The sequence below is a fragment of the Apodemus sylvaticus genome, chromosome 1, assembly GCF_947179515.1.
Source record: "Apodemus sylvaticus chromosome 1, mApoSyl1.1, whole genome shotgun sequence".
Classification (NCBI taxonomy): Eukaryota; Metazoa; Chordata; class Mammalia; order Rodentia; family Muridae; genus Apodemus; species Apodemus sylvaticus.
This window is the reverse complement of record NC_067472.1, coordinates 3,841,659-3,913,378: the sequence shown is the minus strand read 5'-3', so window position 1 is coordinate 3,913,378 and position 71,720 is coordinate 3,841,659. Positions and strand designations below refer to the sequence as shown.

Genomic DNA, 71,720 nt, shown 5'->3' with positions numbered 1-71,720 from the left:
CCATCTATACAACCCCCGGAAGGAGTTTAGTCAGCAGAGCATGGAGAACTCGTGTATCCATGTTTATTGCCGAATTATTCACAACAGCTAAGAAAGAAACCAGCCTAGGCACCTATCAACGTATGGTGGGTAAAAAAAAAAAAAAAAAAAATGGCATTTATAAACAGTGGAGTGTTTATTCAGCTGCGATGACAGATGAAGTGTGTGATTTTTTTTTTTCAGAAAAAAAAAATGGATGGAACTGAAGACCATCGTGTTAAGAGAAATAAGCCAAACTTAGAAAGGCAGGCATCTCAATTTTCCATATAAGAAGAATCTGTGTGTGTGCTGGAAGGTGGTGACTATAGAAGAGAGGCCGAAAAGAATGGAGGAAAAGTGATGAGAGAGGATTATGGGGAAGGAAAGACAAATTGTTGCAATTTTTTCTTATATGTTGAGTCTAGATCTGTATTTATAGCTATGATATAAAAGAGGAAGGGTAACTATCTTAGGGGAGGGCCAGGCAGCGAGGGAGGGGAGAAGGGCTGGACAGAAGAGGTGGGTAGGTAAATACAACCAAACTACAATTATATACTTGTCCACACACATGCGTGCACTTGTGCGTGTGCTTGCTTGTATGCGTGAACGTGTGTGTACTTATGCCTGTGTTTGTGTGTATGCTAAATAAAACAATAATATGAAAAGAATAATAGCTGGAGGAGGAGGAAGAGTCAAAACTAAGAAAAACTAAATACCTACAGCTCGGTGAGATTGTGAGTCCCATTGAGGTGAGCATCATGGGAGTAAAGGGTGGGGCAGGACCCAGGCTTGCCCCTCTGCGAGGCTCCTGCGTGTTACCGCACCGTAGAGAAATGGAGCTCGAAAGCTACCGCAATATAGAATTACAGGTGGGTTTTCCACTTGTAGTCTTCTGTCGACCCCCTATTTTTAGATTAAGAGCTTATTACTTTAAAATCACAAATACTGAATTGCTTTGCATGCCTTCAGAATAACAGTGGAGAGTGGCAAAGTGTAACAGAATCATTATCTAGCAGAATGTGGCGGCTCACACGGGTAATTCCAAGCTCGAGACACAAAGGCAGGAGAGATGCCTCACCTTTGAGAGCTGGCTCTTGGGCACAGCGAGCTTCAAATCAGTAGGGCTAAGTAGAGAGACCCTGCCTCATAGAATACCAAAACAAAGAAAACCTTATCTTCTGAGTCAACACATGCACCGCGTAGCCGAATAGCGCCACCTAGTGTCACGTCTACATCTCAAATAAATATTTTGACTTGTGTTGCACTTTACAGCTTATGAATCAGCCCACATTAAAATAACTGTGAAGCTAAACACCTAAAGGTGTTACCTTGTAAACTCATATTCATAGATTCTAATTCTTCGTTGGTTCACAGCATTGGATATGGGCTGGAACCGGACTCGGTGTTTAGAACAGTATGGCTCACTCTGTTAGGACTGCTCATGATAAGGAATCAGACCATGGTGATGTTAGTTTTCTATCTTTTAAAAAGAACTAAAAGCTATTGTATTAGAACTCAAAATGAATTACACTTTAAAAAGTAACTAAGAAAAATCATATTTATACTTCTTCGGAATACAGTGGATGAGTCACTTAGAGATCTCATCTGTTAGCGGTGCCTGGGTCTTTAGCTTTGTACAAAGATGGGGCTCTAGGACAAGAATGAACACGATCATTTTAGTGCTGGGTGTAGCAGTGTGTCACACTGATCCCAGCATTCGGGAGACAGAGGCAGGACGTTTCTGTGGGTTCAAATTCCAGGTCAGCAATACAGATGCAGATGTGCACACCCAAACATCAGGCTGAGAGGACGGAGTGCGGGGACCCCAATGGTGAAGTTAGGGCCAGGAATGAAGGAGCTGAGGGGTTTGTGACCTCATAGTAAGAACAACAATATCAACCAACCAGAGCTCCCAAAGCTCCCAGGAACTAAACCATCAACCAAGGGGTACACGGAGGTGGAACTCATGGCCCCAGCTGGATATGTAGCAGAGGGTTGTCTTATCTGGCATCAACGGGAGGGGAGATCCTTGGTCCTGTGGAGGCTTGACGACCCAGGATAGGGGAACGATAGACTACTGAGGCAGGAGTGGGGAAGCATGTGGGGGAGCACCCTCATAGAGGCAGGGGAAGGAGGAGGGGAGAGGGGGCTTGTGGAGGGGAATAACATTTGAGATCTAAATAAATAAAGTAACCAATAAGAAAAAAAACCAGCTAGGAAGTGATGGCTCATGCCTTTAATCCCAGCACTCTGGGAGGCAGAGGCAGACAGATTTCTGAGTTTGAGGCCAGCCTAGTCTACAGAGTGAGTTCCAGGACAGCCACGGCTATACAGAGAAACCCTGTCTCGAAAAACCCAAAAAGGGGGAAAAAAGAAAAAAGAAAAAAAAAACAAATTCCAAGTCAGCCATATATACTGATACCCTGTCTGGAAGGAAGGAAGAAAGGAAGGAAGAAAAAGAAGGAGGGAGGGAGGGAGGGAGGAAGGGAAGGAGGGAGGGGAAAAGGAGAAAAGACCCTTTCCTTAATGGGAGGTAGGTGTGGATGCAATACACAATCAGGGTCCTGTTTCTGCAATCCTGTACTATTTGTGTGTAAATACAATGATAAGATTAGGCATGTATTTTGAACTCTAGCATTAAGTCATTTATAATGACAGTTTTGAAAGCTTGCAAAACCTCACACTGACAGAAACAGCTTTTCTTTTGTATGTCAGGGGAAAGTGAAAGCTATAACAAATTATGAAGCTAAGTCTCCCAAATTTGGGGGAAATGCAGCGCTCAGCACACCCAGATACAGAAGATGTGCCTCCCCTGGGACCACCACCTTCATGACCATGGCTGCTCCTTTGCGGGTGATCATATGCACACAGATTTCTCTTCTACATTAAGGAGGATCATAGCATAGGTATTTGTTTTTAGAGATTTCTTTATTTTTATTTTACAAAATTTACAAAAGAAAATTTTTTGTTTTATGTGTATGAGCATTCTCCTGCATGATCTGTGCTGCTGGCCTGATACCTTTGGAGGCCAGAAGAGGGCGCCAGGTCCCTTGAAACTGGAGATGCAGAACAGTAGTGAGCAATCAAGTGGATTCTGGGACTCAAACCCAGGTCCCCTGGAAGTGCAGCCGGTGCTGTTAGCCCCTGAGCCATCTCTGTAGCCCCTGGAGTCATGTTGTTTATCAGTCACGTTTATTTATTTATTTATTATTTACTTATTTGTTGTGTTTGTGCATATGTATGTGCCACAGAATGTGTGTGGAGGTCAGAGGACAGACAACCTACACCCTAAGGAATCTTATTTTCTCTTTCCTCCACGTGAGTCTCAGGCAGGTTTGACAGCACACATCTCTACCCACTGAAAGTAGGATCTTCATCTCACCAGGTCCCACAGATAGTTGTTTAGAAAAAAAAGTGATATTGCTATTTGAAAATAGAGGAAAGCACGCGATTTACAGATTCTTGGAAAGAATATCTGAGTTATTTCTAGCAGTACTACAGTGGACTAGCAGAGTTTGCCACGCAGCTCCTAGGAACGTATCTGATCAGACTGTCACCTGCAGGTGCCAGGAAACACAGAGGTGGCCATGAGCTCTATTTTCAAACGGCCACATGTCCTGTGACAAAATATCATAATGAAACCTGTTACTTTTACAATTAATGCATACTAATTAAAAACAAAACCAAGCCGGGCAGTGGTGGCGCACGCCTTTAATCCCAGCACTTGGGAGGCAGAGGTAGGCAGGCTGCCGGGTTTTACTTAATTATTTTATTACTACATATGAGAAGAATCTGTAATCCCAGTGCTCAGGACTCAGAGGCTAGAGGGTCAGGCGTTCAAGGACGGCCTTGGTTATGCTAAAAAGACACACACACACCCTAAAAAGGAGGTGGCAGTACAGTTACCATTCAAAATATAACAACTCATATAAATTTTAATCTATGTCAACAGTCAGTCTGTGTTACTGTGTGTGTGTGTGTGTGTGTGTGTGTGTGTGTGGTGGCATGCACGGGAAGTCACCTCAGAAGACTTAGGCAGGAGGAATTCAGTCTAGGTGACAGAATAGGACCCTATTTCAACAGAGGACAGAAAATCACTTGTTAGCATAGCCATGTACATTGCACAGATTCTAATAAAACATTTCCTTTGTTTGTTTGTTTGTTTGTTTGTTTTTTGAGACAGGGTTTCTCTGTATAGCCCTGGCTCTGTCCTGGACTGTAGACCAGGCTAGCCTCTCACTCAGAAATCTGCCTGCTTCAGTCTTCCAAGTGGTGGGATTAAAGGTATACGCCGCCACTGCCCAGCCTAATAAAACATTTCTAAATTCTATCTTTACCAGTTAAAACATAGCCTAATATTTAGAAATAGCTATTCACTGTTGTGTGGAAGTCACATTCCCGGACACTCTAGTTTTATTTGCTACATCTGCCCAGACTTCAAAATGTCGACTGTAACATTGACTGCGTGCTAGTCTTTAAGCCTTCCGATGTTCCTTCTGTGTGAAGGTCCAAGCATCTGACCACAGTGGTGGACCACTCTCCACCCTCCTCCCATCTTGCTCCTCCCTGACAAACTGCAAGCTTCCCATTCTCATCAAAACCTTTCTTCTGCTGGGCAGTTCACAGCCTGAGATATATAGAAGTTCCTAGTTTATCTTTTGATATCACTTATGATCATTTTATTATGTAGTTACAGCCTCCTTAGGGGGTTTTAAAGTCAAATTTATAGTAAGTGATTATAAGCAGTAATACAGTGCTTCAAGGAGTCAAGACAAATGAAAACAAGCAGTCTGCAGAAAAGGGGCACACTGGGTAGGCCAGAGTTCAGCCTGTCACTCTATAGAGCATCTCAGCTCAGCCCTCACGCTGGGAGGCTCACAACTGCCTGTGCCCCAGGATACCTGACATCTGACGCCTTCCTGGACTCCCCAGGCACCTGCATGCCCGGTGCGTGCACACACAAATAAACTAAACATCTCTTTAAAGAGTATAACAGTAGAAAAGCATGCTAGTCAGCCTCTTCAGCATGACCTAAGGAGCTTTAGAAAGAGGAAGGCTGACTTTGGCTGATGGTTTCAGAGCATGGAAGGCTGCTTCTATGTTTAGTGCTCATGTGTGTATTGCGTACATATGTTTATACTTGTGTGTATAAGTGTGTATTTATGGTGTGCATACATATGTGTACAGGAGTGTATATATATATATATATATATGTTTGCAGGTGGGTTCATGTGTATGCATATATGTGCATGTGTACATGTATGTGCATGGGTTTGTGTGCCTGTGTTCATATATGTGTGGTACATGAGTGTGTTTGCATGTGTGTATATGTTGCAGGAAATATTAAAAAAGTGAACCCACCATCTTTCCACCCCACCAGGCCTCAGCACCATGTATGTCCTGGTGGGGTCCCACTCAGCGTGTTTTTGCCGGTCACTGAGCTCTTCTCCAAGCTAGCTCCCACATCATCTCAGCTATGTTCCCTCTCTACCACTGGCAGACCCACACTCCAGTAACCAAGTAAAGCAAAACCCTTAAAGCTTAATTAACCAATCAGATTTATATAAATAATATCACAATTTACAAGGATGCCAATACAGTGATTTCAGAGCCAATTGACAATGATAAAAGCTTTATCCCAATATTTCTAGCTTTATAAAAACTTAGCTATTTTTGGCTAGTAAATGTCACATAGGTCCAGATCCAAAGCCAACTTTGTTCCTCTTCCTTTCCTCCTGTGACCTCTGCGCTCGCCCAACTCCTAGCTCCGCCTCCCTTTTCCTGTCCAATCACAGGCCTTCCACTGCCCTAATATGATTGGACATGAAAAAATCCTGCAACATGTATATGTGTGTATGCATGTATGGGTATACCAGCATACGTTTGTGTGCTCATGTGTGTTCATACACATTTGTGTGTGTGTTTGTGTCCATATATGTCCATATAGGCCAGCTTTGATACCACAGGATGTCACCAAGGAGGGCCATATGGCATTGGTGATTTGGGAGGTGCTAATTGCAGCTGTCAGGGGCCAGCACGGGTAGAGCTGATGGGGACCAGTTCAGATGGCAACCAATGGGGGCTCCTGCTGGTGGTAGCCAGTGACTAGAGAAAAGAGAGTGGGGAAAACCAGAGAGAGAGGGGGAATCAAGCAAGGCAAGCTCAACAAGCAAGCTCCAACTTCACACACACACACACACACACACACACACACATTTTTTTTAAAGCTAAGCTAAGCTCATGTCTCAAATTGTGCTGTGCATGAAAGACTCTCAAATACGTGCCTCCAGATTAGTCACCTTCTTTAAGGCCAGGTTGCATGTTCAGCAGGCTTCTCCACCCTGCTGAAATCCTGGTCAACATTTCAGAGCAAAGAAGGTTAAAGTAAACTCCATATTTCCTCCACTATCTCCACTGTCTTCAGTGCCTCAATAAATAACAACTGCTATTTCTGATGCAATAGAAAAACATAGAAGCGTTTTTATCTCCTCTCCTTCCATTATATCCCATATTTTTGCCAAATGGAGTCAGCGTAGCCTTCAAAATATATGACATTAATAAAGATTAATAAAGGTCTTCCTTCCTCCCTAACCCAGGAGACCACCATCTCTCACACAGCATCCTAATAGCTCTGTCTGGTTCCACAATCACAGTCTCCTAGAATCGTCGGACAGTAGCCAGACACGATCAAACAAAGGCTCAAATCTTTACCAGCGTCTGCAGGCACCATGCCACCTGCCACCACTGCCCTGCAGCTCCCACCTCCTGCTGACTCCAGCACTGCCACACGGGTCTCCGGCCATGTCTTCACCAGCCAGCCGTGGTTTATTTGTCTGCATGCGCCCTTCCACTGAAATGCCTCCGCTCCACAGCCACATTGTCTGATACCTCCTCTTTCAGGTCTGGTTTTCTCCATCCTCCTGGTTAGCTATATTTTCCTTCATGGAATCTTGTTACAGTGTAACTATAGCGCTGGCTGACCTAGAACTAATTCTGTAGACCAGGCTGGCCTTGAACTCTGAGATCCCCCTGCCTCTGCTGGTATACATTACTTCTGTGCATTTGTCTTTCCCATCACCACAGCCCTCCATGTTCCCAGCATTCTCAACAAATGCTGAATGAGTAAATTCATTCTCATTTAGGTTAATCTTAGATATAAGGTTAATCTTAAAAATTATCTCATATGCCCAAGTTATCTTAGCAACATCTGAGCTTTCTAGGATGACTAATGAGGTTAATATCATCAACCATTCAGCATCGAGTGGACAGAGAGGCGGCTCAGCGATTAAGAGCACTTGCTGCTCCTGCAAAGGACCAGAGTTCAGTTTCCAGCATCCACGTGGCAGCCCACAGTGGTCTGTGCCCTCTTCTTCCTTCCTGGAGAACTAGGTACACAGACGTACATTCAGGCAAACACTCATAGACCAGAAATAAGAAATAAAATATTTTCTTAAAATTGAGGGCACACTGAGCAGTGGTGATGGACGCCTTTAATCTCAGCACTCAGGAGGCAGAGATAGGTGGATGTCTGTGAGTCTGAGGCCAGCCTGGTCTACAGGCTACACAGAGAAACATTGTTTCGGGTGCAGGGGTGAGGACACATGCTGCATCCTCCCCTTGTTTGCAGCATAGGAAATTAGGTTGCAGTTTTATAACTCAAAGGTTCAACTGCATACTTATCACTGACTCGCTCACTATGACAAGACATTTTATGTCAAGTAAGTTCAGCCCACACTTAATTAGAAAGATTCTAGCCAGGGAACAGCTATTGAATATCAAAGGAGTGAAGATTGTCTCTAATTCTCAGTACCATAAGTGATTCGGGGAAGGCTGACATCTATCTTTCTTTTTCCCTTTCCTCCTTCCTTCTTACCTTCCGTTCTTTCTGCACAATCAAGAAAAAAATAAATAAAGAGGAAAACATTCAAGACTCTTTAAGAGTTGAGACTATGGGACAGCAAATTAAGTCACCAGCGGTAATGAGGAGCAACTGACACACATCTGAATCTCGTGAGATTGAGGGAGGTCAGAACCTTAAGCATCCTGAAGTGTATTTTAAAACACGCATGTTCTAGTTGAACCCAGACAGCTGGTGCTACTTTTGTAGTCCCATTCTTTTTTATGTAACATTTTCATTCCTTGAGAACTCACCCACTCATACGGTGCAACTTGATTGTATCCATCTGCCACTGTCCTCCTGCAACTCCTCCAGGACCCTCCACCATGTCCCCCTTCCAACTTCTTAACCACTTGGAAAAAAATAAGCCCACTGCATTAGTTACTTTCTGTGCTGTGATACAAACACCCCAATCAAGGCAACTTATAGGAGGAAGGGTTCACCTGGGATTGTTTGGTTTCAGAGGCTAAGAGTGGGTGTGGTGAGGAGTCCAGCAGCAGGCAGACATGCCAGCAGGAGCCTGCAGCTAAGCGCTTGCATCTTCAGCACAAGCACAACCACAAAGCAAAGAAAATGACTGGAAGTGTCGGACGCTTTTAATCCCAAAGCCCCCCACCCCACCCCGTGATGTACTTCCCCCGGCAGGGAAGGCTTCACTACCTAAAAGCTACCTCAAAAGTGCCACCAACCTATTATTCAAATGTCTGAGACTGAGGGGACATTTCTCATTCAAACTACCACACACCATGAGTCCAATCAGTACTTCCTGTATGAGCATCAATGTAGCCTCGTCGTCTATTGCCAACATTTGTATGCTAGGGGTACAGAGATAAGCATCTTAAAGGCAGCCTGCTTCCAGCTATACTCTTAAGGCAGGGGAAACTAATGTGGTATAATTGCATTTTTATTTTAAAGCCTGATATCCAAGTTAGAAGTCGAAGGGTCACAGATGCTGGAGACCTTTCTCTGGCATAACGATCGTCCTCATACAAATCGCAGATGCTATGACATAGAAACCAGAGCCACAAAGTGCCTTTTTGGCAACCAGCCCTTCTCTGAATACTGCATTTAGAGGTCACAGGCAGAAATGCAGACACTAAATCCATCATTGATTCACTGCTCAGGAAGGTCAGACCTAACTGAAGAAGGTTAAAGGCAGAATAAATACCTGGGCACACCAACCCGGTCCAGCCCTGCGATAGGAAACCAAGTAGAACTGCTTTTTCGGTTTTACCAATGAGCGACTGCACACCCTTGCATTAGTCCTTTAGAAATGCTTACATGTGACTAGCTGGTGGGGGTACAGAAAAGATTTATACTGCCAGGTCGCCCTCTATATTCCTGGAGGAAGCGTGGCATAGTGGTTTCTTTTCCTTGCCTATGTAAAAAGCAGAACCATGATCCGTGGACCATTTTCTAAGTGCTGTTGATGCTTTCTGAATCACAGATGTGAAGTCCAAGAGAGGGAAAAGGGAAGACAGGAAGACTATGGCTACACGAAGAGGTAGCCATGGGGGGAGGGGAGGGGCAGCACAGGTCCTCCTTTCCCAGGCTCTGATCTGTCCTTTCTGCTGAGGAAGGCAGGAAACTTCAGGCACCACTGACGAAGCCTGAACTGCCACAGAGACAATATCTCTCTTCCAACTGTCAAGGACACTAAGCCATACTTACTTCTGGCCTACATAATACATGTGTGGGTTTTAGCACACTTCTGTCATTTTTAAATCTAAACAATACTGTCCCCAGCTACCCAGAATCCGCTGTAACATTTCGTTTACAGAAAAATCCTTCCTCTTTTAACCTTGGTAAAAGCAAATACCCTCATGGAAATGTTAAAATGGGAGGGACATTTTGTAGCAACCACAGGGATGTCACGACCACCTGTAATTCCAGCCCCATGGGATCTGACACCCTCTTCTGACCTCCATGGCCACCAGGTACACACGTGCTAGACATACATCTGTACAGGCTAAATACTCACACAATAAAATAAAAATAAGCACATCTAAAACAAACCAACAAATAAACAAAAAACCGAGAAGAAGAAACCTAACTGTGACTGCCCTTGAGAAGTCCACGCCCACACTTGGACATGCCTCACCCTCCTCCTGTTTCTGTTAACCCTCGGGATTAGGTTACAAATAAAAAAGTCTCTTAGCAAACTGTCAGCTCTGCTTCCTATTTGCTCATCCAGGCCGTGATCGCAATTCTGGTTTGTCAAGAATAGAGGCCCCTCAGGGAAAATGGAGTCTTCTCTCGCAATGAAGCCTTAGCTTTTAGTTTTATTTTCCTGTGCTGAGGTACAACACCCTGACAGAAAACCCAGGGAAGAGGGGGTTTAGTTCCCTTCGCAGTTCCGCATGCCCAGCCCATCATGGCAGGTTTTTGTTCTAGTGGAGCAGTCAGGGCCATAGAATCTCAAGCATCTGGTCACATTCACAGCAAGCCATCCTACAGTTGGTTCATTTTCTACACGCACATGGTGTAGGAGCCCTGCCTAGGGACGGTGCTGCCCCAGTGGGCAGCTCTTCCCACATCAATTAATATAATCAAAATAATCCCCACAGACATGTCATTCAGACTCCCTTTCCAGAGGATTCTAGATTGTGTGGAGTTGGTGACTACCATTAATCATCACCTCCCATCCCTGTCTCCAGTAACACAAAGAAGTCCAGCATACACTGGGCAAGGTGTGTTTTGATAGAACATTGAGAGTTAGGAGTCCTGTGCTCTTGTTTCAGATTGGCTGCTAACCAGCTTTGTGGTTTTTGCATAAATGACGAAAATTCTTATTTATCCATTGCTGCGTAACAAGTTGCTCCAAATGAAACCGTTTGCAACAAGCAGTGTATGTAATCTCCAGGTTTCTGTAGGCTAGCTCAGCTGCCGCTAAGTTGGTCTCCTCAGGGAATCTCAAGAGATGGCAAAGTAGCCGTCAGGTAGCCCTCTGTCATCTGAAGGCTGGTTTGGGCTGGAGACTACTGCTAATGTCCCTCACAAACCTTCAGCTACTTGCCCTAAGGGCCTCTCCTTAGGCTGGCTTCAGCTGGGGCAGCTGTCTTCCCCTAAACCGAACAAGAAAACAATCAGATAGAGCCTGTAACAGTCATCATAGCCCAGTCTTACGTGCAATATAGCATCGGTTCTGCTGCGTCCTGCCTTCCACAAGCAGGCCCTGGTACCCTGTGGGAAGATTGTGAGCATCTACAGGCAGGGAGTGTGGAGGACAGCTCAGGTGTCAGCTAATGTCCTTTCTTCTTCAGTTTGCTCTTCTGTAGAATGAAGTCTGAGCCGCATACCTTTCTGTTTGGTGACCCCTCTCCCTGCCCCCAGTGCCATCAGTAGACTTGCCTTCCTGCTGTCGTGTAAAAATCCCTATACTTTTGCCTTTGAGCCCTTTGACAATACCGACCACCGCCCTTCCCCACTGACACTGCCATTTTTATACTCCCTGGCCACATCCTTCCAATAGCCCCGACATCCACCAGGTCTACAGCTGCCCTCAGGCCACGTCTGTCCTGCCAAGTGCTTCAGAGTCCTTGTGGCGGAGCCTTCCCACCCCAAAGCTTTCTGTGCCTGACTTCTCTGTCTCTGACTATTTGCTCTACCACAGCCCCTGAATTACTCACCACCAAAATTAACTTTATAAGAGGAAACTCAGTCTCTCGTGCCATTGTAAGAACCCTCTGTTCTTCCAATTTTCCGATCAACTCGTCCCAAGAGATGGGTCACCTTGTCTGAATTTCCAGAACACTATCCTATCCATTTTGCTTGGAGAGGGCTGGAGGTTGAGCCTAGGGCTTCACGGTCGTGAGGCAAACCCTCTATGATTGAGCTATAGCCCTAAACTTGCTATTTATCTCTTAATTCACTATACTGATAATGCTGAGCAGATATTCGTTTTTGATTCTGCCAAACCCCTGATACTTTTCTTTGTGATATGACTTTTAAGGTCTTGTTTAAGAAAATCTTGCCCTCTCTGTATTTACCCCTTGTTTTCATCTGTTGAAAATACACAGATTCCCCTTTTGTGTCTAAGGCCCTCTGTCATTTGCAGAAGCCCACAGTAGAAGTCCTACTGCAACGGAGACACCCAAAGGATGGCCCTTTGCAGGAGAGCCTTGCTAATTTCTTCCTACATCACAACCTCACTGAAGTTTCCTTGAAAGTTTTTTTTTTCTTGATGTGTAAGGTATTTTTGCCTTACACATGTATGTGTGGGCTCACATGTGTGCCTGGAGCCATGAAGTCCAAACAAATGCACCAAATCCTCTAGAACTGGAGTTGCAGAAATCTGTGAGTCACCATGTAGGTGCTGGGAATTGAACCAGGATCCTCTGCAAGAGCAGCCAGTGCTCCTAACCACTGGGCAATCTCTCCAGCCCTGGATTGCCTTGATTTCACATGTGTTCCTTTACTTCTTGTTGAGGTGAGACTTACATGACAGAATAGCTGTTTCAAAGTGCACAGTCCCGTGGTGTCAATCCTAGATCAGAATTATGTAGCGATCATCTCTGGTTCTGCACTTCCCCTGTTGGCCTGAATGCCTAGTTGGATCCATTCTCCTCGGCATTGAGATTATCTATGATCAACAAGGCAAACAGAGAGTAATTACTATAAGACCCCCAAAACCGAGGGTGCCCCAGCACCCCACACCCCGGAAGGCGACACCCAAATCACTCTCGAGAAACGGTCTCGATGCAATAGCATGAGGATTTCTTTATTTCCAGAATTCTGGGTTCCATAGCCATGCACCACGCAGGGTCAGATGACTATGGACCCCGAGTGCTGAATTGCGACAGCTTTTATAAGTTTACGACAGAGCCCCATAGTTTTTAGGCCAATCAGTTTAAATTATCAGAGCGTGCGCTTAGTGAACCAATTAGTTTCCTATAATGTCTACAGCCGAGTGAACTCCTGCTTAGGGGTAATGGCATAAGTTTACAGAAGATAAGCTTAGCCCATTTCCAGTTACCCTATGGGGCCAGGATCACCTATTCAAGGCCTTTCTGCTAGGTCTAAACAAAGGGCCGGCTCTGGAATGTGACCTTTTACCTAGTTTCTTTTTAACAAAGCGAGATAGCATTTTAAACTACTGATTTCTTGGGGTCATTAGAATTAGGCTGTATTATTTTCTATCCTTTCATTTACTAATATTAAAAGATATCAGTGTGCAGTTTGGGACTATAGCTCCGTGCTGGAGTACTTGCTGAGCTAGCACAAGGCCCTCTGTTTGTGTTTTGGCACTGCTAAGAAATAGAATGGGATGCTAGTCACATAGAATGGGATGCTGTTGCTTTGTGGTCAGATGATCTAGAGCACCTGACATCACTCTCTTTCTAGAGCACATTACATCACTCTTTTTCTATAGCAATGACATCACTCTTTCTTAAATGCCTCCATATGCATCTTTTCAGCTCTCCTTCCTACCCACAGTCATCCTCACTGGTAACCACATCCAGGCTCGTGTGCTTAAAATTCCACTTAAGCACTTAAAATTCCATTAAGCATCGCCTCAGCGCTGTTAGCAACCTCCTTGCTCTCTTCCTCATTCCAGACCAATTCTCAGCCAGCCCCACCCGTGCTGCAGGAGAATCACACCCAGACCTGGCTGCTTCTCAGCACCCCCTTCACGCAGTCACTCACGCCGCTGTCCCCTCTGTTGTGGTAAATCTAAGCCTACTTGGTTCAGAAATACCAGGAAATTATGTAAGTTACAGTTTTGGGGGTGTCCGTGATGATACTTCAAGAGGCAGGTCAATCCCAGGGCTCCAACCTGTAGCTGAACCAATTTCAACCCCTGTCTAGCTTATGGATGGATGAGACTCGGCCCTTGGCTATTTTATTTGGCTTTGACAATTAGCTGGCAGTAGTCACTAATCTACTCTTCTAGCTGTTGCCTGGCTGCCTGCTCAGTGGTGTACCCCAGATACTTGCTGTTTCTCCCGGCCATGTGCTCAGGGCATCTCTCCCATCTCATGGTGGTCCCCTCCTCTTTCTATGTCCTTTCTCCTCTGCAACCCCTTACCAACCAGGTAACTCAAAACCCACCCACCTCTAATCCCTCCAGTAACTGGCTGTAGCCATTTTTATTTAACCAATAGTTTTAAATTACATAATAAGGTTTACAGGCCAAAAGCTGATAAACATGAGAAATCACTTATAGGCAAGCAAACCTTTAGGTACAGAATTTAGCATTACATTACACAGCAACAAACCAAACCTCAACACCAACCTAATGTGTAGATCACTACCTTGATGGATTCATAATCTGATGGCAGGAGGGGGGTGGGGCCTGGCTGGAGGAAAGCAGCTCTCAGTGGGTCTTGTCCCTCGAATCTCTATTTGCCCTCTTTCTTTCCTGAATGTTGTTTCTGTTTTCTGTTCACTCCAAAGCAAAGAACAAACCTCCATATTCTGCCCAGGCAACCTTGAACTGAACCCTAAAAACCAAAAAGCAAAATAAATCTTCCCTTCCTTGAATTCTCTCAGTAAAGTAAGTACAGTAGTCAACTTCTCTGGGAGTCCGGGACCTCTTCTGTAGGCTTTCCCCTGCCATTCGTGCCTTCCCCACAGTCTACTCTCCACACGGAAGCCCCTGGGGTAAGCTGGGCCCAGTGGCACATACCTGTCATCGCAGCATTAAGAAAGCTAAGGCAGGAGAATCATGAGTTCAATGCCAGCTTATAAGAACGTATCAAAAACAGACAGACAGACACAAACAGATAGGCAGGCAAACAGACAGAAACAGACAGGCAGACAGACAGACAGAAACAGACAGGCAGACAGACAGAAACAGATAGGCAGACAGAAATAGACAAGCAGACAGGCTGGCAGACAGACAGACAGAAACAGACAGACAGACAACACCAAAGCTACCTGGCTTCCAATGTCACTCATGCTGAGATGCACCTGGAAGAGGACACTCTGGAATTACTGTCCCCCAGCAGTTCTTTGGGATCTTACAGAGGGCTATACTTGCAGTTACAGTACAGAACCATAAAGTGCCAATCGTCTCTTTCCCACATAAGTTTTCCACTTCTAGATGGATATTCATATAGATAAAAGTATTTACCTGGCTTGAGTATTTAGTATGCAATAAAATGTCAGGACTGCCTTCCACGTTCCACTGCTCTGTAAGAGAAATAATACATTACTTCTTTTGAATATTAGCAAAAGCCACTCACCACGTTGGCAAATGACTTTACTCTTGGCATGAGCACTCTTGTAATCTGTCCCCCCAGGACTCCATCACATCCAAATACATTTATATTCTATGGCCATCCACCCTGAACACACACAGTCTTGTCTGGACAGTGGCCAGCCACTGTAGCTGCTTATATTCTTGTGCTTATTATGCTCCCCCAAAACACATTTGCAGTGCCATGCAAGACTGAGGGACCCTCGCCCCTGCCCCCACCCCCACTTGCTTCTGATTGGTAAAGATGCTGACAGCCAACAGCTGGGCAGGGCAGACAGATGGGACGTTTAGGATTCCCAGGCTAGGGAAGGAGAAGGGAGAAAGAAGGAGCCCCATCGTGATGAGCGAAGGAGAAGAAAGACGCCATGCCTGAGAGATGCAGGACAGAGCAGCGACTCAGCTGGGTCTGGGGCAGCCGAGATGGAGAATAGGTTTTAGTTAGAAATAGCTTGGGAATATCGGCGGGAGGTAGATCAGCCACGTGAAGGTTAGGAAGTGGCCCAGCCACTGAGCTGTTTAAGGTATGTAAAATATAAAGGCCTTGCACGCGCACATGCGTGTGTGTCTCTGTGTGTGTGTGTGTGTCTCGTTCGGGAATCCAGAACATTGGGGCGTGTATCGAGGAACATGCACCACAGCCACAGCAGCAGTCGGGATCGCAATGGGTAGACTAATTGGGCACTGCCACAAGCCATCCCGAACACACCCGATCTTGTCTGAACATGTCAGTAGCTGCCACTTTCACGCTGACTCCACATATAGCCATCAAAGCCTGACTATTTCATCAAGTCCCTGTGCGTATGTGTGTGTTAAATGCATATAATTGCATCCAATCAGTTCCAAATCTACTCTCCTACACTTGGCTCGCTCCTGGATCCAAGGCCTCCTGATTGACAGGGGGCGGGGTGGGAGGAGGGTCTCCTTGAGGAAGACGCCTGTCCTTTTCAAGGCTCCTTCTGTCCTCCATGGATGACTCCAGAGTCATAACTAGAGTCAGGTCTCAACGTGCTCCGAGAAGATGAATGTCAGGTTTAGCCCAGGAGCAGATGGCTTATTTTTTGAAAGAATTTCCATAGTTTTCTAGTATGTATAGAGATAAAAGCCTGAGGGATGTGTTGTCAATGAATTTGAAGACTGCTGCAGCAGGGAGGAAAAAAGTCAAAATTAGAGCAGCCCAAATGTACTCGTACAGATGCATTTTAAAAGCAAGTCTAGATTTAACATGCGAGCACTAGTGTAGCGGAAGTGGATCTGACACTTTCCTTGGTGGATTGACGTAACTCTGGGCTCAGGATTCCACGCAACCGATGTTAGAACATTCTTGGCACAGACGTGGAGGAGTGCAGAGCACGTTTATCATTTGCAGCGTGTGTCCCCATCCCCCACTGCGTCTTTCAGGAAACCTAAGAAGGCATCTGTGGACTGGACATGATGCGAAACTCTGAGTCAGACGGTGCCGGCAGGCTTGAAAGGCTCTCTGGCAGTGGATGACAGAGCTGCTTTTGCTGATACTTCATAGATTACCTCTTTCTATCTCTCTCTGTCTGTCTCCCTGTGTCTCTTGATCTGTCTCCGTCTCTCTGGGCATGTATATGTGTATATAGGTCATGAAGCATGGTAAACAGGGATGATCAGATCTTAAGGGTGGGCAATGTGGAAAGAGCAGAGGATGGTGATGTGGGGTCGCAGGGGCAGGAGCTGGGGAGGAAGTGGAACGTGGAGATACGAGCCAAGCCTGCGCAAAGATGCCACAGTGAGCCCAAGCACTTAGCGTGCTTACAAAACAGCAACAAACATCTCAAAAAAACCCTAAACTCCAACAAAATAAAATAGAATATTATTTTGAAGTCCTCTGTCTTTTTCTGTCTTGCTTTTTTTTATTTGTTTGTTTCGGGGGGGGGGGGTTGTTTTTCGAGACAGGGTTTCTCTGTATAGCCTTAGCTGTTCTGGAACTCACTCTGTAGACCAGGCTGGTCTCGAACTCAGAAATCTGACTGTCTCTGCCTCCCAAGTGCTGGGATTAAAAGCATGTGCCACCACTGCCCAGTGAAATCCTCTGTCTTTAATTCATCACAGATCTATTTTATGTTTTCTCTGATGGCTCATGATTTTGTTATATTGCATTAGACTGAGGAGAAATTTGTACTGATTTTTTATTGTTATACCTTGCAAGATTATGTTTCTGTTTGTTACCCAGGATCCAACATTTTTTTACTAATTTTTTTCTGTACTATTATATATGACAAGAAGTGCATAACGAAAGTAGCCTGTTATGGTTGTCTCCAGAGGGGCCCTGTCAGAGCCGTACATATACAGAGGCAGATGCTAACAGCCAACCATTGGACTGAGCATGGGGTTCCCAATGGAGGAGCTGGAGGGATTTACAGCCCCATGGGAAGAACGACGATGTGGGCCACCCAGACACCCCAGGACTTCTAGGGACTAAATCATCAACCAAGGGGTAGACATGGTTCCGGCCAAAAGTATGACAGAGAAATGTCTTGTCAGTCATCAATGGGCGAGGTCCTTGGTCCTGTGAAGGCTCAATAGATGCTGCAGCATAGGGAAATGGGGGTGGTGGTGGCAATGGTTCGGGTGGAGGGGCATATACTCGGAGGGAGAGGGTGGGAGGAGGGGCTGGGGGTTTTAGGGGAAAGGTTTCAGCATATGAAATGTAAATGAAGAATATGTTCAATAAAAAAGTAAACATACACAAACAAAAAAAGATTTATTTATGATATGTAAGTACGCTGTAGCTGTCCTCAGATACTCCAGAAGAGGGCATCAGATCTCATTACTATGGTTGTGAGCCACCATGTGGTTGCCGGGACTTGAATGAACTCAGGACCTTTGGAAGGGCAGTCAGTGCTTTTACCCGCTGAGCCTGAGCTCTCTCCTCTTTCCTAACCTTTAGTTGTGGTTATAAGAGTAAGCCCCAAGGAGCGTAAGCGGGTGTGTGGGGTGTGCACTTCCTACACACGCGGAGGACGGAAGTTCTCCTCTCTCCCTTCTTTCTGCCCCTGCCTATCTTGGAAATCGGTGTTTTTGATCCTGTATGTGTCTAGGAAGTGGCCTGGGTGTGGCCGTGCCACGGGGAGGTTTAGAACTGTTAAGATTATGCAGTTATCGTGGTGCTGTCATATTGGCCCCAACTCAACCTGGGAAACTTTAGATTTTTATTTCATAGGACTGGAGAGATGGCTCTATGATTAGAAGTACTGGCTGCTCTTGCCAAAGACACAGGTTCAATTCCCAGAACCCACATGGCAGCTCACAGCCATCTGTAACTCCAGTTCCAGGCGATCTGATGCCCTCCTCTGCCCACCTAGGCACCAGGCACACACATGAAGGCCGAGCGCCTATACACAGTTTAAAGAAATATCAAGAAAATTAACTAAAAATGTATTTTTATTTATGCATATGTGTGTATGTCTGTGTGAGTGTGTGCCGTGTATGTGCAGTGTCTACGAGAAGCCAGAAAAGGGTGCTGGCTCCCCTGAGATAGAATTGTGATTCACCCAATGCGGTTGCTAGGAACTGAACAGCAGCGAGCGCCCTGACTACTGAGCCACCCTTCCACACCTATCCGGCCACTCTTTTACTTAAAGAAGAAACTCTTTAAGCTTCTTTATGTGGGATTTGGCTGGTCTCTGCAGCTGGACCTTACAAGAACTGCTCATTGCCAGGAGCTGCTTTGCTATAAGCTACGGGAGTGGGTGGTGGGGGTGGGGGGTGGGAGGGTGTGGGGTGGGGGGTGGCAAAGGGCATCTCCCTCAGCCTTTCCCCAATTTGTGGCAGCTGGAGTCCTCAATAGGTTTTTTCCTCCTCCACTTCCCCCCTCCACCTCCCTCAACCCACCCCCCTCCACCCCCACCCTCACCCCCGCACAGTGGGTTTTTCTAAAAGTAGAACTTGAAATAAAGACGTGACAGCAGTGGTTTACTCCGGTTCACGGGATGTGCGTATGTGGTGAGAATAAGGAGAGGAAGAAGAGCAAGGGAGGGAAACGGAGGTCCTAGCGGCAGCAGCTGCGATGGCGGCGGCGGCCACCCGGTAACTGACGCCACTGGGACTTCACGGAAAAGTATTTGCAGTACTTCTCGGAATTCCTCCCAGTGCTTCTCCGGTGCATATGCACGGCTCCTGGGTGGTGCAAGTGAGCATGCGCGAACCCCTGGAGGCCGGAGGTTGCCCGCCCTCAGGAGCTCCCCACTTTGGTTTTATAAATGGGTTTCTCCATGGCTTAGAGCTCAGGGATCCCCACTGCCCAGCAATGGAACTGCAAGTGACTGATGGCTGAGCGCCTCCCAGCCAGAAACTTAGCAGTGTTTGGTTTCTCCTCATTCATGTTTCCTGTAACCTGAAAAATGTGCTGATCTCACCTTGGTGTTTCAGGCCACCATGCCCCTCCTATCCGATAGGCTACTAACTGCCACCGGCTGTGATCTCCTCTGAACCTTTGTAAGAAGCATTAAGAATGGTTCCCTGCTTCTCCTTTCTGCCCTTGCCAAACAAACTTTGCATTGTGTCAGCATGCAGTTCAGCCCACAGCCTTTTACAAGGCTTGATGTGAGAGCCGCAGTTCTTCCTCCAAACTCCCGGTTTCCTGTTTCCGGTTTCCAGGGGCACCAGCTTTCAACACCGGGAGAGGATGCTTTCAGTGTTTACTTCCTTTCTTTGAAGAATACGTTTTTAAACAGTGTGTTTACTCTTAGGTGTACAAATGTTTTACCTACACGTGTACCTTTGTACCATGTGCTGGCCTGGTGCCCAAGGAGGCTTCAGATCTGGAAAGAGAGTTACAGACGTTGTGAATCACGGTGTGAGTTGCTGGGAATAAACCTGGGTCCTCTGGGAGAGCAGTCGGTGCTCTTCTGGGACTTTCCTCCAGCCCTTATTTTATTAAGTTGTGCATGTGCATGAATGTATGTGTGTGTGCATGTATGTGCACATGTCTATACAAGTGCTAGCCAAGTCCAGAAGGCTTCAGCTCTCTTGGGCTGGGAGTTGCAGGTTTTTGTTTTTGTTGTTCGAGACAGGGTTTCTCTGTGTAGCCCTGGCTCTCCTGGAACTCACTCTTTAGACCAGGCTGTCCTCAAATTCAGAAATCCGCTTGCCTCTGCCTCCCAAGGGCTCTGATCAAAGGCGTGCACCACCACTGCCCAGCTACAGGTTTTATTGTAAACAACCACGTGGGTGCTGAGAACCAAACCTGGTTTCTCTGCAAGAGGAATAAGTGATTTTCAGCACGGAGCCATCTCTGCAGCAACTGCTGTTTCCCCACTGAGATGATGAGGAATCAGCCCCTCCCCCACACACCCTCTCACCACCTACGGATCCTTTCCCCTTTCCAATACTGTAACTCCGCTGGTTGCCCTAAATGAACCAGCGTACACAGTTCACATTTAAAGGCTTTGGAAATGCCGTGTTAGCACAGCAGGTCGACTGCCTGCTCCTATACTGCATGTTTCATTCTTGGTGTTAACAATCTTCTTCCTGCAGCCGCCACAACCACCATTACTTAGCTTTTGTTTTTAATCCATTACTATTTCAATATCAGGCTTCCCTGTTCTCTAGAAAATCTGCTCAAACACATATTCCGTTCATCAACTTCACCGCCCCCTCCGCTGGACATATTCCCTCAGCAATGGATGGGGCCTGAGAGTTCCAAGCTACAATAAACCACTCCCTCCCCCAAGCTGGTTTCAGTGTTTTATCACAGCAACAGAAAGCCTACCCAGGACAGATGGGGCCTGGAATGCTGGATGCAATCTTAGCTGGCTTTGAACTCTTGACCCTGAGAGCTGGGATAATAGATGTACCACACCTGGCTTTTCGCTGGTCTTTAGCAAACAGGGTGGAAAATGTTTCCATCTTGTATTAATTTTCAACATCTGTCTTACTCTTGGTTCTTCGCTCTCTGATGCTGTTTTATTTTTATTATTTATTCATTTGGGTTTTTTGTTTTTTTGTTTTTTGTTTTTTTGGGTTTTTTTGTTTTTTTTGTTTTTTCCGAGACAGGGTTTCTCTGTGTAGCCCTGGCTGTCCTGGAACTCACTCTGTAGACCAGGCTGGCCTCGAACTCAGAAATTCGCCTGCCTCTGCCTCCCAAGTGCTGGGATTTCAGGCGTGCGCTACCACGCCCGGCATTCTACCATGGATCTTATTACACCCATTCCTCACGTTTTGATGGCCCCATGGTGTCGGATCTATTTAGGAGAGGCTGAGGGGACGCCCTGCTCATGCGTGGCAAGAGCTCGGGAGCTCTGCACCGGATTCCCTGTCCAGATCTTCAGGTCTTTTCAGAGTCTCCACAGGAAACCTTCCCTTTCCTCCTTCCATCTGACAGGGTACGGCTGAAGTGCCTGCTCTAGGAGACAAGGAGAGGAGGGGTGTGTCTGTCTCATCTGTTTTCATTTCATTCTTTTGTCCCCCACGCTTCAAACACGGCATTTCTACCCTCTCTTACTATCTTATGCCAGGACTGCAGAAGCTCTGTGAGGAGCCCCTAGAGCAGGGAGGGCCCCACAGATCCTGAACAGACTTCACCTGCCCCGGATCCTGGCTGTGCCATTAACTTGGGTAACCAAGTTGCATTCAGTCGCCATGACAAAACCACAGCTAGAAGCAACTTACTAGTATGGGAAAGGGAGTTTACTTTGCTTATGGTTCCAGAGACTACACAGCCCACCATGGCGGGAAGGCGTGGCAGCAGGAGCTGAGGCCAGCCTAGCAGTCAGGAAGCTGAGTGATCCAAGGGGAAGCAGAAGTGGGGCCAAGCTATACACCTCTAAGCGAGACTCCCAGCATGCTCCTCCTCCAGCAAGCCTCCAGCTCCTAAAGGGTCTGTAACGTCCCTGAGCAGCGCCGCCAGGTGGAGGCAAGTGCTCAAAACAGTCCCCGAGGGCCGTTCAAACCGCGCTTTCCGTGGTCTCAAACTCATGACAAGTTCTTGGAATTGATACATTGTTTTCATCCCTGCCTTTCTTCGCCGGTGCACCATGTTCACCCCTTTCCGCCGTCCTCCTGTTCTCCTAGCTCTGCTGCTGTCTCTTCTCCTGACCAACTTGTTCTTGGGGGTTTACAGAGGAGGAATTCTTTTACTCATGGTTCATCAGGCCTTGTGAGGGGGAATGGTGCTACATTTTTTTTTTTACTTCCCATCCACCTACTGCACCAGAAGCCGTCAAACACTGAAAATAAGCAATATCTAACCATTCCTGTTTTTCTTAGCTCCCTGTGTTTGGACCTGTGTATGCTTCTTCCAAGTTCACACGTGTGCACATGCCCACAAAAGGCAGACGAGGGTGTTGGAGCCTCTGGAACTGGAGTTGCAGGAGGTTGTGAGCCACCAGGCCCGGGTGCTGGGAACAGAACTTGGTACCGTGGAAGAGTGACAAGCGTTTTTAGCCACAAGTCAACACTCCAGTCTTGTTTTCAAAAAGGACTAACTTTATTATTGCCTTACCAGAATAAACACACAGGTTCCAACTGAGGGACTTCAGGGTAAAGAAAGCCTCCTCTGAGTTTCCTCAAAGCAGTGGTTGAGGTGAGTCCAACTGCATCCATGCATTAGGCAAGCCATATATTAGACTCACTCCAAGCATTCAGGATGAGAGTAGGAAACATAACTACTGGCTCAGTTACAGTTCTGGCTAACTTGTGCGTCTTAGAAATTAGGGACCAGGCAGATAAATCATTGAGTATTGATATTAACCCAGAGTCAAATACATATTTTATTGTGCTCATAATAAGTATGCCAAGTTAAATATCCACCACACAAGTTTTAGTCTGCCTAAACATTACTCCCCACACAAGCTGTGGCTGTAGGGCATTGTGAAAATAGAAAATGCCATATAATTAGCCAGGAAAATTATTATGGTTAATAAACTGACCAAACCTCATAAGTAGTACGAATAATAGCAACAAACATTGTGTGCTCTAGGTTGGAGCATGAACGTGGTATGGAACACATCTCAATGTCCAACAAATAACAGAGGACGTTGCCAGTCTTTCAGTTTACTGAAATCAGGGGTATGTTTACCTGCCTCTGAGCACAGCAGACGCAAACAACCAAACCATGGGAAAGACTCAAATCTCCCCTTACTTTCTTTCTTGATTTCTTGCCCTCTTGTGTTGTTATTAATGTTATAACAGTGAGGACAGGCTGTGATTCCCGGCTTTCTTAACTGCTGCATTGGTAAGCTCACGCCCCAGGATGGCAGAGCTGGATCCAAACAGGCTTCTCAACCCCGCTCGGAGCTGCAGTGCCCTCTTCTGCCCTCTTTTCAACGAATTATACTATAAATAGGTATTTTCACCCATGTTAATGAAAAATCTATTTCATCCTAATGCAGAACTTCCCCATCCTCTTGGTGAAATGCTAATACCAGCTTGAAACGAAGTTCTTCAGACTCTTTCAGAAGTTGTATCAACCATCTTAAGATGCAGTCGATCAGTGTTTCCAATGGGCTTGTTTAACACAGTTTTGCATAGTGTTTAAGAAGCCTCCAGCTCAGTGCTCACTAATTTGCAGCTTCACTCATCAGTGTTAGGCATCTATTATTTCCTTTTTCAGAAACACAGTAAAACCTTGTAAGCCACCATCCTACGTTATTTAGCCGAACCCTCGTCCCACGTGTCCATTTGGCATTTCCGGTTTCGATAAGGATAAGCTATTTTAGTCTATAAGCAGGATCTTTCCACCTGCATTTGATGCGATCGAATTCCTAGCACGTGGACCAGCTGTCCGTTTTTGCGTTCGGGATGCTGGTATCTCCCTAGCGGCCTTCCAGACTTTCCCTACGTACGGTACGCAAGCGCAGTGTCAACGCGTCGCTGCCAAATCCTCACACTGTTCTGGTCACCGAGAGACCGGTGCCAGCACCGCCCGGTGCACCACGCTGGCCCCGCCCTCCCCGCCGGACTCCGCTTCTGAGCGCCCCGCCGACCCAGCCCGCCCCGCTCTCCCCGTCGGCTCCGCCCTCTTCGTCGGCCCCGCCCTCTCCGCCGTAGCGCGCCCCGCCCCGCGTTCAGCGCCGCCGGCCGCGGAGACCTGGGCTTCCCCGGGCCGCATTGTCGCCCCCTGCAGGCCGCGGCGGGCACGGCAGCCGGAAGAGCCCGAGCTCCTGCCACCGTGTCCGCGCCGCCGCCGCTGCCGCCGAGCTCCGCCGGGCCCCGATTGCAGCCGAACGACCTCGGAGCCGCCCGCCGCGGCCCCGCGTCCTCCGATCAGAGCCGCTGCGCCTCCCGCCCGGCCTCCGCCCTCCGCTCCCCGCCCGGGCCCGCCCGCACCGGCCTTCACTCTGGAGCGGCCCGGGCAGCCGCAGCAGGGGCGGCGGCGGCGCATCGAGGAGCTCTCCAGGTCGTCCCGGGAGAGGCTGCTGCAGTCCCGGGACAGGATGTTCTCCAAGCTCACGTCCATCCTGCAGCATGCCGTGGAGGCGGTGAGGCCAAGAGGGGTGCGGGGGTCCGCGGGGCGCGGGGAGGGAGGCTGCGGCGAGGCCTGGGTGCCCCCGGGGCCTCTGCTATCCCGCCGGGGACCGGGCGGCTCCCGGGGCCTCCTGGCCGTTAACCTCCGGGGCTACGTGGCCAGCGCCGCGCAAGACAAAAGAACGGCGGTGCCCGTGGGCAGGGCTTGCTTTTGCTTTCGTGTGGGTAGGAGAGGAGCGACGGGGACCGCGGGGCCCGGTCCACGCCGGTACGGGCTCTGCCAGCTCGGGCCCAGAGGCCCACCTCGGCCGGACCTCGGTAATCAGTCTGCGGGAGTTTGCGGGTCCGCGATCGCCCAGCTCATACCATCTGTTTCCCTTTTCTTGTCTATAATGCGCTTCCTGGAGGCTCTTGGCGCAGCCTGCAACCGCTATACTTTGAGGCTGGTCCTAAACAGCACAGAGGGACAGAACTCAAGCCGCAAAACCTACCAGCACCCAAGAATTAGGAAGAGAAAGTCTTCCTTGCCATTGCTAAACACGGTCCTTTGCTTTATCTTACTTGCTTATTTTGGACCGAGTTACACCTTGTGTGAAGAAAGTTACCGTGTTCATTTTTTAAATGAGTTTTTTTTTTGCATGTTGAGAATGGCCTAATAGTAGCACTTTCAAATTCACATGACTTTCTAAAGAAAACAACAACAACAACAAAAAACGGTCACAAACACCCTGGTACTTATTAGGGTCGGCTAACAAAATTGGAGTTGTGAATTTCAGATATGGAGACAAAACTTTAACGCAATTGCTTTTTACTTACTACTTGGGATTTGGGTTTTGCTTTGTCTTGATTCTCTTGGTGACACATCAAACCAAGAAAGAAATGGGGTGTCCTGAGGCTGACACATGGGGGGAGAAAATCGCACTTTGAGATAACTGCTTTTACTTTTCTTGCTTAATATGGAGTCAACCTGCAACATCACTTGTAAAATTTTAAAAAAAATTAACAAGTTATATTGATTTTTGTATTATACTTTAAAGAGTCATCAAACTTTTAAAGTTGAACATTGCTTAGTATAATGATAACTAAAAGATAGCTAGGAATAAGTTATGTGGATTAAATCCTGGGGCCTGTCATGTTCTAGACAAAGCACTCCCACTGAATTCTATTTTATTCTAATTTATTTTTTGAGACAAAGAATTGCCCAGTGCCCCAAGGTGGCTTTGGACTCACTTGAACTCAGCTCAGGCTGGCTTCAGAATTCTATCGTAAACTCAGAAGTCCTAAGTTCTAGACATGTCTCTAAGCCTGGCTATGACGTTTAGTTTCTAGACCATGTTGGTCCCAAGACCTGTGTTTTCTGTTTTTGTAATCTTCTTATAATTACATGTATCATTAGCATCTATCAAATTACCCGAGTAAGCCTCTGGCTCTGTAGTATCCAGTTTCCCCATCTTCCTGTGAGGAGAGAAGTTCACTAGGTTCGCGCTGTCCCAGGAATAAATGTCTGGCCTGTGGAAATGTCAAGTTCATTTGCTCAATGCTAGTACCTAAGTTGTTACCACCCACATACTTTACCAAGAGAAAGGACTGCTCCTGATATCTGATTGGCAACACTTTGCTTTGTTGGGAGAGGGGTCTCATGTAGCCCAGGCTGGCCCTGAACTTAAGATCTCTATCTCAAAAGGGTTGGGATTATAGATTTGGTCCCTCATCCCTTGAAGAACATATATATTATTTTGATCCCCCTTCAACATTGTTCTGGGAAAGAACTCCCCCAGACAATGATATACAAGCCACTGTCTGGTAGCTGAAGAATGTTTTGTATAAACCAAGATGAGTCCCTCGGTTACTCAGTCTCACTGTTTTGCTTGGTTTTGTCCATAAACAAGTCTTCTTGCTCCTTAATTTGTTGGGAGGGAGCCCCAGGCCTGTAGGTGACCAGACCTCTTTTCTGTTGTTCTGTTTTCTGTTCTAAGCATCTTCAGAGCTATGCTGTCCTAGCCTTTTGTATTATCAGCCTCTGAGTGTCCATAGTCAGTCAGGTCAGCCTGCAATGGTTTTTAAGGTTTACCAGATGTATATTCATCTAGATGAGCTTAGATGAGGCGGTTGAGTTTTGTGTTTGTTTTGTTTTTGAGTCAAGGTCTCTGACAGGGCCTCAAACTTGCTACTCAGCCAAAGATGACCTTGAACTCCTGATCTTCCTGCCCCCATATCCCCAAGTGCTGGGGTTATAGGCTCATGCTTTGTTTTCAGTTTAGTTTCTGGAGCTGGGGGTTTCACCATGGACTTGGTAAATGACGGTGAGGCCTGCCCCACAGTCTTCCACCCTGGCTTTTTCAGAGCCTTTTTATTACGACCTTTTGTGCATGCGTGTGCACCAGTGTACATGCGCATGTGTGATCACAAGCACTTGATCAGGTGGAAGTCTGAAGACATCTTTCTGGAGTCAGTTTCTTTCTCACTGGTGCTGGTCCTGGTGTGAAACTCAGGCAGTCAGACACCAGCAACTGCCTTTGACTGCTGGGTCATCTTAGTACCTTTCCCTTTTTAAATTAAAAAAAAAAAAATCCTTTTAGGTTTACTTTTTATTTGTATGAGTGTTTTGCTTACATGTCTGTGAACCCAGCAGATGCTAGGTACCTGTGGAGGTCAGAGAAGGATGCCGGGTTCCCTGCAACCAAACCTGGCCCTCTCCAAGAGTAACAGGTCCTCTTAAACTGCTAAACTGGATCCAGCTTTAACTTACCTGAATCCAGCCTTCAAACTCTTACTCTGAAGTAGGATCTCAGTAAACTGTTCATGCTGTCCTTAAACTTGTAGTCCCCCTGCCTCAGCTTTGCAAGTAGCTGGGATTACAAGAATGTGTTATCACACCTGGTGTGTATTCTTTTAAGCGGTTTTTCCTCATTGGCCATTAACTACTTACAAAGAGGGTAAATAGATGATGTTTTCATAGCTTCACATTTATAAATGTGTTTTCACCTGAGAGGCAAGATGTGAGGTTAGGAGAGACATTCACACCTGAAGAAAAGCCAAGACCTATCTGGGTGGTGGTGGCGCACGCCTGTAATCCCAGCACTCTGGGAGGCAGAGGCAGGCGGATTTCTGAGTTCGAGGCCAGCCTGGTCTACAGAGTGAGTTCCAGGACAGCCAGGGCTATACAGAGAAACCCTGTCTCGAAAAAAACAAATCCAAAAAACAAAAACAAAAAAAAAAAAAGCCAAGACCTGTGGTGTCATCTCTCCTCTCTTTCAGGAAAGGATGGCTCTTCCCTCATATAACTCGAATCTGTTAGTAAATATCTTAGGAATAATTGTGTTCTGTCAGCCAGTTGCTACATGTGTCGACTCTAATGAGGCCCGTCCTGAAGTTAGTCCTAAGGTTAGATCCTATTTTCTTAGCAGTTCCCATTTAGCTTTTGCTGAGGGCCAGGTCTTGCAGAGACTTTACCATCAGCGTCGCTCTTGACCTTTATTCCAGGGAGGATTGAGGGCAAGCCCCTGAGTTTCTGCTTTAGCTAACTCGGTGGACGTCATCCTTCAGAATGCAGTGTTTTCAAAACATAGTCAATGGTTACTGGGATCAGCATCGCACCCTATCTACCACACTGGGACTGAACCCGGGCCTCCTGTCTGTTAGGCACGCCTTCTTCTACCTCTGAGCTGCCTCCCATCTGTAGCCCAGCCTGGCCTTGACCCTCTGCCTCTCTCTAGCACTTTGCCCCCTGGCTACCAATTCTTGAAAGCTGCTCTGTCTTGGGACTTGATTTTCAAGCCGGGCTCGAGCCCCTTCTTTTAGGAGCCAGAGTGAACGAAAGCACTAAGGGAACACGGTGTGTCTGCGTCTTAGATCACAGTGCCAGCTGGCTGAGCACACGCGGGAGGTCATAGTGTAAGGAATGCACAGGGTTGATCCGCCCTGGAGTCAGACCAAGCAGGGTCCAGTCCAGCCACTGTCCCTCTGAGGTGGCTCAGCAGGATGGCTGCAGAGATTAAAATGAGCTGCATAGGAGAGTTTTGTGTGGTTGACAATACTTCAAAGATTGGTGTGGCCAGGCTGGGGGCGGGGAAGGGTTGGGGGCTGTAGGAGGAAGAGAGCAGATCTTAAGGGTAGTTGGAGAAGGTTCTAAGAGGTAAGACTGGAACTAGGTAGGAGAGAGGCAGAAAAGATAGGGAGGTGTTAAGGAGGTTGAGGCAGCGGGGGTCAGGGCTCACACTCCTGTCTCTGACCTTCCTGACTGAGAGCCAGGCAAGCCTGGGTGGGCTCCACCATTAAGCCTAGTCCTACAAGCAAGATGGAGGGAGTGACAGGAGTGGGGCAGGGAGTGGGGTGTAAAGTGAATAAATGGAAGGGAGGGAGGGAGGGAGGAAAAAGCAAAGCAAGACAGCCAGATGTGGTTTACACACCTGTAACCCAGCCCTCAGGAACCGGAAGCCAGAGGATCAGGAATTGAAGGCCCCAGCTAAGTTTGAAGCCAGCTGGGACTACCAGAGACCCTGTCTCAAACAGAAACAAATAACAAAACAGAGATAAAATAAGTTAGAGGTAGGAAAAGGCACTTTAAAAGGTCTTTTAAAGTGTGCATTTTGTAGACGTTTAGAGCAGAGATAATGGCTAGAATGTTTTGTCCAGATTGTTGATGGAGGTTCTTTTGTGTATTTTTGTGTATGTTGGACAGAATCCAGGTTTCTAGCAAAAAGCATTGTTCCCTAAGGCTAGCAGGTGGACTTTGATGGGAGTTTGAGCAAAACAGGAACCTATCACGAGAAATTACCGCTGTTTTAGGCTGGGCATGGTGGGGTGTGAAATTACCGCTGTTTTAGGTTGGACATGGTGGGGTGTGCAGCTGAGGCAAGAGAGTCTCAAGTCCAGGGCCTGCCTGCAGTGTATGTGAGGCCCTGCTACAATGTAAGTTAAAGGAGTGTCAGGGGTGTAGCCTGATGGTGGTGCAGTGTTTACTTATGTCAAGCCCTAGGTTTGATCTTCAGTTCTGCCAAGAGTGTGTGTGACTTGGGCAGTGGTAGCCGTTCTTGTCTTCATGGATGGGTATTTGGTGCTGACTCAGCTCCATCACTGAGTTAAAAACGGGGGTCTGCATGATGAAAAAGACGGCCTTGCCCAGCCTAAGGGAGAGACGGCTGAGCTGTGGTAAAAGTTGTCATCCAGGCTAGGAGGAGGCCTGTGAGTGGCAGGTGCTTCAAAGTGGAGAAGGGGAAACTTCCTAGAGAGAAGAAGGTTCGGGATAGGAGAACAGGAAGTCCAAGGCAGACAAACAGGAAATCGCAAATAGGAGGCCTGGCAATTTGAGGTGGCTACAGGCATGCGAGTTTTGAGAAGTTAATCTCCAAATACTAAAAAATTATAGTCTCCTGCTGCTGGTTCATATATCTCTATCAGAGGATGAATGATTTTATGCAATTTGCAAGAGCTAGCAAAAAGGCAAGTTTGCTGGAGTCTCAAAGGGTAAGAGAATTCTCCTTTGAATGGGATTGTAATTCATCTGAGTTATTAGCAATTCAGAATAGTTCATCTGTCTCCCTCCTGCACTGAAGGAATGTCTTCATCCTGCTTGGGATTTAATGGTATTATATGGCAGGAAAGCGCGCGCGCGCGCGCGCGCACACACACACACACACACACAGCAGAAACTCTGGTGATCTACTGTGTTGTAATTGGGAGGTGGGCGGGGGGTGGAGGAGGAAGGATACTGTGTAACAACCTAAAAGGAGAAATTGTTGCTACATTAAAACCTTCCTTTCTTTGAAAGAATCAATTCCTCCTGTGTATGTCCCATTTGTTAGTAAATTTAACTCCATAAAGCTAAGTCCTCCCAAAGCATAACCACCTGTTAAGTCTTTCACAACTGCACCTAATGTTCATTTCTATTTTCTTCAAGTTCTGAGCACATAGGCAAGTGTGGGAAGAATTGGCTTTAAGAAGCCAATGACAGATCAAAACCCTTCAGTTCCCGTTTTCTTTTCATAAGCACATTGTACCTGTGGATTGAGACACTTAACATGTCTGTGACTGTACCCGTAGGTTGCACAAGAATTGAGAAATTGTGTTGACAGAGTTGTCAACCTCAAGGTCACTAGCTGGGAAGCCAAAGGTCAACATGGGACAGGTGGAAGTTGAGAGAGACCTGACTGCAGCAGCTCATCTGGCAGTCCTGACTGTAGCCATAGGTAGCTGTGAGTGCGGCAGGACACAAAACCAAGGACTTACTTAAAAACGTGTGTGTGTGTGTGTGTGTGTGTGTGTACACTCAAATTTTTTGCATTCTCAAGCATGAGCTTTGTAAGCGACAACATCTGGTCACAATATCCAGGGGTTGAACATTCTTGGCACTTACAGGAGGAACATGAAATGGCAGTTTATGCAGCCAGACTGTGACATGATTGTGCCCAGGACAGAAACCTCTAGCTGCACACTACCGTGGGTCAGTGCAGCACTTTCTGACAAAGGTTGGTGTCAGCTCAAGGCTGCCTGGCTCCCATTCTCACTCTTTCAAGGGAAAGAGTTGGAGGAAGAGAGGCCAGGCCCACCTTTCTTCCGTTCAACAGGAATCCTCCAGTGCTGGCCACTTTGCAGCAAGATGGCTGAGGGCTATAATTATGGACTTAAAACTTATGAAGTGCATTTCAAAGCCTGCAGTGTGACACATTTTGCGGAATTTAAATGTGTAGTGTCTTGTTCATGTAGTTATTTGGCTAAAAATATCACTGCGTGATCTAGGCTTAGAAAGGAAAAGATTTACATCAGAATGCTGTGGAAAGTAGGGAGCAGTTTAATCAGATTATGACGCTGGCAGTGCTCTGTGCTTGTGGTATGGATGCATAAGCGATTGCCAACTACTCTTCACCCTTTCACCTTCCAGAGTCCCAGGTACAAAGGCCTCTGGTTATCAGTTATTTTACAGATACCTCAGTCGCAGAATAATGGGGGTTTGGTTTTGTCACTTTCGAAGCTATGTGATAACAGAGAAGAGGGGAAAAGGTCAATGCTGTGGTTTAATAATATTGATAAAGGTGCTTTTCTTTTTAATAATTCACTCTGCTTTCTTGGATTCAACTCATTTTGGTTTATTTGATGTTTGACATAAAATCAAGTTTCCCCTTTATTTTGTTAGGTGCTTCTCTTGCACCATGAACAAGTGTAATACTAAGGTTGGCAGGAGCCTTTGATGGCGCCCTCTAAGTTTGGTCTTTTGTGTTTGTGTAGCTTGCACCGTCTCTTCCGTTACAAGAAGATTTTGTTTATCACTGGAAGGCAATCACCCATTACTACATAGAAACCTCAGGTAAGCAGCGTCCGGGCCTACGTTCTGCTTCAAGACGAATTTCCAGTTGTTTTATTTTCAATGTTAAACAGTTTTACCTTTGATTCGTCATCTTTCAGGGTCATTTAAAATGTAGCATTTGAGCATCCTCTGTTCTAGGCACGGGGTAATGGAGTAGTCAGTCTCACACACAGGGCCCTGTCCCGATAAAGCTTATGGGGGAGGCACCCAGTAAGCGGGAACACCACACAGTATGTCAGATAATTGTTGAAGGGACATGAAGCAGGCATGAGGGGGTGGTGGCAGTGGGTGGGGGTGTAGGGTGGACAGATGGCTACTTCAGGCTAGGGAAGACCACGACGCCCTTTGGCTGTGTTCCTCTGGGGAGGCCCTCACTCAGGTACTCCTCTCTCCTGATCCGTCCCTCAGCCCCTCACTGGCGTTCGTGAGTGCTTGAGAAAAGATGATCTGTGATTAAGTTTAGAGAGACCTGAGAGACCTGAGAGGGAAATGTTTCGCAAAGTAGGTTATAACTTCCTTTAGTGTGTGTATGTGTGTGTGAGGGGGGAACGGAACGGAAGACCACACTGGGTGTCCTCTTCAAGCCACTCTACCTTTTTAAATTAAATCTCCCTCCCTCCCTCCCTCCCTCCCTCCCTCCCTCCTTCCCTCCCTCCCTTCCTCTCTTCCTTCTTCCTTCTCTGCCTTCCGCCTTCCCTCCCTCCTTCCCGCTCCCTTTCTCCTGTATGTGTATGTGTGTGTGTTTGTCTGTGTATGTGTGTGTGTCCATATGTCTATGTGTGTGTGTCTGGATGTCTGTACATGTTATGTATATGAATAAGCATGCTTTGATGTATGTGGAGTTGGTTCTCTCCGGGGATTGAACTCAGGTCATCAGGCTTGCACACGAGCACCTTTGCCAAGAGCCATCTTGCTGGCTCTGTCCACCATACTTTTTGAGACACCATCTCATATTGGAGCTAACTGATTGACTAGATTGACTAGCCAGTGAGTTCCTGAGACCTACCCGTCTTCTTCTCCCATAGAACTGAGGGGTCACAGACACAGCACCTTGGTTCTCATGGTGTTAGGGATCTGACCTCAGGTCCGAATGCTTGGCTGCCAGGCATCTTACTAACTGAGCCACCTCCCCAGTATCCCCCAGATGTTTTAATTATTTCAAAAAGTGTAAGGTTTTGTGATGGGGGTACATCTCAGTGGTAGAGCACTTGCCTGGTATAAGTTAGATGCTAGGTTCCAGCACCAGCATTAAAAAAGGAACAGAAGGAGGGAGGGAAAGAAGGATTGTGAGTAGGTTTTACAGAATCCAGGGGAGGAACGGGCAGATACCAGAGTCAGAGTGTTCACCAGTAAGGTTGTTCGCGAGCATGGCCATTAGCAGGAAAGAGAAGCTAGTGCTCAACTAGGAGTGTGAGCCAGTTGCCTGTGGCAATGAGGCAGCCAGGATGGGCAGGTCTGTGTCAATCAGTGAGCAGAAAGGGTAAATGTGGGGGATACAGGTAGAGTGTCATAAGGATTATAGAACTATGTATCCTTATGGGGGCCATGGATAGAGTGTCTTAAGGATTGTGGAACTATGTATCCTTATGGGGGACACAGGTAGAGTGTCTTAAGGATGGTGGAACTATGTATCCTTTGGCCCTTCTAGGCTACATAGTATCCTTTGCCTGTGTCATCTGCTGCTGAAGCTCCCACAAACATAAGCAATGGCCATTCCTTGCTGTGCCGACATTGTTCCTAAGAGCTGAGGTGGGCCTCACATGCCCTGTGTGCTAAGGTTTAACAGCTTGCTTTTTTGAGGGTTGTGCAGTCGCAGTGGTAAATAGGCAGATAAGACACACTGGCTCCAACACTGGCTGAGTGAAAAAATGGGAGGGACGGATTGGCAAATTGATGTGGTCAGAGGGTAACTCTTGTTTCAAAGACAAGAATCCTGTGTAGAAGTAACTAAGGCTGGGGCGGCCCTTCACGTGTAATGTGTAGTCTGCACGCACTGAGTACATTGCAGCTCACCCGACAAGGTAGTTTTTGAGACTGCTCACCTATTATGATTAGCTTTTGTGATTTTTTTTTCTCCCTTCTCTGGGGCTCTAAGGAAACACACATTCTCGAGTTTAAGGATCTTTTTCTATTTGGTAGCAGAAGTCGGTGTGCATATTAGTTATGTGATGGACAGGTGTACTCTGAGTCAGGCAGAGTCTTGGGATAGAGAGAGGATAGAGAGAAAGGGAGTCAGAGCGAGCAGGGTCTGACTTTGACTTTAAATGTCTGAGCTCCTGAGTAGGAAGCAGGAGGCATCGCAGGCAGAAGTGTGTGCAAAGGCACAGGATTGGTGAGAGTTTAAACACTGGGCAAGAGGAGACAGAAACTAGAGCTTGTCTTTCAGGGACAGTTTCTAACTGGTAATGGGTGAATATTCACTGACGAGCTGTGTTAGGAAACAGATCACAATTTCTAACAGCGATAGCCACACTGTGAGCACACCTCACATGTGTGGTTCAGACTCTTCTGTTGAGTTGGAATGAGGGGAGAGGAGGGTCATGTAAGTCGTATATAGGAAGTTTAAAAAGGTTTTTTTGAGTATTTATTTGATGAGTTTTTCTGTTGTTTAGATGATAAAGCCCCAGTGACCGACACAAACATCCCATCCCACCTGGAACAGATGTTAGACATACTGGTCCAAGAAGAAAATGAGCGGGAATCTGGAGAGACAGGGCCATGCATGGAATACCTGCTCCATCACAAGATTTTGGAAACATTGTACACCTTAGGGAAAGCCGACGTAAGTTCCTGACCCACAGTGTAACACAGGCAAAGCTCCAGGTGCTCTGTTCAGATAGGGAGATGGGAATGGCATGTGGCAGAGTCGGGAGATTGGGGGGAGGGAGGGGAGATGTGTCCCGTGCAGCTACAGCATCCACAAAGAGAGAGAGCAGAGCTCGCCAGTGCTCTGACCACACTCCTACTTAGCTGCATAGAATCCCAGGGCAAACATTTGTGAAGATAAACAAGTACCAGTTGCTCACAATTGTTGCGCCTGACTCAACCAGCAAGAGAAGACACAGCATACGAACTCTTCTTTGAGCAGTTTATTCAGGAGCCCTTGAACAATCTTCTAACTTCTGACTTCTTCTGACTTCTGACCCCGGGAAACACCCGTGCAAAGCTTAAGAAGCCCCTAGGCAGCCAACCCATGCGAGCCACGTGGCGCAAGCAGATAGGTCCACATATGCGGAAACAACCGTAGATCAACAGCCACAATCAAATAAGGAGTTATTTACCACAGAGAACATTCTCTGTGGCACAGGAGAAGGCGGAAACGGGCGCCATCTTTAAGGTGCAGTACTGCACAGCTCTCCACACACAATCAACAGGGTAAGAGCTCTGGGAGACTCGATAGAAGTTCAGTCCAGTTCAGTCCTAAAAGGGAACATTGTTGCATATTCTGGCAGTCATGGTGGCACAGTGGACATCATGCAGAGTTTAGGCCTAATGAATTTTGAAAAGAATCTTTGCAAATCTAATATTATTATAGATAGTGTTTTCCACCACAGAAGCGTCACATTCATGCATCCTTATCACCAGGGCAAGAACATGTTCTGAGAAACGTCAGCTGGTTTTGTGCTGTGGACACCACAGTGTGCACAGGTCCCAGGGTGCCACCCAGTGCACAGCCACATGCTGGTATGACCTGCATTGTGTGAACTGGGGTTGGAAGTGACTGTAGAACCCTCCTCCAGCTCCAAAACTCAGTGGTTCTGTGAGTCTCTGTAAAGTAAAACACTAAAAGGAATGATGGACATTTTAATGATACATGGTTGCAAATCGTATTAAAGACAATTCCTTTTTAAGAAAGTCTATAATACCCAGTTTATTTTGAGGTGCATTTGAGTTAAGTGCACTCTTTTCTAAGGAGTAAACCTGTCCCCTAAGAACTGGAACTGTACCCTTATGTCAGTGCAGTACTTATGTCCCTTGTCCCTATCTTTGCAGTGAGGGATTTTACAACACCAAATCCAATTAGTTTAATGTTTTAGCAAAATGGTAGTAATTGTACTGCTAGTAAATTTATTTCTGATAGAAGTGATTATAAATGTCGTTAACATTTTATCTGAATAATATAAGGTAGTTGTTACCCTAAAAATGTCATTGTACTGAAGATTATACTTTAGGCTGTTTGCAGATAGCGTTTCTGTGATGCTCCTTGGGTGTACACATCTCATGACCGTTTTATCACTGCTTTATCACAGTGCATACGACTTGCCTGACTTGTGCGCTTTTAATCCAGAGTGATCATCAGGCTGGCTGCTTTTCAGCGGAATAGCTGGCGTGCTCTAAGAACTTCCTAGAGATGGTCTTTATGATTCTCCTAGTGCAAACACCTCCGCACTTAGCTTAAAGGAGTCCATACCGTAGGGTTCCTGTTTACTAATGTCTGTGTGTTAGTTATAACTTGTTCTCCCCTCGGTCTGGCAGGGAGTCAGCTTTCATAGGCTCCTGTCCCAGCCTGGTGGGACCTGAAGTGTATACCAGCCTCAAAACCACATGGTCACTGTGTTGTGTGTAATCACCTGAGGCTGTGACCACACAGTCATGTTCCGGTCTCAGGTGTATGATTGTGTTTCTAGAAGGTCAGCTGTGAATATTAATGGGAAATGTTATTCTGGCAAAATCATTAACTGGCCAGTGGCTTTGTCTTTGGGGGACTGTGCTTACAGATATGCTCTATCCTGCTGTGAACATTTGCATATGTTATGTCTGTCCTGTGCCCAGTGTCCTCCAGGCATGAAGCAGCAGGTTCTGGTGTTCTACACCAAGCTTCTGGGAAGAATCCGGCAGCCCCTGCTTCCACACATCAACGTACACAGGCCTGTGCAGGTATGCGTTCCCCTGACTTCAGATCAAAAGTATATTGAATTCAGTATACAAGGAATTTTTTGTTTTTCTAAGAGTAAAAGTAATGGAGAAAATTATTGTAACATAGCATGAAAATTTGCAGATGTTTGGGTTTTCCTTATATCTCACCATATTTATATTTCTCTGTAATATTCTATACTTTATAACATCACAAAGAGAATTTTAAATCCAAAAAAAATTTTTTGACAGAAATTAATTCGACTCTGTGGTGAGGTCCTTGCCACCCCAACGGAGAATGAAGAGATCCAGTTTCTCTGCATTGTGTGTGCGAAGCTGAAACAGGATCCCTACCTGGTCAACTTCTTCCTGGAGGTACGTGGTGCTCCTCTGATCTGCAGCTCATTATAGAAAGTGAAATCACGTCCTCTCGGGAGCAGTTCAGGTTTGCAAGTTATGCCAACAAGAAGCAGTTTTCATTTAAGATCAGTGTTTATTTCAACCCACAATCACCCTGGGAGGAGAATTTCAAGGACTGCAGTTGGGCCAGATAGGTAGGACTGAGACAGCCTGAACACCAATCCGAGGCTCAGAGGGTGGAGGCTCAGAGGGTGGAGGCTCAGAGGGTGGAGGCTCAGAGGGTGGAGGCTCAGAGGGTGGAGGCTCAGAGGGTGGAGGACACCGCTGAGGAAGGGGGAGGGGAAGGACAGTGGATATAGAAGTGGGCGTGAGTTGAACAGAATCATCTCAAGGTGTCAACAGCTTTTTTTACCTTTTGGATGATGGCAGTATTTTTGTACTATTTTTACAGCCATAATCAAGACATTGTATTAATTGATATTTTAAATGTTGCATACTGCTTAAGAAAGAAAAATAAACAGTGTCTACTTTCTGCTTTTGTTCACTTTCTTTTTTCCTTTAATCTCTTTTTAGAATTTTTTTAAATATATGTCTAGATATCGTGTGTGTGTGTGTGTGTGTGTGTGTGTGTGTGTGTGTGTGTGTGTGTGTGTGTGAGACAGAGTCTCTCACCAAACTTGGGATTCAGCGATTGGGATAGACTGGCTGGCCAGCATGCCTCAGGGACTTTCCTGTGTCCATCTCCCTAGTTAAGGGACAATAGCTTGTGTGACTGTGACAGATGGACAGACGGTGCTGAGACTCTCAGCTGAAGCCTTTGTGCTTGCAGGAGAGCGTTCTGACAGCTTAGCCAGGCCTCAGCCCCTCTTTCCTCTTAGCAGTGAAATCATTGAGGAATACTTTCAGAAACATGGCTCTGCTGTCAGGACTTCCATCAGCAGTGTTTGTGGGCGCCCACCATTTTGGGGCATTGTGAGGTTTTTAGTGTTTCTCAGAGTTTGATGTTCATTCTAATATATTGGTTTCTCTTCTGTTATTGAGTAAATAATTGGCGTCCTGTCTTCAATGTTCCAGGAGGTCAGCAGGCAGCTCAGCTGCAAAATTGCAAGACTTTAATCTTGTACATAGTAGGCTGGCCATGAAATGCCTGTCTCCGGTTCTGTCAACAGGTGCTGTCATTATCTTGTTTTTTAGGTTTGCATCAGAATGCTTCTGTTAGTCAAGAATGTGCATTTCTAAAGATGTTACTTTGGCTGCATTGTAGTTCTTTTATTCTTTATAAGAAAAAGTTAGTTTAGCTGTGTGTGAGATTTCTTTACCTTGCTTGTGTTTTGAGACAGGATCTTCTTACTAGGTGGGTCCAGGCTGGCCTAGAACTGCAGTGTGGACCTGGCTGGCCTTTAGTTTGGGGGGATCTTTCTGCCTTTCTCTGTGCCTGTCTGCTTTTCTCTTTTTTTGAGACAGGAGTTCACTTGGTAGCCCTGGCTGGCCTGCAATTCTCAGTGTGGTTTAGGCTCACAATACAAGTGTGGCCACTACTCTTGGCTGGGATTTTCTTTTCAGTTTTTTTTTTTCTTCTCCCTAAGTGTTTTCTTAGACACTTAGTAGTTTAGATACATGGATTTAACTCCAAACTTACCTGAAAATCTCTGAAACTTGTCTCGTGGATTACATCAACCAGAAACAGAAAATCTGTGGGCTCGTATGTTGTCAATTGTGAGATGCCCGTGACACAGCTAGAGAACTATTTACACATGAAATACGTGTCTGTTTTATTCAGAGAGCACACAGCGCTGAATGAGTATTCTTCACTGAAGTAATCACAGCCTCTGAGCTAGAGGATTGCTAATGTGCCTCTTGATTCCTTCCTGTTGGTCACTTTGTGCCCTGTGGTCCACGACTCTGCCTCACCGGTCACTGTGTGTCCACAGCTTCTCACAGCTGATGCAGCTTAAGCTTGACTGACGGCCTGTGGGAGGCGGAGCTTTCTCACTTTGCTATGGACAGTAACTGCCGTTGCTGTGCACTGCTGCCTTGTCGCTCTCCAGTGCTGCACCCCTGAAATCTGTTCCCGTGACCAGCCGTTGCAGGCATTGGCTGTGCACAGTGCATGTGGGGGAGAGTGAGTCAGCTGTTGCCCTTGTGATGAAGAGAGTAGGACATGCGTTCAGGTGATATAAGGAAGGGCAAGCTGAGAATCAGAAGGATGCAAAAGAAACTGGAGAGGTGCCCTTAGGATGGAGAGATTATACCTGCTGGGGTCGTCAGAAAGAAAGACTTCCTGGACAAGGCCATCTTCCAGATGAGCCTGGAGAGATGCTTACGTGGGAATGAATGAGCAGAAGGAGCAACCGTTGTGTGCAGGGAAGAGCACAAGTTGGGTGTGTGAAGAGTCCGGACAGACAGGCCAGGACTGGCTAAGCCCCTGAATGCCTCATGTGTGTTCATGTCATTTGGAGCCAGCAATGAATTTTGAGCAGGGATTGTTATTATGTGGTCAGATCTGGACCTTGGTACCTGACATTTCAGACAGCCGTTTAGAGTGGGTTCCTTTAGGGAGAGACGTGTCGGGGAGTGGGAAGTGGGGTTGAGAGCTGATTGGGCCCAGTCTGCAGTGGCTGCGCCAGGCTTGGTGTGCTGCAGGATACAGGGAAAGGCCGTTGGAATGTGTGGGGTCCAGAGAAGTGATGCCAAAGCAGGAAAAAGCCGGGAGCCCAGAGGAGCCTGCTTTGAAGGGATGATGGTGTTTCGGTTCTCCACCCTCGAGCTGTCCTGCTGGATGCTCTTATGAGTGTGTGGATGTAAGCTCTGGTGTCAGATGCCACTGCCACATGGAGAGAAGTTTGGAGAGAAGTCTGGGCTTAAGAGGCTCAGAAGTTATCTACACAGACGCACTGTCAGGAGCTATCTGCACAGATTCGTTGCACCAACAAGATCCATCCTCAAGAGGAAACAGCAATGTGGCCACAGTTCATCACCTAGGAGCTTTCTAACTGAAGATTCCTTGGCTCTGCTTCCGTGTTCACATCCCAGGTGTCCGTCCTGTCAGCCTCACAGAAGATCGCAGACACCAGCCTAACAAACAGCCTTCCCTCAGCAGTCTTCTTGGACACAGCAGTTCTGACAGAATTAGAAACTGAGAGGAAAATGCTGCTGCACTTGCTTTCTTCCTAATTAAACTGTGCGTTTGGCCCACACGTGGCAGGCATACACTGTGGTGCATGTGGCGGTCAGAGGACAGCTTGTGGGAGCTGGCTGGCTCTACCGAGGCTCCTGGTGAGGCAAACTTAGATCATACGGTGTGGCAGGAAACGCCTTTACTCTGAGCCGTCGCATGGGCCCAAGTGCTGCTCTTTTGTAAAGCATGGTGTACTGTGGATGGTGTAGGAAACTGGCAAGTCGTTCACTACGTAGAGTTGTTTGAAGTGTGTGCCATGAGCAGAGGTGGCCTGGTGATACCCGTACAGCAGAGGTGGCCTGGTGATACCCATACAGCAGAGGCGGCCTGGTGATACCCATACAGCAGAGGCAGGGTTTCTAACAACTGTGTTAGGGGAGTAGACTTGCAAATGGGTCGGCCTTTCCTGTGCCTCCATAGTGACTTAAGCCTGGTGAGCCCTGTGGACAGGCTGAGCGTTATCTTGTGAAATAGTTTGATTTCTGTTCTCATGTCAAATAGGAAGCTAATGATTTGCTCCAGTTAAGAACCTCTTTGTGTTTGGCTGTGAGGATCAGGCAAGCACACTGTATCCTCACACACAGATAAAAACATCCTCGGGATAGTTTCTTGTGTTTTCCCATGCAGAGGTAAAGGAAAAAAATCCTCCGAAAAAGTTCTGACAAACTGAAGAAAATTGAGGCTTTTGTGAAAACCTCAAGTCTAATGCTGTCGGCCTTTGAACTTTTCAGTTTTGGGCTCTCCTCCATGACCCTAGCAGGATTAACATGGAGGTGATGAATCTGTAGTAACAGTAACTGCCAGAAGTCAAATTGAACTTTGACTACTATCACTAATCACTAAAATCGTCATTGCCTGGTCAGTGTAAAACTCATTTGCTTAGTGGTGGAGGGTCGGTAACTTCCGTGTGACTGTGACGTCACATCTCAAAGGAGGCTTAAGTCTGTATGTTTTCCTTTCATGTAACACTTAGCACCACTTCCATTAGGCATGGGGAACACTAATCATAGAAAAATCAAAGCTGGGCCTGGTGGCACAGGTCTGTTACAGCTGCTACTTAGAAGGCTGAGGCAGGAGGATTGCCTGGACTACAAGATAAGTTCAGGGTTAACCTGAGCGACTAAATAAGGCCCTATCTCAAAAGAAAAATTGAAAGTGTAGCTCTGTGGTACAGCATTTGCCAAGCATGTGTGAGGCCTCGCACTCAGTATCCAGCACCGTGGCTACCCAGCGCCCTCCCTCAGTCTATTAGCACCAGAGATGAGGCTCAGAGGCAGACAGAGAGCTAGTCTAGCTGAGTGAGGCCCAGGCCATGGTTCCCAGCACAGACAGGAAGACAGGGAGAAGGGAAGCCATCCCCATGATTGCTGGGCTTTGTTTATTTGTAGCTGTGTAGCATGATTTCTGTTCTGAACATGATCCTCACAGACTCACACTTCTTTGCAGAACAAATCCAAGTCCCTCACATCCAGAGGAGCTCTGAGTGTCATCTCAGAGGATGGCCCAAAAGGTCAGGACCCCGCGTCAGGAGACGTCAGCCAGTGCCACCAGCCGCAGGAGTTGTCGGGTGCCCCTGGGGTGGAGCACGCTGAGTCGGAGGATGAGCCCCCTCAGCAGGTGGATGACCTGTCTGCAAGTCTGGATGACCTCAATGTCACCTCACTGCCAGAGGCCTCTGCCATCCGGCCAAACCAGGACTACAACTTAGTGAATTCTTTGTTAAACCTGACAAGAAGCCCTGTGAGTCAGTTTCCTACCTCCCCCATGTGATTGTAATAATATGTATTTATTCTTCCTTTAATGAAAAACACTGAATCGTTTCATGCTGAATTCCAAAAGTAATGTGTGCGTTCTTTCTCAGGATGGCCGGATAGCTGTGAAAGCGTGCGAGGGCTTGATGCTCTTGGTGAGTCTGCCGGAGCCGGCGGCTGCCAAGTGCCTCGCTCAGAGTACCTGCTTGTGCGAGCTTCTGACTGGCAGACTCACCTCCCTGTACAAGGCCCTACCTCAGTCAGTGGATCCCTTAGACATTGAAACCGTGGAGGCAGTTAACTGGGGGTAAGCGCTGTTCGCTCTGTGTTCCTGGAGGGGGTGGCTTCAGATGCTGGGCCTGCATCTCAAAGTCCACTTCTTCTTTCCAGTGACAAGACTGTTTAGTTTTGAAAATGTAGCAGCACTACCAGGGATCAATGAGTGAGATAGTCCCATATTCATTCACTTAGTGGTGACAGAATACTGTGGAAACAGCCCAGGATTACAGAGTCCAGCTCCTTTTATTTTGCCCATTGTGGGATTTATGTTAAGACCAATAACTGCTCATTTTGTTAACAACAGAAGACTTGGCTCTGTCTCCTTGGCTGGCCTGGGACCTGCTTTGTAGATCAGGCTGGCCCTGAGGCTCAGGTGCATTTGCCTTTGCCTCAGGTGTTGCTTACCCAGGAGAGACTGTCCTTGCTCCAGAGCGGGCTGAGGCGTCCTGTGGCTGTGCTCTGGACTCTCCTGTGTCCCTCTGTTCTGCTTCTCAGACTCACTCACTTTGTTCTTAATAGAAAATAGGGCTTTTGGCCTAGAGAGGCGACTTGTGGATCAGAGAGCACACTGTTCTTGCAGAAGGCCAGAGTTTGGTTCCCAGCACCCACAGGGCAGCTCACAGCCCTCAGGGATCCAGAGACCCAGTCTTCTAGCCTCTGTGGGAGCCTGCACTCACACATCCTACACATGCATGCACACGCACATGCAAACACACATGTACATTTATACACACACACATGTTCTCATTTCCATACACAGTCACACATGTACACACATTTTTACACAGTCACACGCACATTTCAATACACACATCGCACACCACACATTTCCAAACATTCACATTTCTATACACACATACACACATTGCACATACTAGAAGTAAAAATCCCTAAGAGAATATGAATTTTGTATAACATTTACAAATTATTCTAAAATAAAAGCAACATTAACTATGCACAAACTTGCCACCTATCAGCAGCCTAATATTTTCTTTGTTTTTAAAAATTAAATATTTATATGACTTTTTTGAGACTTTCCTATTGTCTTCTGGTCATAGTCACACCTCTCCCACCTCCTCTGAGAAGCCCCCGCCTCCATCCCCCGCCCGCCTCCATCCCCTGCCCGCTCAGTAGCCCCTTTTGTTTTAAACCCATTGAGTCCAATTGATGACGGCCTGATATTTTAATCTATTTGCCCCTTGCCACTTTCTCTGAAGATTGCCACGCTGTGTCTCGCTCCCGGCCCGCAGGCAGCTGCACTTGCTCAGGTCTGAGCACGGGGCGGGCCGGGGCAGAGGGAGCCTGCCTCGGTAGACCGTCCATTCCCTTCCTGCTCCTTGGCTGTCTCACGACCGGCACCTTGGCCAAGACCCTGCGGTCTGGATGGCCTCTGCATTAGCTTCCTCCCACTGCAGAAGTGAACTGATTTATGGCTTTTGTTTGAAGGGACGCCTCTCATCCGTGTCTTCTATCAGTATCTTCTGATTGGTACCCAGCTGCTCTGTGTATTGAATGAGCTCGTTCAGACGCCTCCTCTCCCTGTGCCCATGCCTGCCTGGCCTCAGGTTGTTCCCTGTATCCTGCAGGTTGGACTCCTACAGCCATAAAGAAGACGCGTCAGCATTCCCGGGGAAGCGGGCCTTAATTTCGTTTCTTTCCTGGTTTGATTACTGTGATCAGCTCATCAAGGAGGCACAGAAGGTTTAAATTCTTCATTGTTTATTGATAGTTCTTGTGTTTATTAAGTAAAACTTGAATCACTGTCCCCAAAGTATCTTAATTGTGCCTTGAGTGTTCCACGACGCAGTGCTATAAACACTCTGATTCTCCGCTTTGGAGAGATGTTACCTTATTGAGATCTCCCCCTCCCCGCCTCCGTTCTTAGTTTTGAGGGGAGTGGGGTGGTTCCCCTTGCATAGGACCCAGCGGGTTCCCAGCTCCACGCGGCACTGCCGTCTAGTGAGATGATTGTCTTTAGGCCAAGTCGATTTACTGATGCTCCCGTTCTAGACTGCTGCCGTTGCTCTTGCCAAAGCCATCCATGAACGGTTCTTCGCTGGTGTCATGGGGCCCCAGCTGATGCAGACGTGAGTGCCCCCTCACCTGGCAGAGCTAGCCGCCATGTGTCTTTTCTGCCCACTGACCCCGCCCCCTCTCTGCTCCTCCCAGCTCCGAGATGGGGATTCTGACATCAACGGCCTTGCTGCACCGCATCGTTCGGCAAGTGACCTCGGACGTCCTGCTGCAGGAAATGGTGGTCTTCATCCTCGGAGACCAGAGGGAGCCAGAAACTCTGTCAGAAATTAGCAGGCATCCTCTGAGACACAGGCTGATCGAGCATTGCGATCACATATCCGATGAGGTAAGCCATGTTCAACTGTGCTGGACTTAGATGCTTTGAAATGTTGGTTTTTAATGTTCTCGTGATTTATTTTGTGATGGCAAGGGTTGGGGTGCCAGTGAGGAGAGGGGTGCTGGGGAGGGGTAGGTACTGAGGAGGAGGGGGTGCTAGGGAGGGGTAGGTGCTGGGGAGGGGAGGGGCACGTGTGAGTGAACATGGAGAGGTCAGATTTCCTCATCCACCATGTGTGTCCCCAGGATTGAACTCGGGTAATCAGGCTTGGTGTCAGATACCGTTACCCAGAGAACCGCCTCACTGGCCTCTGCTTGTGACCGTTGAAATGGACCTCTTATGTGGCCCTGACACCCAACGGTCTGACGTGCGAAGGGCACCTGACCTGAAGGTGTCCCTCTGCTTCTGTCCACTTGGTTTCAGATCAGCATAATGACTCTGAGGATGTTTGAGCATCTCCTACAGAAACCCAACGAGCACATCCTGTACAACTTGGTCCTAAGGAATCTCGAGGAAAGAAACTACACAGAGTACAAACCTTTATGCCCGGAAGACAAGGACGTGGTGGAGAATGGGCTGATAGCAGGAGCTGTGTAAGTGTCTGCTCTGTGGGTGACGCCTCCCCGGCCAGGACTCGGGGTCTCCACAGTGCACTAAACAATGCCTCCAGCAGGCTGCCCACCACCCCGTAAATGGCAGGCACTAAATATTCTTTGAGCTTTAACTAAAGTAATAGTGAACCCTTGAGATTGTTTGTATAAAGCGGTAATTTGCGTATTAAATACATTAGTCCTTATTTCTTTGTATTAGAAAAATGATGTATCTCAGAAACTAGCAGAGAATCTTTTGGTTTAGAAAATATCATAATAAATGTTGTTTTTTATACATCATTAAATTAAACTTAGAGATCTGGAGGAAGATCCATTATTTACTGACATTTCACCAGATAACACTCTGCCAAGCCAAGGGTGGGTCTGCTCACCCCGCACCAGCCCAGACCATCCCCAAAACGATGGCAAGACGGAAGTGCATAAAGTCGTCAACAGGTGAGCCGCTCTGTGATTGGCTTGAATGGGTCACATGTTCCGGGCCGCTGCTGTGCCCTTAGGTTATGGAGCTGGGGACAACAGTTGTTACCAGGAGAAAAGACAGTACTCATAGAGAAGTAATTTCTGTTCAGAGCACGGGTAGTCTCCACAGGAAGCTTCTGAGGTCAGCCCGCACAACGACCGAAGAAGGGAAAAGTAACTGAGGCAAAAGGAAGGGCTCGATGGCTCTCGGTGACACCGCCGCGTAGCTCAGGGCTAGAGAAACATGGCAAACTGCTCATTTCTCAGTCTGTTTTTACGTTTTTTTAAAGTGTCTTTTCATGACAGTTTTCTCGTGTCTTTGCTTTAAACTCTGTCATTGCCTGGTTCTAGTGACATGAAAAAAAATGGCACTAGCCTCAAATGTGAGATTATTGTCCATAAAAAAAATCTCAAGTTCAGTTACTTAAATCCAGTTTTTAAGATGTATAAATAAAGCAATCCATTGTGCCACAATTCAAAAATTAAGTCTTTTTAGGTTTGTCTGTGTTAGAGACAGAATTAGTTATTTTTTAATAAAGCCTTAACTTAATAATCTGAGGGCACAGCTGCCCTTTATCAAAGCTTGCCGGGTACTTTGAATTTTCAAGTCGCCATTGCACATGTTACCAGCTACGCTTGCGTGTAACTTCTCTCATGATGTGCAAGGTGCCGCCTGTGCTCATCACAGCCCTTCCCCTCAGTTTCCTCTGTCTAGTGCCAGATGAAGCAAAGTCCTCCTACCACGTCGAGGGCACCGGCTATGACACCTACCTCCGAGACGCTCACAGGCAGGTAAGTGACACGGCTGACAGACTTGGGAGTGTGGGGGTGTAAATGCACACACATGTGTCAGCCCCTCCACATACACTACCCTGCCCAGTGGCCAGCAACCCTGACTCCAGAGAAAGGTGTAGGTACACCTGAGAAATGAGACGTGAGTCTGCAGGCACCGCTTGTCTGTTCATTCATCCACCCTTGATGGTTCGAGGTCTCCGGTTCTCAGGCCGCCTTCAGTCTGCTCGTGGCCTCGAGCTCTTGTGTCCGTCCCCCAGGTGCCAGGACCACACATACATCCTACCACACAGGGTTCTCTCAAGGACTAGTTTTTATTTTCAGTCTGTCATATGCTAACAGTTCATTAAATACAATGAATGATGATTTACTAGAAAAATGAAAACAGAGAGGACTTGCAGTTATTGCAGTGTTAGACCTGGCCGGTATGAAACTGCTTGGTCACGCTATGAGGCCTGTAAGACCTAACTCTCCCTTTTCCACTCTTACCACTGCTCATGGTCACAAGACTCTGAGGATCAGCGCTGGCCCGTGGACCTCCCCTTTGGAGAGCAGTGTCCCTGCTGTTCACAGTGACATGCCCACTCTCTGTGTTCTAAGAGCAGCAAGCTTGCTTGGTAGCAGACACCATCCACCCTTTACATGTGACGTTACGTGTAACACCTTAGATGAGACTTCGACTCTGAACCAGATGTTCTCCAAGTCTGCCTTGATGACTGAACCAGTCAATCCAGGAGCACAGCAGTCCTGAAGGGGCGGCTCCTCTGTCAGACACGCCCCTTCCCCACCAGCCTCCATGGGCTCAGTGTGAAGCTCCTGCCTGGCTCTGACGCCTCAGGCGCATCTGAGGCCGGTCTGCTGCTTCTTGGCTTGTTCCTCTGCTGCTCTTTAATGATCAAATGCTTTCCTCATAGTTCAGAGACTACTGTGCCATCTGCTTACGGTGGGAGTGGCCTGGAGCCCCCAAACCACTGGAGAAGTGTGACTTGGAAGCTGCCTTCTTTGAAGGACATTTTTTGAAAGTTTTATTTGACAGAATGGGAAGAATTCTTGATCAGGTAATACATGGGAAGATCCTGATTTTCATACTATTGTGTTTGACCCCATGGTGTAGTCTTGGCTGTTCTTAGTCTTTCTGATAGATGACTGACTCTGCATTGGTCATCTACAGGCCTACAGCCAATGGGCTGGCACTTGAAGAAGGAGATGTATGTTTGTGTGTGTCTCTGTGTGTGTCTGTGTGTGTGGTATGTGTATGTGTCTGTGTGTGTGGTGTGTGTGGTGGGGGAGTGGGGGGTGTCAGTGTCTGTCTGTGTGTGGGGGGGTTGTATTCTGTCGCCAATACTTACAAGTAGGAAAATATACTTTTAAACTCTCCATTTTTTGGAACTTTAGATCTCTTTTCCCTTGTCTTGTTTAAGGCAAGATTTTGAAAAGGGATAACTTGAAGGTAGTTTCTCTTCTCAGAAAAAAGCCTTGTATGTATGAGTTCATGGTAAGGAAGCCAACAGTTGAACTTAGAGCCAGAAGTTTTGTTTTGGGCACCTTGTAACAGAATATGGGAGTGAGCATGTCTAATGTCCATCTGCTGTCTCCGGCAGTGTGCCCGGCTGTCCTCCTGGTTTCCACTGTGTCAGGGCATGGAAACAGAGTAGAGTAGTCCACTGTGCTTCTGAACTTGGTCCTGAATCACTTTTGCTGTCCCCGGCTGCCTTGCCTGTCTCCTCTGGGCAGTTACTTTTAAGCTTAGGTGAGTGACTCCATGAGATGTTCTGAGCAGCACTGCCCTCTAGTGCTGGCTCCTAGGACCAGCAGGCACCCGTGAGCAAGCAGCTAAGGTACCGACTCTTGTGATCCTACACACACACTCGAGGTGTCTTAACGAGCCACATCCATATGTTGAGTTACGGAAAGTTATGTTGAAAGTCCAGATACTTCTTTGTTAGAATTTTGGGTTCAGTGTGTTCTCTGTGGTTCCTAGTCAGAGCTGTGCCTGACACCCTGGTGGGCTGTGATAGTGAGCCGTAGGGAGCTGTCTCTGGATGCCCATGCCTGCTCTCTGCTTGAAGTCTCAGCACCATGGTGGGGCGATGGCATCTTCCCTCCCCGAAACACAGGACATGAACGCTTCTGCTCTTCTCCCTCACAGCCGTACGATGTGAACCTGCAGGTGACCTCGGTGTTGTCCAGACTCTCCCTGTTCCCTCATCCGCACACACACGAGTACCTTCTGGATCCCTACGTGAACCTGGCCTCTGGCTGTAGGTCTCTCTTCTCTGTGATTGTCAGGGTGAGTTCACCGACGTTCTGTTCTCTGGGATCAATCATCAGCATCCTCATCGCATTGTATGTAGTTAGTGTAAAGTCGGACATAGCCACTGCTTGTAGATAGTTACTGTGCATTCTGAACCATTCTAGAACGACAGGAATTCACTGATGTCACTAAAACATGGGCCAGAGAGATGCCTCGGGGTTAAGAGCACTTGCTTTTGCAAAGGACCCAGGTTTAGTTCCCAGCACCCACACAGTGACTCACAGTCATCCTTAACTCCAGTCCCAGGAGATCCAGTACTTTCCCAACTCCATAGGCGCCATGCATACATGTGGTACACATACATACATGTAGGCAAAACACTCATATGAATAAAGTAAGTAAATCTAAAACTTTGTTTTATGTATATAGTGCACATATATGCATGTATGCATATGTGCCTGTGTGTGTAATCGGTTGTTTGGCCAGGTGTGCTCCTGTGTAGGCTAGATGTTGAAGTCTTCCTTGTTCACTCCAGCATTTGAGGCGAGGCTTTTGCTGAGCCCACAGCTCACCCTTTCAGCTAGGGAAGCTGGCAGTGAGCCCCGGGGCTTGTCCCACCCCACCACCGCTGCCGGGGTTGCAGGTACACACCACGGTTCCCAGCATCATGTGGGTGCTGGGATCCGAGCTCAGGCCTTCCTCGTGCTGGCACTGCAAGCCTGGCTCCCACAGAGCCACCTCCCCAGCCCTGACATTTAACTTTGAAGATTAAATAGAAGTTGGTTGGTCATGGATCCCATGACTGGGAAGGACGGTATCTCAGAAAGAGCCCCTGTGGAGCTGAATTCCTCACTTCCATGTAGGTTGTTGGCGACCTGATGGTTCGAATTCAGCGCATTCAAGACTTCACCCCCAAGCTTCTCCTAGTCCGAAAGCGGCTGCTTGGCTTGGAGCCCGAAGGCCCCATGTGAGTCCGAGTTTTGTAACCTTTACCTGTAAATTCCTCCCGTCTCAGGGTTGCACCGTTATTCTGATTGTCTGTCTGCTTTCTCCAGCGTTGACCACATCACGCTGCTGGAGGGCGTGATCGTGCTCGAGGAGTTCTGTAAGGAGCTGGCAGCCATTGCTTTCGTTAAGTACCACGCTTCGGCCACGCCGTGAAGGAAGGACCCGGGTCACTGGACGTTTCCTCCACTCAGCCACGAGAGGGTAAAAAGCCTTGTAAATGAAGTATCGAGTCAACCGCACAGAATGATAGGAATCCGCTGCGTGACTGCTCTCCGCGAGACCTGATGTTGCTCCCACTCGCTCTGCCATAATCCCCTGTCTGACTGCACGTTGTTCAAGCCCAGGAAACAATCAAACTTGAGGAGATCGAGTGAGTCTGCAGTGACTGAGAGACTGCAAAACTTGTGATGTCAGGACTTGGCTGATGTTTCTGTTCTTTTAATATCCTTTTAGGCAGCAAAGCATTCTGACATTCTCTGGGACTCAAATGCTTATATTCTTTTGTATTAATAAGCAGCAAAAAAAAATCACTAATTTTATAACTTTTTAAGGTTAAGATTCTTATCATACAAAAATATTTAGGAAAACTAAATGAAAAAAATCGTTGAGGAACATCAAAAGAATCTGAAGGAGAATCTGCATGCAGAGCAGCATCAACTCCTTCAGCTTTTGTAAGAATAACAATTTAATATGATAAAGAAATTCTTAATATATTATATATATTTTTAAAGAAATGTTCTTTTACTCTTTTGTGCACACAGCCATATTCGTGGTTGATTTTCCTGCGTGGCTCCCAGTTTAGTTAAAGCTGTCATTTTTGCAACAGCATTGGGTTTACGCTTGTCATTGGCAGTGTTTGCTAAAATACTATATTTTAAGCTAATTAACAGATGCTGGGCTGAGACCCCACCCCTCCATTTCCTCTCTGAAAATTGCTTTATGAAATTGCTTTACGATTGACTTCCGTTCTGAAGTGCGTGGCAGTGTTAGCAGGATCGGGCGTGCCCAGGGCCTCTCAGCAGTCACGGTTCTCTTTATTAGGTTCAGTCTTTGTCTTAAGTGATTCTAAAGAGATTGTTTTTAAGTCTCTTCATGTTCAGTTTACTCCTTAAAGGATTTAAGGAAACAGAGTGTGCGTGCATGCGTGCGTGCGTGTGTGTGTGTGTGTGTGTGTGTGTGTGTGTGTGTTTGAGTAGTACGGATACAGGGATGTCTTGGTTAGCCAAGGTGCAGGGTATAGCTGCAGGACACGTGGACACCTTGTCCCCTTGTCTGTCTAGTCTTTATGTGACTGATGGCAGTCACTCAGCTATGGTTCTGGAGCTCATGTCCTCATCCTTATTGAAGTGTTAAAACAGCTGCACTTTCCCAGCCATTACTGATGGGGACAATCAGAAGGCAGTCACCAGCTGGGGCTGTACAGCTTGGAGCATGTTTGACACGTTGCTCAGTCTGTTTTCCTAGTGTTTCAGATTCGTTTTATAGCTCAGTTTTGCTACTTAGGAACAAAATACCAGAAGATGAAGAATAGCCTCCATTCCGGAACGTTCATCATTGTTAAAATAACAAAACCACTCCATGTTTCTAACAAGATTCGAGTCTTTCTCTGTTCCTTCAAGAACTCCGTTAAGACGGACAGACAGACAGAGAACCAGAGCGGGAGGCAGCAGTCCCCTGCGTGGCCTTCCTTCCGTGGCTCTGCGCAATGAGCAGTGGTTCCCTTTGTTGTATTTATTGACTAGTTTCTGCAAGAATCCCCGCAGCTCCTCCATCTTCAGATGTTGCTACCGTCAGCTTTGATGGTGTATTTGAGATAAGGCACTGAGAGGAATCGGGTGTTTCTTAATGCTCTCCTAGTGCTCTGTGGGTCCCAGTGGGGTGAGCTCCAGACCAAAAACCCCGCCCTTCACCTCACGGCCGGACCTGTGGTACCCCACATGATGAGCTCGGCCAAGCTTTACCTCTGTGCTGCTGCTCCTGAGGACACGCTTCTCCTACGTCGTCATGATGACCCTGCCCTGCCGCCAGCCAGGATTAGCCTGTTCCTCTTCTATTTCTTTTTCATATTTAATTCAGACCCAGAGTCAGCACAAGTCATGGAACTGAGTTTGAGTTGATTTAAAGAAACCATGAGCCACATCTAAGGTTTTTCTCACAGTCTCAGAGATTCCAGGATTTCCATAGACTGTGTTGGGCGAAAAGGCAAGTGGTTGCCATGCTGAGTTCCAAACTGAGTCCCAGCCTGCTTCGTGTTTGAATAAATAGGAAGTCAGCATGCACATTTTCTTTTTACTTTCTAACAATGTAGTCTTTGGTTTATTTTCAGTAAGGAGCCATTTTTCACTTGACAAAATCAGATTTGTCTTCGCCAGTCTCTATTGTTGTGCTCACATAAGTGTGTAATGTTCTCATAACATATCTGTGCAATATGAAGCTGTGAGTGGGTTCATAGCTTTTTGGCCTAATTGTATATTATTGTGTGTACATGTGTGTATATAAATGTGTGTGTATATGTGTATATATATATATATCTATAAAAGGACCAAAATCCTTATAGCTTGCTTACACTGTTGCTAGTGTAAAGATTGTTACATTTAATTTTACAGGGCACAAATTATAGAATTACTTCATACTTTTCATGGTAATGTCTCCATAAATTATTACATTACTATATAGTTACCATTTAATTATGAAGTTTACCGTGTAACAGAAGAAGTTATGGTGAAATGCCAAACCCACAAACTACGGTAATTTTACATTTCGGGTTGAACAATAAAGCAAAATATGCATGTCATCATAACACTTAGATAACCCTCTTCTGGGCCCTGTAAAATCCTGTCACCGATACTCTGTTGGCCTCCTGCCTTGTTTACATTAAACAGGATATTTGGCATATCTTTCCACAAGCGCCGCGTAGGTCGCTAGCAGTGTTCTGAAGGTCTGGATTCCCAGGCCACCGATGAGGAGTGACTGTGTGTGTGCCTACTGTGTGCCTACTGCCCCTGCCCGCCTCAGGCAGGTGGAGCTCAGCGTCAGCTTTTGCGCTAACAGTGCATGCAGGACAAAGAGGGAAATCAAGAAAATAAATCGATCTAACTTAAACAGAATATCGTCTTACTTTTTTTTTGGAATTCTAACTGAAAACATTTTACCCACTGCTGAGTGCTCTGGTCTTTTCACCCCGCTACCTTGTCTCAGATTTATGTATCAATAATATCAAAATTTACAAGATGTCAATACAATAATTTCGGAGCCAATTGATAATGATAAGAACTTTATCCCAATATTTCTAACCTTTTGAAATCATAGCAACTTGTAGTTGGAAAAGGCCTCGTGGTTACTTGTCAGCAGCTATCTTCCTTCCTCTTCCTACTCTGAGAGCTCCTCTCACCTCAACTCTTAGCTCCACCTCCCTTTTCCCTGTCCAGTCACAGGCCTTCCACTGCCATAATGTGATTGGACAGGCCATGTCATGGTTTTGGGGGTCTGTGTTGATGTCCCAGGCCCATGTTACTTCCAAAGGCTATGAAGATGTCCCTGGTCTGGGCTGCCTTCTGAGTCACTGTGCTGAACTGACCCTGCTTTTCCTTACGCTGGCAACCATACTGGGAAGAGATGACCCCAGCCCTAGCCTGGGCAGCACAGTAGAACTGACCGTGATGGTGGGGAATGGGTGAGCTTCCCCTGAGAGCGTGAGCACAGGAGAGATGGACCTGCCTCTTGTCTGCCTACAGTGGGGGAGAGAGAGATGCTCCCACACCCATCATCACCTGTGGTAGGTGCTAGAGCTGGCTCTGAGGTCATCAGAGCAGGAGAGCTGGCCCTGTCCTTCCAGGGAGACCGGACCCTACACTTCACTTGGACAGCACGGTAGGGATAACCCTGGTGGTGAAAGCATAGGAGAGGACCCCAAGGACGCCCCTGCAGGAGACCTGACAGCAAAGCCCCTTGCCAGCTTTGGTACTGGGTGAGCTAGCCAGGGCAGTGCTGGAGAGCTTGCCCTGGGGTTGCAGGTTCAGGAGAGCTGGCAGGCTGACCAATTTAGCTACGTCCCAGGCCTAGATCCTTGGTTTTGAGTTGGCCCACCCCAATAATCTACGTATAATCTATGATCTACGTATCATCTATGATCTGCTGGAGCATGTGAAGGGGCAAGGCTGCAGGATCTCCACGACACAGGGCAACAACAGGATATCTGAGAGGAGTCCCAGTGACCTTCCAGTACTGACAATGGAGCAGGAGCCAGAGGCCTCGAAGCAGACCAATAACTCATTGCACTGAACATCTACAAATGAAGTGTGGATGAAAGGGTATACTGTGGGACACCCTGCAGTTTTCAAGACAAGGGGGCGCTGTTGTTCCTGTTATTGGATCTTATATTCTTTTGAGGGGGAGATTGCAAGGACTGAGGGCAGATACGAGGGGACAGGGAGATGAATGGGATTGGGGTACATGATGTGAAGTGCACAAAGAATTTATTTTTAAAAGTTTTTTTTTTAACAGATTTTTTTTTTTTTTTTTTTTTTTTTTTTTTGGTTTTTCAAGACAGGGTTTCTTTGTATAGCTCTGGCTGTCCTGGAACTCACTCTGTAGACCAGGCTGGCCTCAAACTCAGAAATCTGCCTGCCTCTGCCTCCCAAGTGCTGGGATTAAAGGCATATGCCACCACCGCCTGGCAAAGGATTTTTTTAAAAATGAAAATTTTCAGGTAAATGGATGGGACTAAAGGATGTCGAGTAAACTATCCCACACCCAGAGAGATGTATATGGTGTATATCTGGTTCTGTGTAGATGCTGTTAAGCCATTGATAAGCAAGCTACACTCAATAGAGTCACAGTGGTTAGGTGGGAAGAGAGGAACCCAGGGAGGGAAGGATCTCCCTAGGAAGGGGAAAGAAACAGAACAATTATAATTGGGCAGGGGCTTGGGGGAACTGGAACAGGAAGATCAAACAGAGGGGGAGAGAAGCTAGAGGGGAAGGAGGGACAGCTAAAACTAAGGCCTATTTGAAGGCTCACATGGAAACCTGAATAGACGTTTCCTTCTCAAACATAGTATACATTATATAAAGGCAATCTAAATGAAATTGCCAAGTAACAAGGAGACAGCAGCCACAACCAGACATTTCCATCATCAAGAAAGACTTCCAGCACCGGGAATGGGTTACATTTATCTGAGTTGTTGGCTAAGGGGGTCCCATGAGAACCCCAAACAACCCAAACCATTGACAAGGCTATTGGTGACTCTTAACAAAAAGATGGTAAGGCCCTATTGCTGAAGACAATGCATATACAACTCACCGAACACCTGCCTAGAGCCTTCACCCCTATGAACTAGTTTTGATGGTGCTGGAACCTTCTCTTCAGACTATCAAAGGAGAAAGGCAAATACCAACACAGCCACAAAGTTTTCGGTCCACAGTGGTACTGCCTCTGAGATGCATTGGTGGAATAACACAAACATTTGAGGAAGGAGCCAACCAATGTCTGATTTAAGACACACTTCATGGGGCTAGAGAGATGGCTCAGTGGGTAAGAGCACTGACTGCTCTTCCTAAAGGTCCTGAGTTCAAATCCCAGCAACCACATGGTGACTCACAACCATCTGTAATGAGATCTGATGCCCTATTCTGGAGTGTCTGAAGACAGCTACAGTGTGCTTACATATAATAAATAAGTCTTTTTTTAAAAAAAGAATGTGCTATGATTGAAAAAGAAGCTTGCTGCCAAGCGGAGGCCCTTGCTCTAAGCAGGCCCACTGGCAGCAGGGACAACCTTCAGCTATTCCTGTGGTTTCAGGAAACTTCCCTTCTGTTGCCTCTTGGAGCTTTGCACCAGAGCCGAACTTTAAAAATAGAATAAAGATCCTATGCTGACCAAGCTGGTGCCCAGGCAGGCACCATGGGGTGGGGCCTGAGGCCTGGAGTTGGAGAGCCCAAGTCTGCAGTGCCTTCCTCTTCACAGGCTAGATCCCAGATGGCTCTTCATTTGAGACAGGTGCTCTCTAAGTGGCTAAGGCCTGGCCTCTCTATAGCCCAAACTGTCCTTCAACTCAGTCTTACTGCTGAGGGGCCTTCCAAGTAGTTGGGATCTCCCACCTGCTCCATCATGAAGGTGTTTGCATGCTAAATACTTCAAAGATTTTATTGTGTTCTATCACTTCTGAAAATGCACCAGAAGTAAAATATCTATTTCACCTAAGAGATGTGCTTACCCAACAAACACTTACTGAGAACTATCTATGGAGCTGGTATCAAGGTGCTAGGAAAATGAATCAGAAGGGATTCCTGCCTTCAGTGAGCCAGAGCACTGTGGCAGCTTAGTGTTTGCACAGATACGGCACAGCACTCAACCTGTGGACTCAGAGAAAATCCAGGTGGGCAAGCACTGGTGGAACCATCTGAACAGGGAGGTCTGGGCTGGCCTGGATAGTGTGTTCCTGTTACCCCAGCCCCGGGGCTTAGAGGCATGAGGAGCTGGAGTTCCAGGGCAGGCTTGGCAGCAAGCCCAGAGAGGGCCAGAGTAAGGTTACATGAGACCCTATCTCAAAATCACAAGCAATAAATCTTTTAAGATAATGAAAGAGAAAATCTGAACCTTTGCACTTTCTTTTCTTTTCTTTTTCTTTTCTTTTCTTCCTTTCTCTTCTTCTTTTCTTTTTCTTCTTCCTCTTTTTCTTCCTCTTATTCTTCCTCTTTTTTCTTTTTCTTCCTCTTTCTCTTTCTCCTCCTCTTCTTCTCCTTCTCCTTCTCCTTCTCCTCCTCCTCCTTCTTCTTCTCCCTCGGTGGCAGTGGGCAAGATAGGATCTCATGTATCCCAGACTGGCCTCTAATTCTGCTTCTCCTAGCTCTGCCTCGCAAAGGCTGAGCCTCCATGTGTAGTTCCTGACTTGGATCTCATATTCTATCTGGAGATTCAGCCTTGACCCTCACATGCTTACACTGAGTCCCAGCTCAGTCAAGGACGAGATAAAGCCGGTACCAATGCATTTCCCTCAGCTGCATAGGGTAAGATTTGGTTTAGAACAAATGTTTGCAAACTGCTCCCTTTTCCCTTCTGAGTATGCCCTTGAAAACATAGATCTCAACATTGGGCTGATGCATATACAACTAAAAGAACCAATTGGTGCTAATGGGAATGAATGGTGAGGAAAATCCAGAGGCCAGGTGTGGATATGTGTGGTGTGAGCAGGTGCAGGGTAGACACCTCCCCTGAGTAACATTTCACCAGGCCACCCATCAGCAATGCAGAAAATGACATCAGTTTTTTTTTCCGTCTCAGTCTTCTTGAGTTTGACAAGGCACGTCCTGCCTTCTCACGTATGACAGTTAAGGACTGAAGCGAACATGCAGTGAGCCTGATAATATCATGCCATGACCTTACTCTTCCTTGTGGTTAGATTAGTCAGCATATCTGGCAACTCTCTAAAAAGAAAAAAATGGCATCAAGGTATTGATTCTGTCAGTGGACTGAGCAAGTGGTCGCCAGGAAGCAGAGCTCACCAGCCGACCCCATCTACTGAATACTGTGGCCTCTGCTCTTGGGTCAGGAGCTGATGCTTAGGCAGAAGGATACAGGTCTGGATTTGTATAGATGTTAGTTCACAATGGTATATCATTAAATATGGTGTCCACGTGGTTCTTTGTCTTTAAATTGTTATTCAATATATTCTGATCCTATTCCTTCCCCTCTTCCAGATCCCCCGAGCTCCTCCCACCTTGTCACGTGAGTCTTACTATATTCTTTCTAGAGATGTGCTGAAAAGGACAAGGATGCCGCTTGGGGTAGAGCCTCCAAACTAGCCAGCCGCGTGTCCTGTATCTAAGAGACCGTTCCTGTCAGGGTTGAGAGCCAGCCCCAGGATTGCCAGCTTGGAGAGCTACATGTGTGTAGCTGAGGGTTCAGCCGTGAGGAAGGAAGGCATTACAGGGATTTCCAAGCTGCCTCCAGCCGGTAACAGATGAGAAAGCGACCATAAAATCATCACTGTGATTCAGAAAAAAACGAGAAGACACACAAATCGCTAGTGTGGGTGGAGCTATACCTCAGAGCTGGAAGGAAGAAATTCTCCTATATATCCTCATTCCATTCTCCAGTGGACCGGCTTGGAGGGCCTCAATAATTAGACTTTTCTAGAGAACCCTGAACTGGGTGTTCTAGAAGCAAACACACCCACTGACTGACTTAACATTCTGTTGCTGAGACCTCCATTCCGTTGCTTTTCTCAGCAGTGTGGGCAGGCAGTGAACAGGCAGTGACTCTGAGAGGTTTGTCGGCTGCTGGGTTCCATTCTGTTCTTGTGCTGCTTAGTAAACAGACCACCCTTTCCTTCAGTGCCTCGGTGTTGGGTTCCAACAGACGTGAAAGCAAGGAAAGCAAGCACTCACCCCTGGACTCATAGTCCAGAGCCCTTGGACTCCTGGACAGAGGTGGATTGATACGACAAAGGCTTTGTTTCCCACAGAATGAATGATATAGCGTAACACAGACCAATTAAACCTTTCCTTGAACACACTGGCGGCAGGCACACGTGAGACTCCTTGGAATCTGGGTTCAGAACCACATCCTAAAAATAAAAGCTGTAAAGGCAAATTCTGGGTGTTTTTCTTTGAAATTTGACATTGAAATAAAAATATTTTTTCCACAGCCCTTAATAGCTGGCATCTTCTCATGCGCAGCGTATGATAATTGATATTCATTGAGCTCCTTGTGTTTCAGGGAAGCTGATACTCATCTTGCAGAGCGGTGTTACTCATTACCATTTTTATTTCAATGGGAAGAAAAGACGAGCAAAGAGTGATTAATTTGACACAGAAAATTCCGGCTTGAGCATTTCAATCTCGACACCTTTTTACGGTCCTTAGGTTATTAAAAGTTCTTTGTCCTCAGTCGCACTGCTTGCTCTTGCTGTCCTTTGATACAAAGCCGTCGCATGTTGGTCCTTTTTTCTTGATCTGTCTCAGCATGGTTCAACAACCGTGGACCTCTTGGTTAAACAAGGATGCTGCATAGATACAAATGCTCGATGTTTCTATTGACTCATAAGCCTTGCCAGTCCCTCAGCCCTCATGCTGGGCCATTTCCTGCGAACTCTCGAGAAGTGTCTATGGCGCCGTGGATGCTGCTCCCTAATTCTTAACAGTGACTCTGTCTTTTTGGTTTGGTTTGGTTTGGTTTAGTTTGGTTTGGGTTTGGGTTTTGTTGTTTTGATTTTTGAGGCAGTGAGATAGTGCCCTATTATGCGGCCCTGGGATTGTTCCTTTGCTAATGTTGAAGCCTGCACCCTGACCCCAGCATGGCTGTAGCCATTTTGTTTTGTCCACCAAATTATTTCATATCACTGCTGTAATACATAGGCCTGCCAGTCATTGATGTAGAAATATAATGACTCAGAGCAGGGTCATGCTGACCGCATCATGTTGTGTGTGTGTGTTATGGGGTTTGTAAATCTTAGGAAATCCCACAGCTATAAGCTGTGGGACCCACAAAAGTCCATATGAGCTGCTGTGTCTAAAATGGCTCGAGTCAGGGCCGACCACTGGGCAGCACTTCCAGCACCTGCGTATCAGCTCATTGTGATTCTTGCATTTTTAGCCTTTATAAGCTGACCCTGAGGAATATCCACCATACAGCTTTGAGCTGTTGCCCGGTCCATCAGTCTTGAGGTGTGTTTCCCGTTTAACTGAGATTGGTGTCTGTGTGGTTTGTGGGGTGACTCCTGGACCCCAGTGACTAATGTGCTTTCTGCTTGGTTTTCTCAGGGATGAAGGAAGAGGAACCTTCCTTTGAGTTGGTCGGGATCACCTCAGCAGTGGGTTCACAGAGGGTGGTTTAGGCCTCGGAAACAGCACGGTGGCATGACTCTCGAGTCTCTCTAGCCAGCATCTCCATGTAGGATCCTGTAGTGCCCCTGGACTGGCAGCAGCTTCCTGGGCTATTTCTGATGATGTCATCAAAAAGTCTCTTTCATTCAGCTCATCACCAGTGAGGTCACAAATATTAATGTTAAATCTCCTGCTGGAGTCTCTCTTCTGTCGTTTCTGTCCTAGCCCTTCTCCGGGGCAGCTCCTTCCCCTGTTGGCTGCTGGGCTCTCCCGGAGAGCCTCCCTTCCAACCCCAGGGCTTTGCAAGGACTCTGGAGCTCTCCTCGATAAGTCATTTCCCAATCAGAGTAAAGAGGTTACCACCTGGGCCCCAGGATTTATGTTGGGCATCTGTATATATGTAGGTGGGTACCACATCTTCTTGCATCTGTGGATTATTTTTCTGCATTAATGTACTTTTGATATCACTTCATTGGACATCAGCTACCAGTAAGCGAATATTTTGTTAAATCGGCCAAGAAAACCAGGGATACTTCAAACTGTAAGGACTGGCCCATTAAATCCAGACTCCCAAGTCCATGCATTCAATATAATAGCTGTCCAAGACTCCATTTCCACAGCAAGCTTCAGGCTGCTGCCTATACAGATTAATCAGGTGCTGCATTTTTTTTTTTGACTATAAGCTAATTTTCCATTCGTCGGACTCTACTTTTTCTCACAGGATGGAAATCTGTCCCCAGTTATAGTTCTAAAAAGCTAAAAGCACCCATTGGCAAGGAAAAAAATCTGGCTTTAGGGATCTCAGCTTCATTTGAACCTTCCCAGCTGTGGCATTCAGATGTGGCTTTTAAAATGCCTTCTAGATAATGCCCTTGCACATCAACGTTATGGCTACAATGAGTTCCATTTACATCATAAAAGTTAGACTAAGTCTCTTGGTTCTGTTTCTGTGTAAAATTGGTCTTTACTGCTAACAAAAAACAAGGTCACCTAAGGGCTTCCATAGAATGTCTCTGGCTCTTTGTCATGGGCTTAATTGTAGCAGCTGAAAACTGCCAGTTTCAGCTTCCTACTCCACTGTGGCTCAGAAATGTCTCTGGCTCTGGCTGCTGTAAACAAATTCACAGTGAGAAGCAACTTAGAGGAGGCTTCTTTAGACTCATAGTGTGAGGGCAAACAGTCCAGGGAGGTGGAAGCAGGAGACTGATCAGATTGTATCCACACATTGTATCCAGTGTGGTCATTTAGTATCCAGTGTGGTCATATAGTATCCATCATGGTCATGTAGTATCCATCATGGTCATATAGTATCCAGTGTAGTCATAAGTATCCAGTGTGGTCATTTAGAATCAGGTCATATTGTATCCAGTGTGGTCATATTGTATCCAGTGTGGTCATATAGTATCCATTATGGTCATATAGTATCCAGTGTAGTCATAAGTATCCAGTGTGGTCATTTAGAATCAGGTCATATTGTATCCTGTGTGGTCATATTGTATCCACAGCCAGGATACTCTAAGAATGCTTATGCTCCACTGGCTTTCTCCTTATGTAATCCAGGGCTCAGTGCATAGAATGACACCACCCACAGTTAGGATGGGTCTTCCCACTTCAACCTAATCTAATCTAAATAACCCTAATCTAAATAAAATCCCCTCAGTATGTATTTTTTCATCAATATGCCCATCAATAGGCCCTTTGGTAGTTTTAGATCCTATCAAGTAGAGAGTAGTAACTATCACACATTGCCTGGTATTTATAGTTATCAATATAATGTAGACATAATAGCACATATCTGTAATCTCCAGCACTTGGGAAGCAGAGGCAGGAAGATCAGGAGTTCAAGGCCAGTCAGGAGACCTTATCTCAAAAACAAGAAACCGACCCTCACATAATTGCTAATACATTTAGTATAGCTGGATGAGCCAGGGCAGTAGTGGTGGGTGCTGGGGTCTCTTTTCACTCTCAGTTCATATTTGAGAAACTGTACCATCTCACCAGCGTCCACTGCACGGCTTCCATTTCAGATGTTCAGCTCTGTTTCCAAAGGAGTTTGATACTGATCAGTCTGAAAGACTGAAGAGGCCACACGGCTGGTAGTGTGTGCCATGAAGTGTGCTGTGGCTTGAGTACAGATCCTCAGCATCCATAGAAGGCCAAGCATGTTGTCACAGGTCTGCAATCCCAGCCTGGGGAGGTGAAGGCAGGAAGATCCCTGGGGTATGGAGGTCAGCTCCACAGTCAAGTCCCAGACCGTGTCTGAAAGATGAGCTGGATGCAACAGAGGAATACACCTCCACATGCAGCTGCACCCATCCCACATATGAACATACACATGCACACTCACATACACACACATACACCACACCATACCACACTATACACATACACACACACAAACACATACACCACACCATACTGCACTATACAGACATACACATACACACACATACACCACACTATACACATACACATATGCACACACACACACAAACACATACACCACACCATACTGCACTATACAGACACATATACACACATACCACACACATACACACCATACCACACTACACAGACACATACAGATACATAAATCTATACATAGACATACATAAATACCACACACATACATACACATGCCATACCCCAGAAATAGACATACAAACACACACATACCACAGACATACACACACCACAAACACACACACATACACATAAATACATGTACACACACATATGTACACATACACCATACATACACACACACACACACAAGTTATTAAATGCAGGATTATTTTTGTGTCAATGCTGATGTTCATGAGTGTTGACAGTTTAAAAATCCTGTAATGACCTTGAAGCTTGGCAGTGTTATTTCACTGTCTTTTATGTAGTAAAACATTAAGTTGCTGATAATAAACAATTGTGATGAACGGTACTTTTCTAACTTATGTTGGCATCTCTTCATTTTGAAGTCGTCAAGAGACAGATGATCCAGGCCTTTCCGAGGCCCCTGTATACAGATTTTTCTCGCTTACATCTGTACAGATGAGAACATAATTACTGTAAGGTGGGCGAGCCCTCATCTGCTCTGTGCACTCACATGTGCTCTGTAAAGGGCAGCACGTGTGTGTGTGTCCTCAGCTGCCTGAAAGCTTTGCTGTCTCAGAAGCTCGCTCAAATTAAACATGAGAGCCAGATAAGTGTGGTGGCCACAGGGAATTGCAGGCAGCTCCACCCAGGCCAGCATGAGCTTTGTTCTGGATGTACAATGCTTCCTGGGCTGAGGAGAGCTGGGGACAAGGGTCGATTACAGGTCCTCACCACCACATTCATTGTTGGGGATCGAACTCGGGGGCTTCATGAATGCTAGGCAAGTACTTTACTAACTGAGCTATAGCCTGGCCCCTGATTTTGGCGTGAGTTTTTTGAGGGGAAGAGTGGCAGTGGTTTAAAGATAGCTTCACCTTAACAACCCCAAGAACAGGGGACAGGCTATGGGCGTGTGCCTTGACTGTGTGAAGGAAGAGAAACTCCCTCTAATGAAGAGTGGCAGCAAGAAGCAAGAATGCAAGAGAAGCTTTCAAGGTAGAAAGGTCGAGAGAAGAGAGACACTGAAGAACGAAAGCTTGGGGTGGGCCGGGAAACAGCCCTGGAATTCTCCCATGTAAGCCATTCCCTGCTCTGCGTGCGTGCGTGCGTGCTGCGTGCGCTCGCACATGTAGCGTCCACAGCTGGGCTGCTGCCTGGCGCTCAGTTCCGTCTTCCTGTCTCTTTACCCTGCTTTCTCTCCGTAGCCAACCGTGCTCCCAGGGAGCAGCGCGCGCAGGCTCGGCAGGGGCTCCGTCCTAGCTCAGGCCCTGCTTTGACATTTGGAACTCAGCTTGAAAATGAAGGATTTGACTCGTTCTGGGATTTGCTCCTACGATCAGTCTCCCACCTTAGCAAGTCAGCCCAGTTCCTATCGCTAGCCAGCTTGAGGCTTCGGGCACACACCTGACGCCCTCTCTGAGCTGTCAAATGGAGATGGTGCCATCCACCTCGGAGGGTTGTTGTACCGACTCTGGATTCTGCTTCTCCACATGTTCCCAGCCTCCCAGGACTCCTGAGTCATGGCTGGAATGGGCCCTGCCAGCAGCTTGCTGGGCAAGCGTCCCAGATGTTTCTGACGGATTATCCAATGTTCTTTACAGAGACCATCTCGCCCTACACACTAGCTCCAGGAGGCCAGGTCTTCGCATAGCCTTCTGTCCCAGTCCACCCTGGTTACCCTCTCAGCTGTCCCTCCCTGCATGGCACCCCAGTAGCCTTGACCTTCCATTGTCACAGAAGGTCAAGAACTAAGAGTCGATCAGCCTCCCTGTGTGCGTGCCTTCTTCCCACACCGCCAACCCCTGTCCTGCACTGTCTTTAAAGTTTCTGGAGTAAGTCTAGCTTTGCTCAGCAGTCCCAGACAGTGATAAGCGACCCTATTTACTCCTGACAAGAGCGGGTCTGTAAACTTTGCTCCAGGTTTATGGTTCCAAGTCCGTCGCTGACGCGGCAGGCAGGGGTAAACGGACACCTACATCAGGGGACCGGGCTGACCCAGCAGGATGCAGATGCTACTTCCGGAAAGCTCAGTGACTGAAAACCATGCGCTCAAGGTCAACCTCGGTTGACAGACAGTTACCAAGTGCTGCCGCGAGGGGGCGATGGCGCCAAATGGTCTCTCCCATCCAGGTAGGCCACTGCCAAGGGGGTCAGGGGCTGGGTAACCTTCAGTTTCTTTCCATTCCTGGGCATAAGGCAGCTGTGAGTCGCCTTCGGACATCCGGATGTGAGATTTTTGCATCCAATCAGCTGTACTAGACCCGTGCTTCTCAGTACAGGTTCACCTCAAAAACTCTAAATCCGCAGCAGTGAGGCTTGCTGAAGCAGTCTCTGGATCAAGAGCGGTTGTGTGTTTTATACTAACTGCTTTAATAAGTGGGGTGCTCGCATGCCGCTGTGCGAGCCTGGCCGGCAGAGGAGCACTTGCATGGGCGGGTCTCTCCGTCCATCAGGTGAGGACTCACCATCAGATGCCTGGGAACTGGAGTTGCAGGTGTTTTTGAGCCTAGGTGCTGGGAACTGAGTAGTGTTCAGATAAGCCCAGAGAGGGAGCCGCCTCTAGCCTTTCCAGCCCTCCAACTGTGTATTTTTAAAGCTCCTTGGTCATTCTAACAGGGACCCTAAGAACCTAATTACACAGGAGGATCAGATGCCGATGGGAATCATGAGAGCAAGTTTTAGACAGCTCTATCATGTTTCTCCTGTGACTTGGTAAGTCACTGCTGATGTTTCGTTTTAGAATAAACTGTTTTGCCTAGTTCTGAAAGAGCCTGGGGTTGAAAACTATCCCGAAGTCATTGCCCCCATGGAAATCCATTTTTAAGATAATAATACCTTCTAAGGGCATTAACTAGCTGGCAGGTATGCTAGTAATATGTGTGTATGAATTAATATATCATATCAAAATAGGATCTGGAGAAAACTGGGGCCAGAGGAGAGGACATGTTTGGGGGGGGGGGGTGCTGTGTATATTGTGCCCTGATACAATATGATTCCAAAGTATTAAAAATCAAATAAACACAGCTATAATATTTATTGCTACTGAGACTTGTTTTTCTCTCACATTTTATGAATTAAAGTAAATCTGTGAGTTCCATATAATTTTGTCCTGTCTTTTAACAGCTTTGTATTATGTGAACTGTTTAAGTTGGAAAACTCCACAGGAGCATGTGAGTGGCCGTGCGGGAGTGCACTGTGGCCACGCACAGGCTGTATCTTCTGTCCCTCCTGTATCTGTGCCTTTTGTAGACCTTGAATTTATTTTCTATTTTATCTTATTGTGTTTTATTTGCCTTTTGTGACACAGGATCTCACCGTGCAGCTTAGTGGCGTGTGTGGCGTGCCATGCACTCAGTAGCTCAAGCTGGTCTATAACTTGCCGCCTTCCTGCCTTTCTCAAGTGTTGGGATTCCAGTCCCATTCTAGTGCTGTCTGGCTTAGGTTTTGATTGATGCTCCTAGTAAAGCGACAGTCTACTGTAGTTAGGGAGCAGATTTTTCTTGAGCGGTGGAAAATCTCATGGACAGGCTAAGAAGCTCATGGACCCAACTTCAAATTCACAGGAAAACAAAACAATGCACACACAGGTGCACATGCACATATGCATATGCACACACATACAAACACACACATGCATGCACACATACACACATGCATACACACACAAGCACATATGCAAACGCACACACCCGAACACATACAAACACACACATACACACCCTCACTGTCCAGGCTTGGGTTGACTGTCCTCCCTCTTCACCAAGCCCACACCTAAGTGACTAGGGACGGCAGATGGAAGGAGCGGCAGCACTCACTGCAGTTGCAGGAAGCCTGTTTCTAAAGTCAGGCGGGTGGGTGTGGGTGTAAGGACCAGGGGCTGGATGTAGAAAAATGAACCTGGGAGCCAGGGAGATGGCCGAGTCAATAATCAGCACTTGCTGCATGATTAAGTCTGCCTACTTGAGTTTGTTTCCAGGAACTCTCCTTAAGCGGAAGGAGAGAATCAGCGGCTCCCTGTCCTCTCCAGCCTGCCTCTTCCTCCTTCAGTCCCTCTCATGTTTGCATCTGAGAATTGCATTGCAAGCTATGATGGCACCACGCTATACAAAAAAGAGCTTAGATCCCTGTGCAGACACACAGCACATGGGATATGAGAAATCAAATCGCAGTAACATTTGCTGCCATTTAACTGAGCAGCTATTATGGGCCAGTCTCTATGCACTGATTTTTATTAGTCTTCCAGAAGCATTCCATGAACAAGGCACCCACAGCCCAAGTTTACAGACAAGAAAACCAAGGCGGAAGGAGGCAAAGAAACAGCTGTTAAACGGGTGAGTCAGAATTTAAACTCAGGCAGCCCAGGTCCAATTACACAGTGCTGGGCACCTGCCACAGCTGACTAAGTGAGTTACTTGATTAGATTACTAAAATGCTTTAAAAGTCAGAATTCTTCAACAACAACAACAATCTTCAGTGCTTTCTTCACTTTCCACCCCTGGGGACTTAAATAAAAACCCAAAGAAGCATTAGAGACAGGAATTCATTCCCACAAATGCAGCTATGCTGCAGCCTGACTGAACCACAGTGGTTCAGGTCTCCATGGAATCTGAATCAAATGTACAACATGCACACATATGCATAAATAGACACATACATGCACAGACACACACATACATGCACACACACAGTCACAGATAGAGACACACACAACACAGATACATGCACATATAAACATGCTCAAACACACACTCAAACACATACACACAGGTATACACACATGCTCACATAGACACACACCACACGTACACACATACACACAGTTACAGACACACTCATGTACACACATGCAAACACATGCTCACAGACACAAACTCAAATACACACACAGGTACACACACATATACTCAATCACACAGACATACATCACATGCATATCATATACACACAGACACTCACACTACACATGTACACACACCACACACACACACACACTCACACTACACATGTACACATAACATGCACAGACACACACACACACTACACATGTATACATAACACACACACACACACTGATGTGTTTCAAGGCAGCCAGGCATGGTAACTATTGTAGGTACAAGACTATCCTCCCAGTCAAACTGCTGCCATCTTCAAGAGTCCAGATGCTTGACAAAGATGATCACATCTGGTTTTGTTGACTGTTTATGACCCTCCTTGGATGGAGGAGAGGGAGGAGTCACAAAACCCTCACTTGAGTATCCAGCCCCTCTTCTCAAGCAGTTGTATATAATTTTGCCCTAATTGCACATGGCTTGTGGGGAGGGGGGAGGGGAGAGGTCTGAGAGCCTCTGGAGTGTATAGGTGGAGAATGATGGGGGCGGGGAGCTCCATGTACAGAAAAGCCCTCATCCTTGATAGGCAAAGACTTCAGGCCTAGTCAGGAGTACTCACACCTCTGTAAGGAACCCCTCACCTCTGAGAACAGGCAAAAATAAGGACTCCCCGTAAATTCATTGGTTCCCAGAGTGAGCTGATGGAACTGTCCCTCAGTTTGTCAGAGGAGCCTTAGAAGGAGCGGTAGTTGTTATGTCTCGCCTTGGGAAGGAATTTTAGCAGCCGTGGCAGCTGTGTGTGACCCCAGCAGTGGGAGGTAGAGGCAGGAGGGTAGGGTGGTCGAGGCCATCCCTGAGTCCACAGCAAGTGTGGGGCAACCTCAGATATGTGAGTTCCTATTTCAAAAACAAAGCATGAAACCCTAAAAAAGTGATGGAAAAATTGTTCCAAAACAATCATTTGAAAGTCGGTTACTTAGGTTTTGTTTTTGAGACAGGATCTTCCTATGTAACCGGGACTGGCTTTTAATTATCCGTGTTTGTTGGGATCACATGCACACACCAGACAGTAAAACAGAACTTTTTCCAGTCATTTCAAAATGCCTGCCTGTGTGCTCCCCACATGAAGTGCAGCTTCCTGCCAGATGTGGTGGCTCATGCCTGTTCAAAGTCTTTTGAAACCGTATGAGTGGGGGCCAGCCTGAGCTAGAAGAGTCTCTAGCTTAACCACAGTGTTTTGTTTTGTTTTGTTTTGTTTTGTTTTCATGACACGGTTTCTCTGTGTAGCCCTGGCTGTCCTGGAACTCACTCTGTAGACCAGACTGGCCTTGAACTCAGAAATCTGCCTGCCTCTGCCTCTGCTTCTGCCTCCCAAGTGCTGGGATCAAAGGCATGTGCTACCACTGCTCGGCTAAAGAGACTCTATCTTAAACAAACAAACAAATGATAATAAAAGCCGGTTTGAAGGATTAAATCTGACACAAGGGACCAAGCCCCTCCATGACAGTGGGTAGCCATTCACCTGCCTCATGAGGAGCAGCAGACATGTTTAACTGTTTAGGTTAAGCAGTTTAGAATCTGCAGGGTTGAGAAGGAAACAGCTTTGAGATGTAGCACATAGAATATAAACTTGCCCATGTACATGCTTTTCAGTTTTCACAGAGCTGAGCTTCCAGCCACATATTTTAGAACATTTTAAAAAACCCAAAGAACCCAGAACCCCTTAGTTACAACCAGCCAACCTCCCCCCACCCCCCATGGCCTTTGTAAACTATAAAACTACTTCCTGTCTCTTCCGGTTTATCTATCTGAGGCATTTCCTGTTCTTGGAACCATATGATATGTGGCAGCAGAGTGAGGGTTTCCATGCTTGGAGAAGACCTGCTGGGCAGTAGATATCACACACACACACACACACACACAAAATCCCAGACAAGGAGTCCACAGCCAAAGTAGATACTGCTAAAATATCACTATCACTTGGTGAGCCAAAGTATTTTATTGAGGTCACTTACAAGAATATAGGAGAAACAACTCAATTACAGCTACATCATCAAAGCCCACCCCAGCATGGGTGACGGCTCAGGAAAGCTGGGAACCTGGAGCACATTACACAGCCTGTATGTAGGCAGAGCAGCAGGTTGGAGAGCAGCCTTTCCTGGTGGGTTACACATGTACCAGTCTGGTTGGCTTGTCTAAGAATGAGTCTCAGCTATCTGGACTGTTTACTCTTAGGAGGGAGGGGCCTGGTGAATCTGGTCAGTTTCAGGGACTTCCTGTGGCTATTTTGTGTTATTTAGTTTCTATGTTGAGGAGCTTCCCTGAAGGATAAAATCAATCTTGAAAAATATCTGCTACACAATATGAGGAAACATTAGATGTCTCTTCTCTAAGTAAATGTTGAATGGAATTTAGAAAATGCTGCCTGGTAAGAAGCCTAAGGATTCGCCTTTTCTAGGCGTTCATTGGTCCAGGTCTGGATGAAACCAAACTCTGAAGCTTCTTCTAACATTGAACATCCCACATCTGGCTCTCCCAGGCACAGCTGGGATCTGTGTCTTGCACACCAGTGACTGTATTTCAATTGATCATTGTGAGTATTATCAATGTGTAGAGAGCACTGGAACAACATTTAGGGGCTCCCATGAAAGGCTCTGAGGCCCACAGCAGAAGTTCCCCTAGCTCACTCAGGACCCAGTCAATCCATCTGCCTGGAAGAGGCCTCAGCAGGATTTCACCTCCTCAACAGGCCATGCCAGTAATTATATGGAGACCAAAGGACACCTTTCAATACAAAAATAACACAAATCTCTGAAGCTGCCCTGGCCTCTGGCCTCTGGGCGCTGAACCTTGCTTACCTGTGAAAGGGCAGTCGGGGAATTTCAAACCTCACTGTGCCTTTGGTGTAGCCAGGAGGACATAAACAATCCCAAAGCTCCTCTCTGCTCCGTTCCCTCTGCGCCCTGAAAGTGGTCCATCCCCAGGGATCAGAAACGTTCCCTTCAGCTAAGTCTCACTGCACGCCTTTGATTTATAGACGCTTCTAGAGATGTGAGATGCTAAGGCAAGTTTTCTTGGAGAGCTTTCTGAAAGCCCGCTTCGGCCCCAGCGGAGGGAGGGCTGTAGACTGGAGCAGATGTGAAACACCACCCCAGCTGTTTACCACTCTGCCAGTGGCCGGGTCTCTCTCCTCCTCAGGATCTCCCCGTGGTTGCCCGTTGGGGATAAAGAAAGGAAATTCTGAGTCACTATGAGATTTACTAGACATGACCCAGCTGGTCCCTGTGTAGCTTCTTTCTTAGCCTTTATCCAAAATTTCCAAGCCCTGGCTTGCCATGTTGCTGCTAACTGTAAATATTTTAGGGAGGCCTGCTGGGCTCTATGGAGTTTCAGAATGCTTTGCCCCAGCTGTTTAGCTGCAGAGGCCAGGTTTATAGAGCCACTCAGTCACTCTGCAACCTGCAGAGCCTGGCAGGGAGAAGGAGGCAGATCTTCACATCACATTTCAAGGTTGATTACCCAGCCTTCTATCTCCCCAAATGCCCATTCTAGGACATGATAAAAGCCCAGCTCTCTCTCTCTCTCTCTCTCTCTCTCTCTCTCTCTCTCTCTCTCTCTCTCTCTCTCTCTCTCTCTCTCTCTCTCTCTCCTCATCTCTCCTTAGAAAAACCCAAACACAGCCTGCACTATTTGTTTATTTACAAACCCAAGTGGCCAGTCCATTTCCAAGCTGATCAAGCAGTCGTTAAACTGCTCTTGTGACACTCCTTTATGACGCTTTGGTTTCCTGGGAGGCTGATGTTGTGTCTTCATGTTTAAAGGGTCTGTACACGGAGTCAAAAGCTGGAACTCAGTGACCCATATCAGCCCTGCCTGCTGTGCTCTGTGGTTGGCCGCTTGCCTGAAGACCACCGTGAGGCTTCTGGGCTTTTTCAGAGCAGCAGCAGACTCGCTCATCCAGAGCCGGAAGCGGCAGCCTGGAGCGGATGCTGCCACGCTAAGCTTGAGCAGAATCCGTGCCCTGCGCCGCTCTCGCCGCACAGGGATGGGAGCGGCACAGGGATGGGAGCGGCATGCATGTCTCATCCTCACCGCCAGGCACGGGAGCACCTTTTGGGCGTGGGCTACTTTCCTGTGCGGCAAAACAACTCCCCTGTTCTCTGGGATCAAGGAAACAACTGAGAAGAAGAAGATAGACACTGTAGATGCTGCTGTACATTATGGATGATACTGACAGACAGGTGTGGGAGGGCTCAAAGGAAGACCATCCGAGGACCGCTAAGAGTTACTGGAGGAGTGAGGTGGGCATGTGGTAGTGTTGGGGGACACAGCCCCCTTTCTCAGTTCCCGGTCTTATAAAGAACTTCAGAATGGACATGGGGTGGAGTATGGACCTGGCAGGGCAGTAGAGGGGGGCCTGAGAGGAGGAAGAGTATTTGCTGCTTTTCCAGAGGACCTGAGTTTGGTTCTTAGCACCCACGTGGGGCGCAGGGCTCGCAAGAGCCTGTATTTCCAGCTCCAGGGAATCTGACACCTTTTTCTGGCCTCCTAGGGCACATTCGCTTTCACACATGTGGCGGGGGCTGGGGGGGGGCGGTACGGAGAATATTTTCAACAGATACAGGAGGGAACCTGGGGTAGCTTACTGGGGTGCCCTGGATGAGAGGACAAGCAAGTTGTCAGTCTCCACCACAGTCTAGAGGATAACACCAAGACGAGCAAACAGAA

The 71,720-nt window shown here is 47.0% G+C and overlaps 1 protein-coding gene across 1 annotated transcript; it reads left to right on the top strand.

The window, feature by feature from the left end:
• Positions 1-24,186: 24,186 nt before the first annotated feature.
• On the top strand, positions 24,187-52,857 carry Fhip2a (FHF complex subunit HOOK interacting protein 2A). Its single transcript, XM_052182734.1, has 17 exons — positions 24,187-24,562; positions 31,773-31,851; positions 34,464-34,633; positions 36,625-36,729; positions 36,958-37,080; positions 41,690-41,983; positions 42,105-42,301; positions 43,860-43,974; positions 44,284-44,360; positions 44,443-44,635; positions 45,050-45,219; positions 45,532-45,672; positions 46,398-46,488; positions 47,403-47,546; positions 48,638-48,778; positions 49,606-49,709; positions 49,798-52,857. Exons 1-17 carry the CDS (start codon positions 24,518-24,520, stop codon positions 49,901-49,903), a joined length of 2,295 nt encoding a protein of 764 aa, XP_052038694.1. The 5' UTR covers positions 24,187-24,517; the 3' UTR covers positions 49,904-52,857.
• Positions 52,858-71,720: the final 18,863 nt, after the last annotated feature.

Bases quoted from the DNA above. Each gene is read 5' to 3' on its own strand.
- Fhip2a (XM_052182734.1), top strand. From the start codon at position 24,518: ATGTTCTCCAAGCTCACGTCCATCCTGCAGCATGCCGTGGAGGCG. The intron at 43,975-44,283 runs GTTTAAATTCTT...CTCCCGTTCTAG, and splicing joins TCATCAAGGAGGCACAGAAG to ACTGCTGCCGTTGCTCTTGC. The intron at 49,710-49,797 runs GTGAGTCCGAGT...TGCTTTCTCCAG, and splicing joins TTGGAGCCCGAAGGCCCCAT to CGTTGACCACATCACGCTGC.